This window comes from Ictidomys tridecemlineatus, chromosome 10 (assembly GCF_052094955.1).
Source record: "Ictidomys tridecemlineatus isolate mIctTri1 chromosome 10, mIctTri1.hap1, whole genome shotgun sequence".
Classification (NCBI taxonomy): domain Eukaryota; kingdom Metazoa; phylum Chordata; class Mammalia; order Rodentia; family Sciuridae; genus Ictidomys; species Ictidomys tridecemlineatus.
In genome coordinates, this window is record NC_135486.1 from 136,189,265 (window position 1) to 136,249,644 (window position 60,380).

The window sequence follows — 60,380 nt, forward strand, 5'->3', positions numbered from 1 at the left end:
AAAAAAAAAGTACGATCCACCAGGCAAACAGAGAGGAAGCAGCATTGTGACTGCAGACTCCAGACAGACAGACTGACTGCAGGCCAGGGGTCAAGAAGCGCTTCTGGTAAAGATGGAGGTGTCAGCCCTCTGGGAAGAGAATCACAGCTGGCCACCTGACAGCAGCACACAGAGGCTGGCAATGGCAGGAGGGGGGGGGCGGGGGGGCGCACCTGCCTCTGGTCACGGTGCATCACAGCACCCCTCCCTCAGCGAGTGCTAGGGTGATTGGGAGCAGAGTCCCACCCGGGCACAGGTTGTGCCATTGGTAGAGTGCAGGCAAGACAGACCAAATGCTGCTCTGCAAAGCAAGTCCCAAGCTCAAGAGGGTTGGATTTATTGAATGTTCAACAATCAATCAATAGCAAAAGACTATGTGGGAAGGGCTGAGGCTGTGGCTCAGGGGTAGAGTGCTTGCCTAGCATATGTGAGGCACTGGGTTCCATCCTTAGCACCATATACAAATAAAATAAAGACATTCTGTCTATCTACAACTACAAAAAAGAAAAAAAAGATTACATGGGAGGCTGGGCACAGTGGCTACACCTGTATTCCCAGCAGCTTGGGAGGCTGAGGCTGGAGGATCGCAAGCTCAAGGCCAGATTCAGCAGTTTATTGAGACCCTAAGCAACTTAGCAAGGCCCTGTCTCCAAATAAAAAGTAAAAAGGACTGGGGAGGGGCTGGGGTTGTGGCTCAGTGGTAGAGCACCCCTGGGTTCCATCCCCAGTGCCAACAGTAAAGTGAATAAAACTTAGAGGGCAAAGCAGTGTGTTTGGGGTGTGATGACAGCAGTGTCCATGTCACCAGACAGCAGTCATCACAGGGATGTGCCCAGCACAGGAAAATAAAGGTAGGGAAACTCAGAAATTTGAGTAGAAGATCTCATTGCAACAGAGCACTTCACACAGATGAAGAGAGGGGACGAGGCTGCAAGTCAGTGACGTTTCCCTGTGGCTCCTTTGTCAGCCAAGCAAAGAAAGCCCTTTACTGTGGGTGGCTCAGTGGGAGGCTGCAGCAGAGGAAGCAGAGGAAGCAAGCCAGAGGAAGCAAGTCTAAGGCTACCAGCCTTTTAGCACAAGGGTGTTCTGAGAGAGAAGAACTGAGAACTACAACAGTCCATCAAAGCAAGAGAATGGCTGGAAGTCCTTTTCCGGGGCTCTTGCTGAGTAGACAGATGCTACTGCTGATCTGAGGAGTCACACCCTGGAGGCTGAGCTGGGCACTGGAAACCAGCCCCAAGCAAAGGCGGCAAAGAACTACAGCTGCAGGCAGGAGGATCTGCAAGTTCAGCAAGACCCACTCAGTCTGAGAGGACTGTGCTAATAGGTGCCAAACTGACCATGGTTTAGAAACCATGTGAGAGCAGAAATACGAACTGGATGGGCAGAGTCTGTGAGAACCTCAAGTGCCTATGGCTGGCCATGGCTTCTCACCATCGTGCTTGGTCCTGCTGTGAGAACTTGGTCAGGGGTAGATGCTGACTGTCCTGACCTGCCCCCACTTGGAGCAGGTCATCAGGGGATAATGGCCTGGGTGTCCTTCGGGGAGGAAGAACCTGTCTTGGCTGTTCTCCAGCACATGTGGCTTTGGGGTCCAACATCTGCTGGGAACTCAGAGGTGCTTCCTAGAGAATTCATCCCAAAGTCACAGGGAAATGGCTCTTGAGCAAGGCATACACTTCATTACCATCACTTTAGTAGCTAATGCTACTGAATCCCAAGCAGCTGGTGTCAGCTACTTCCTGTGCAGCCATAGTTGAAACAGGAGCCCAGTCTCCATTACCAACCACACTTGCAGTGGGTGCTACTGCTGTTCTTCCCCTCCTCCTCTTCTCCTCCCTCTCCTACTCTCTTCCTTCTCCTCTCCTCTGCCTTCTTCTTTCTCCTTCTCCTCCCCTCTTATTCCTCTTCCTCCTACTTCTTGTTAAGATGCTGAGGCAGGAGCATGGCAAGTTAGACCAGCCTGGGCCACTTAGCGAGACCCTGATTCAAAATGACATTTAAAAAGGTTGGGGTGTGGCTAGATGGTAGAGGCTTGCCTAGCATGTGTGAGGCCCTGGGCTCCATTCCCAGCAAACACACACACACACACACACACACACACACACACACACACACACAAATCAAGAGCCAAAGTTATCTTGGACTGTCCTTAGCCCTTTTTAACAGCCATTTACTGTCAACCAAAACTGACACCTTTTGAATTCCCCTTGAAACTCTGGGAACATGCCCAAACCCTGATACCTCCAGTGTCCACCAGCCTGGTGCTGAGACTGGGATGAAGAAGAGATGAAAATGACATCTGAATTCTGCAGCAGGGACTCCCCACCTTTGGGACCTTGGAGCCACCCAAAGTCCCTTCTGTAGTCGCCAACTGGACACCGCCCCTGTGTGTCCTGTAAACCCATGGATTCTTGACTTTCTTTCCTCCTGTGACTATATAAGTTCATGTGACCCCTTCCCCAGTTGAAAGTATCCTTTAGGGTAACCTGAATCTGTGCTCCTGGGTCATAGTTACTCATAGTGGGCTTGGAATAAGCGATTTTCTTATTATCCATGAAGCAGGGTTGTTTTACAGTGGCCTCAGGAGAGCACCTCCCAGATGGTGGAGCATTCGCACTAACAATCTGATTAAGTATCTGTAACTGATTGTGATGACAGGAAATTAGCTTTGAGCCTCATTTGAGATAAATGTTATCCTCCAAATGATCCATTCTCCTCTCAAGCAGGCCTAAGTTGCAGTTTGTATTCCATTGGTATTCATATATATATATATGTGAGTGTGTGTGTGTGTGTATAAATGTTTGTGTGTGTATATATATGTATATATTTTAGTTGTAGCTGGACACAATACCTTTATTTTATTTATTTATTTTTATGTGGTTCTGAGGATTGAACCTAGTGTCTCACACGTTCTAGTCAAGTGCTCTACTGCTGAGCTACAGCCCCAGACCCTCCATTTGTATATGTTGAGTTCATCAATAAAAGTGTGGACTTCCCTGTATCTCACATGTACTTCCTCTAGCACTTTCCAGATGGAAAGGATGTTTTAGAGGGCACTTCTCTGTTGACTTTTGTAAACTGGTATGGCAACTGGCAGCCTTGTTGAATTCTGCACTAATTAGCACTGGGTTCAACTGTACAGAACAGCACCCACTCTCAGGAAAAGGTCAGATATGGACGCGGGGCATACTCAGTCCAACAAAAAGAAGCCTTTCCGGGTTTGTGTTGGTTTTTGTTCTTGGTGCTGGGGTGGGAGCCAGGGCGTTGCATGCTGGCAGGTACTGCACCTCAGAGCCACCCAAAGTACCTTTGCAGCTGTGGAAAGCAAGGACAGATTCCACACTGGGAATCAGCATCACAGAGCCATCCTAGGGGCTGGTTGGAGGTGAGGGCCTTTGGCCACAAGGTCACTCCACTAAGGCTGTGGTCCAAGGCTAGGAAGGAAAGGCCAGTGGCCGGGCAGGTTGATTCCAGTGGCCCTGCCATTTTGGAGCACAGGGCCCTGGTGGATTCACCTCCTGTAGTCCCTGCTTACTGTTCCTTGCCATAGTTTCTCCTCTTCATGTTGCCTGAGTCAGGAGCACATGTGAAAGGAGCCAGCAGGTCCCTGGAGCTGTGACCTGGCAGTGTGGCCTGCAGAGGCCCACTGAGGCTCTGGCTGGGAGTCCAGCCCTTGGCTTGACCTATGACTTTGGCCACTCTCTGTCTCAGTTCCATCCCCTGAAAAATGGAAACACAAGACTCCTTGGAGCCGGGGCCTGGTACTTCCACCCCACCCACAGAGCAAGGGAGCAGTCCTCCTCCCCAGGTGGCCGGGGTCTGACCTGTGCAGTCTGGCTGGCTCCCTGGCAGGGTCTCCACCCGCACATTCCTATGGCATGAGCAGCGCCTCTCCCAGCCGCCAGGCCGCCAAGCCTCATTTGTTCCCTTGACAGCCTGGGACACTGTCCAGCTTCTCTACTCCCCACTTCCCAAGTGGGGAAAGGGAGGCAGAGGGGCTGAGGTTTGCCACTCACCTGGATCCTCAGCATCACCTTGGGCAGGGCCCATTCAGGCCCTGGGGAGGGTCCACTCAGAGCCTCAGGGCCTGGGGTTGTAAGGGACGTGCATCAGGACACTACACCCAACCGTGGCCAGAGGTGGGAACGTGGAGGCACCCCACCTAGGCTCGCTCCCACGTTCCCAGAACTTCCTTAAGCAGACTGTCCAGCATTGCCCACGCCTAGAGAGTGGTCCACACCCTGTTCCCTGCATACTCTTCGCCCACTCCCACCTCTCCCTTGCCGTCCTCCCTGCCCGGGGCCTGCAGAAGCCTGTGGTGATGTTTCAGCCTATAGAGCAGGGTCTGCCCCAGGCAGGTGTTCCCTGGGGCGAGGGATGGGCGTTGGAGGAGACCCGAGGTGGACACAGGCAGCACAGCACGGCCAGTCAGACAAGAGCTTCGGTCTGCAAGTGAAAGGAGCACCGCGGAGCGGGGCACAGTGAGGGCCCACTCCAGCCCTGTTCTTCCCCTAGGGTGGGGCTGTGGGCCCCTCTGGGACAGTATCCCATTTACCTGGGAATCTCAAGACAATGGGTGGGTGTTTTCCAGGAGCCACAATTCCTGGGGCTAAGCTCAGTATCCAGACTCACAAGGGGCTGGTGGGGGCCTGGTCCACGTGGGGTGGGAGACAGGGCCTGGGTCATGCACATTCCAATGTGTATGTGTGGGAGTGGGTGTGCCAGGAGGAGGTCAGGCAGGGCACCTGCACTGGCCCCTCCAGCCGGCCTGCCCTGCCCTCCATGGGTTCTCCCTTCCTGCACTCTGCTGCACAGGGAGAGCTGTAAGAACTCCCCTCTCCTGCTGTCCTCAGGGGTCATCTCTGTGCTGGGAGCAGGATGGGATAGCCCTGGCTGAAGACCACCCCTACCCACAGTCTCCCTCAAAGTACTCACTGAGGCCTGGCCTCAGCAACGAAGGGGATCTGCCTTCCTTTTCCATCACATGAGGGCCAGACCTTGGGCTGGGCTGTGCTATAGGTCAGGAAAGCCAGAACCATGTCCTGCTGGGAGCTCTTGGCTGTTGTGGGGTGGGCTGGTCTTGCCCCATCACACATGGCTACATCAGCCTCACACTCCGCTCCAAGGAGCTTGTGGTCTGCTCAGTCCCCAGATCCACTGGGCATAAAGGAACAATTGTTATCAAGGTAGCACAGTGAGGCCAAACTCTCTCCGTGGCTAGGCCCCACCCAAGGGTCCTGGAAAAGCCCAGCTCTCTGCTGGGGGCCAGGCTGACTCAGCTCCAGCTCCCCTCCCTGCAGGAGGGCTGGCTTCCTGAGGGGCGGGCCAGTCTGAGAGCAGGGCCAGTGGCATAGACGCTCCTGCCTGTGCCCAACAGGCTCAGCCAGAGCTCTCCTGGCCCAAAGGCCCCTCACTTGCCTGGTGGGGATCGGGTGGGGACATCAGAGGCACTGTTGTCCATAGGACATGGCCTTGCCCACAGCTCAACACTCCCTGGGGTCCTGTGAGCCTGCCACCCATGGCAGGCTTCTGCTGCTGCTCCTTAGCTTGGGTGAGTCCAGTGGTGGGCTGTGGGTTGCCAGGGAGAGGGGGAGGGCAGCCCTGGGCCCTTCGTGGGTCAGAACCTTGGGGAAGCCCCACTGCCCTGTGCCTTCTCCCCCATTGTGGGCAGGAGGCTTGTGTCCTGGTGGGGCTGGGGCTGAGCATGACCTGGTGCCCAGGAGAAGAAGTGTCCTGCCAGGGGAAGGATGCGGGAAGCCCTGGCTCTCTGTGCAGCTCAGATCCCTGCCTGGCAGCCTGCACTACGGCACCTTGTGGTGCAGGGGCCTCAACTTTGTCTCCATGTCCTGTAGGCTGTGCTGGGTGGGACTGAGAAGAGGTAGGAAGGGGAGAGACCTCCTCCCTTCCCAGGTTGGGGTCTACCCGAGAAGCCCCCAGCCCTCCCCTCCAACCTCATGCCCTCTACCTCACAGGGTGGCTGCAACCTCTAAGGACTCAGGTTACAGAGATGGGACAGGTGAGGGGCTGGTGGGAGAAGGGCAGGGCTCCGGGTCATGGGTGGAGGTGGGTGACAGCTGTTCTCCCCCATGCCCTGGAGGAGGGAGCTGTGGGTACCAGGCAAAGGTGGAGTGGGCCAGAGAGGCACAGGCCTGGGGGAGCCGTCAGCCTGGCCTTGTCCCCCAGGCTGTGCTCCTGGACCCAGGCTTGGTCAACACCAGCAACGCTACCAGGTAGGTCTTGACCCTGCAGTCTTTGAGGGCTTGGTGCCCTTACTGGTGGCCAGGTGCCAGCCACAGTTTGTCCTCAGCCTTCATCCCCACATCCTCTCTGTCTACTCTCTGTCCCACCCCCACGTCCCCTGGAGAGAGCCTGAATCTCTCTGTGCCCCTCTCTGCCTGGAGGCTCAGGGGTAGAGAGGCATTGACTCCCAGAGGAATGACTCCTTGCCCTTCTGAGTGTCACCTGGGTGAGGAGCCCAGGGGGACGCTGCAGGAGGAGGGTTACTGTGGGAGGGGGTGCACACTGCTGGCCCAGCCAGCCTCGCCCCAGCCTCCTCCCTGGCTTCCTGGCCTGAGTGTGCAACACGCCAGGAGGGGCCCTGGCCACAGAGCAGAAGAATGCGGCACTCAAGATGGTCAGGTCAGTCCCCACATGTTCCCCTGGGCCTATTGGGATGCTGCTGCCAGAGACTTCTGAGCCAGATGTCCCTGTCCCTGGTGGCTGAGCTGCCTGGCAGGTCGCCTTTCCCAGCACCTCATCCCCAAGGACCTGGATGCTTTCCTCACTGGACATGGTGCCCTTCCTCAAGTAGGGCCTGTTCCTGGGCTTGGTTACCCTGTGCCTGGGGACCTCAAAGTGCAGGGACTTGGCTCACCAGGGGGCCCGCAGGAGGCCTAGTGCTCAGGGTGCCTGACCCAGACCCTCTGCGCAGTCCAGCGCCAACCCCGGGGTCCCAGGCCTGTGCACGCCTCTTCTCCCACATCACCAAGGCCAACGTGTTCCGACGGAGAGCTTCGGAGCGGCGGCGGCTGCTGCTTGCAGCCCTAGCCTGCCAGGTTTGGGACAGGGTAGGGGCTGCAGGCAGTGAGGGGGGCTCGGCCATTCCCCAAGGCACTGAGGCCCCTGCATATATGCAGGGCGTGCGCGGCTCCCAGGTGCTCAAGGCGGATGTGAGGGCTCTGGGAGCCCTGGCCTGTGACCTGCCTGGGCACTTCGTGGTGCACTCAGCTCCAGTCCTCCTCCCCTGGCTGGCAGGCTGCCCAGGGCCCCTGGACCAGGGCCAGCAGGAGGCAGCCAGAGTGGTTCTGCAAGGTGGAGGACCCCCCTACGGGTAAGTGGATGGTGAGTGCACAATGGGTAGCCACAGCTGTGCTGGGTGCCAGGGCCAGCCGTCCATCATACCCTGTCAGCGTCCCCGCGGGGTCCCCATCACAATATCTGTCCAGGGCAGTGCTGGGATTGCTTCTGTCCCCTATTAATTCTGGACGGCCCCCTGTATCTGGACAGGCCCCCGTCGAGGTGGTCAGTCTCAACGCTGGACGCTCTGCAGGGCCTGCTAGCTGTGTTGGACCAGCCCATCATCCAGGATATCCCCAAGGTGAGACCCCGGCCCCCTGCTGCAAAGCCTCTGGGCTATGAGGCTCAGCCACCCACTCTGTCCTCAGGATGTCCTGGCTGCTTGGCTGCTGCGCCACTCCAGGGGCCCATCCTGGCGGAGGCCAGAGCTTCCTGCCACCCTCATGAGGCTCCGGCGGGACACACAGGGTAAGCCCCTGCCCTGCCCGTTGGGCATCAGGCTGAGGCAGAATCCCAGGGTTGGGGTCTCAGTGGTCCCCCTCCCCCGGCCCACAACCCTTCCTGGCTCTTCAGCTGGTTCCCTCATAAACTCAGAGGGGATGGAGCCGCCCCATTTCTCCTGTGGGTAAACTGAGCCCCCAAGTCTCCCAGACAACATGGGAGGAAGGAGGGGTTGCCGATGGCCCCTGACTAGCCTTCCCCTGCAGAGAGGACCTGCCCCCAGAAGCAGGAGCCCTGCCCCCCCGGCCGGAAGCCCCAGGTGGTAGATGAAAACCTCATCTTCTATGAAGAGTGGGAACTGGGGGCCTGTGTGGACGGTGCCCTGCTGTCTACCCACATGGACCTTGTGAATGCGATCCCCTTCACCTACCAGCAGATCCACACCCTCAAGTGCAGGCTAGACCAGGTAGTTGATGCCACATGCTACTGCCTGCTGGCCTCACCCAGGGAGTGGCCCTGGCCTTCATGGTCACCTTCTCCACAGACCTACCCACAAGGCTACCCTGAGTCCCTGGTCCAGCGCCTGGGCTACTTCTTCCGCTATGTCAGCCCAGAGGACATCCACAAGTGGAACCTGACCTCCCTGGAGACTGTGAAAGCCCTACTCAATGTCAGCAAAGGGCAAAAAATGGACAAGCAGGTGACCACCTGCCTGAGGGGCATTGGCACGGGGCTATGTGGCCTGATGATGGGGCATCAGGGGACTCTGGACTCTGACCTGGGGGAACACAGCACAGTACTGTTCAGCCTGGAAGGACAGCTTAAAGTTTGCTGGCTGGTAGGGGTCCATCTCTCCTGTTCCAAGGCACCTCAACAACCTCCTCCCACAGGTGACTGCCCTGATTGCCCGCTATGTGCTGGGAGGTGGCCAGTTGGACCAGGATACCATGGGTAGCCTGGCTGGCTTCCATCCTTCCTACCTGTGCTTCCTCAGTGCTGAGCAGCTGCACTCTGTGCCCTCCAGGGTCATGTGGTGAGTCACAGTCCTCTGCAGGGCAGGGTGGGCATGCTGTGGTCCCCACTCACTGCTTGGCCCTACACTGTCCCCAGGGCCATCAGACCCCAGGACCTGGACTCATGTGGCCCTAGGCAGCTACATGTCCTCTACTCCAAGGCCCGCATGACCTTCAGGAATATAAGCCAGCCTGAGTACCTTGGAAGGATCCAGGCTTTCCTGGGTAAGCTAGGGCACCCTGGCAGGTGGGCAGAGCAAAGGGCAGGCAAGACCCCTATTTGCAGTGGCCAGTCAAGGGCCTCCCTGAATGCCCTCTGTAGGCGTGAGGGGGCAGTCCCCCATATCCTGTCCCCCATTCCTCCAAGTATGTGTACTTAAGACGGTGAGCTCTGACTCTGAAAGAGCTCTGGCCCTTTTTGGTTAGAGGGTTAGGTAGCTACCAGGCAAAGCCAGGACCAGGACTCCTCGGGAAGAAGGAGTCTTTTTAAGAAGGTGGACTTTCTGTAGCCTGTAGCAGAGGATGGGGCTGGGGTATGTCATATGGCCTCAAGTTGGGGGTCCTTCCTGCACAGGTGGGGCTCCCATGGAGGACCTGAGGACACTCATCCTGCAGAATATGACCATAGACATGGCCACATTCAAGAAGCTACCGGTTGAGGCTGTGGTGGTAGGTCAAGACGGGACAGTGGGGTGCGACCTCTGGCTGGGCAATCAACATGCCAGGGCCAGCCTGTCTGAGAGCCAAGTGTGTACAGGCTGAGGTCAGCAGGAAGCTATGGGTGGAGGCGTAGGTGGTATAGGTACAGTGGCACCCCATCTTCTGGGGCCTGAAGACACTGATGAATGCCTGATGGTCTGGTAGGGTCTGACCGTGTCTGAAGTACAGAAACTTCTGGGGCCACACGTCAGGGACTTGAAGGCTGAGGAAGAGGACAGCCCAGTGCAGGACTGGATCTCACAGCAGCGGCAGGAGGACCTGGACAGGCTAGGGCTGGGGCTCCAGGGTGGCATCCCCAATGGCTACCTTGTCCTGGACCTCCGCTCCCGAGGTGGGCCAGGGGGCCTGGTCAGAGTCCAGGGAGGGTGGGGGGAAGGCAGAGGGAAGAGGGGGTCTGAGTCACCCCTCTCTGTGCAGAGGCCTTCTCTGGGGCATGCTCCCTCCGTGGACCTGGACTCTTGCTCGCATCCATCCCAGCTGTGCTCCTGGCTTTGACTCTGAGCTGAGGCCACCTCTTCATCTGCAGCAGGTGGCAGTCAGGTGGTTGCTGTCAAACCCTGAGGGTGTTTGAGCTCAATAAACAGTAGCATCTGCCCTGCAGGCATGTCCTGTGATGTCACTGGGCCAGGTGGGAGGTTGTGGCTTTTGGGCTTCCTGTGACCCTATAATCTGGGGTCCATGTGGTCAGCTCTCTCACTCTCACGAAAGAAGAGTCCAGGGTGGGCCTCTAGGCTGGGGGTGCTGTTTAAGAGGCCTTCCTGTTGTGATTGATGGTGTTGCCAAGGTGGTGGACACCTGCTGGGCCCTGGTAATAGGGTCCCTGTGTCCCCTCTGGGACCTGAGCAAATACACAGGTGGCAGGATAGCCTTACATTTTATTCTGATCCACCAGGGAGAACAATGACCTTGAAGTCCTGTCCAGCCCAGGTGTCCTGGAGGAGGCAGGAGACTTGGGCCTCATCTTCTGTCCCACCTGGGCTTGTAACTGGTCAGGTCTCTGCTCCTGGGAGCCAAGGCATGAGGGGCCAGCCCTGCAGGCCTCCTGAGAGGTGGGACACAGCTGTCCCCCTGGGGCTTAGGGTCTGAGCCACAACCTGGGCAGGTGGCCAGCTCCACCTAGCAGCCCCCTGTTTCCTGCATGTGGTGCCTGTGGGCCTGGTCACCCTGGGGCAGCACTGTCTGCATTGGCCAGGGTCCTGGTGCTCCATGAGCAATCCCCACTGGGCTCAGAGATGTGCGACGCAGCAGCAGCCACAGAAGGCCAGAAGGCAGGGCCACAGAGAGCGGCAAAAAACCCAGGTGGACTGGGGGGCTTCCTGTGGGCAGATAGGGAGAGGACCTATTAGTTCCAACCAGAAGCCACCTGCAGCCCCCCTGGGAACCCCTGCTTTGGGCTGCTAAGTGTGGGAAGGCCAGTGAGGACCCTCTGCAACTGTTCTTCTAAGCTCCTCAAGGACCCCAGAGCTTCCCCTCACCCATTCTGCAGATCTGTGGGTTTAGGAGGAGGCACTGTGTCCTCAAATGGGTCAGCAGGCAATGGAAGGTGACACTGTGCAAGCCAAAGGCACTTAGAGGCCGATGTGAGGGGAAGCAAGGTGGACACAGGGACAGCCTAGGGTCTACAGAGGGCCCTGGGCCCAGAGGGGAGTAAAGGTGTACACTGTACCTGCAATGGGGGTCGAGGTGTAGTTCTCAGGCAGGCCTGAGGTGGAGGTCAAGTGGAGTGTGGGGTGGGTGATGCTGGGGGGCTTGCTGGCTGCATAGGAAGGGCTGGGCCCAGGGTGGGAAGCGTCTAGGCCCAGCTGATCCCGGGCCAAGCTGCTGAGGCTCCGCAGCCAGGAGCTGACCGTGGGGTGGCTGCGGGCCTTCTGCAGGTCCCCCACATTCTGCCCCAGCAGGGTGGTCACGTTGCTGACACTCAGGCTCTGGGAGGGAGGCAGGAGGGTCTCAGGGCTGCCTCTGTGGCTGAGGAGGACCCCACAGGGGCAGTGCTTCCTGGGACAACACGAGGAGGGGCACAGAACACCTCTGGTCCTCTCACTCAGGACTGTGTGGACCTGGGTTCTGGGGCACCTGGGCCTGCCAGCCCTGCCCTGCCTCCTCTCTGCCAGGGCAGCCCCCCACCTGGAGCACTCGTGGGTTGAGGTTGGTGAAGGTGTCGATGTCCATGGAGACATTGGCCTGGGCCAGGTGCTGCAGCTCCTCCACTGGGGCACCACCTGGGGGGGCAGTGATGAGAAGGGGCAGGGGGGGCTTCTGGGAGGGCACCACCCACAGGCGGGGCTCACCCAGGTAGGGGCGCATGAAGCGGTAGTAGTCAGCCGTGGACCTGGTGTTGTGGAAGGCCTCGCGAGCCTTGGCAAAGAGCACGTCCTTCTGGCTCTGAGGGCAGGAGGAGATGTCCAGGACCCCAGCCAGCCTGCAGAGTGTGAGGCTGTGAGCCCCCTGAGAGACCTTCTGCCCTCTGTGCTGGGTTGAGCAGGTTCCCCCAAACTTGCATCTACCCAGAACCTCAGAATGTGACCTTATTTGCAAGTAGGGTGTTTGCAGAAGAAATCAGATTAAAAGACGAAGTCAGACTGGATTAGGTCATCCCTAAATCTGGGGTCCCTATGGGAACAGAGGAATAAGGACACAGACACAGGGAGAAGGCCATGTGAAGGAGAGGAAGGGTTCACAGGAGCACCAAAGCTTCAGCCATGCTGGGGACTGGAAGCACCATGGGAGAGTCCTGCTGATACCCTGACTTGGGACCTCTGGCCTCCAGAGGTTCTGGAGAACACGTTACTTATTTCAAGTCACCTAGTTTGTGGTACTTTGTTACCGTGGCCCTAGGACATGAATGCACCTCCAGTAGCCCAGCCCAGACTGGATGGGTCTCCCTCCTGAGCCTTGGTTTCCCCTGGTGACCCTTGCCAGGTGGGTGGCCAGCTGTGTGGCTCTATGGGAGGCTCACCGGAATTCTGAGGGCTGGATGGTCTGGATCTGCTGGGGGCTCATCCAGCAGAGGCGGGAGCCCCCGATGGCCACCAGAAGGGCACTGGTGACCGTACCATTCTGGTCCAGGAACTTCTGCAGGACTGCCTGGGAACAGGGACAGGGTCAGTGGGGCTAGGTGGACCAGACAGCTCCCCAGCCACCCCCAATGCCTTCACCTCTGTCTGGTTCTCCAGAGCCACATCCGAGGCCAGTAGGGCCACAACCGTGTCCATGGATGTGATGTTCCACTGGCCTATCTCAGTGCGTGAGAAGAGGTAGACCAGCGAGGTGATGAGCCGCAGCTGGTCCTCAGGGATGCCCTGTGGGTAGACCTGAGGCAGGCGGTGAGCTCAGTGGCCCAGGCCCCGCTGCCTGCCCCTCGGGGGTCTGTCTCTGTACCTGGGCCAGCTTGGCCTTGATGATGCGCTGGCACTCGGCAGGCAGGGGGTGCTGCAGCAGGGGGTCCAGGTTGGCCCTGAGCACGGGGCCTCCCAAGCACGACTGGAGCTGGGCGCAGTCATAGTGCACCAGGAACAGGTTGTCACGCAGTGTGGCGGCTGTGATGTTGCCATGGGTACAGGGCCTCCCGGCAGGGTGGGCTAATGACCAGATCCATTAGCCAAGGCCAGAGCTGAACACCTCTGCTGGCTCCAGCCCATCTCCACACTGACCTCCACTTCTGACCTCATTAGACGTTGACCACATCCCAGATTCACCTCTAACCAACAACTTGGCCCACACCAGACCAGAGAGGAGCCTAGACTGGGGGATGCCCATGGTGTCCACACCAACCTGCACCCCGCTTGGGCCTCCAGGATGCCAATTTAGCCTTGGATTCGAGGAAGTTGGTCACGAAGTGCCTGGCGTCATGCTGGCTGAGCTGTCCTGCCCGACAGGCAGCCACCACTCTGTAGAAGAAGTCCAGGCCCACAGCCTGGCAGGTAGGCATGATATCCACACATCATACAGGCGCCTGGCCCCTCCTCCCACCCCAGAGACTCTGATGGTCTTGGGGCCCCAGAGTGGCTGGGAGGCATGGGCTGGTGGAGGAGACATCTGGCAGCACCTTACCCTGTGCCCATGGCCACTCCACTGGCACCACCTACCTCTGGTACCTGTGCCCACACATGGGGGCTGATGTAGGTGATCAGGGATCCCAGGGCCTGTAGCCCCTTCAGGTTCCAGGAGCTGGGAGGCCTAGTGCATGGGAAGGGGCACTGTGTTGGGGCCAAGGGCAACATCCCAACCCCCACCTGCTGCCCCTCCCTGAGCAGGGTGGAAGAAGCTTCCAGGAGGTTCTCAGGTGTACCCAGAGTACAGGCAGGTGCCCATTCACAGTTAGTGGAGCCTGCCCTACTGTGGGCACCCAGCCAGACAGTCAGCATTCCCCACCCTGCACCCCATGGCCTGTGGGGCCAGAGCAAGGCTGAGGGCTGGAGGCAGAAGGAGCAAGGCTGAGGGCTGAGGAGGTGAGGCAGAAGTCAGAGGTCAGTAGGGATGTGGCCATCAGTGACCCCCAGAGCCCAAGATCCAGTTGCTTCTTATCTTGTCTCAAGCAGGGGAGCCCCCAACCCCACCAACCCCTCCTCACCCTAGACCCTGTGACCCCTACCCACCCAAGCTGGGTCCTCCCACTGGCCAGCAGGCTGTTGAGGGCAACACTCTGGGCAGCAGTCAGCCGGGGACAGCGTAGCAGGTTCTGCAGTACATGAGGGTCTGAGGTCACGATGCTGGATGCCTGCATGTCACACACCAGGACCCCCAGGAGCTCCAGGTCTGAGGCACTGAGCTGCAGGTGAGGCGCCCCCTGCAGGGAAAGCAGGTCAGCACCAAGCAGAGGCCAGCCCTACTGTCCTTCCGTCTGCATTGGGGGTACCTACCAGGCAGGCCAGAGCTGTGTGTCTCAGGGTCATCCTCTGGTCAGGCAGGTTGGCCAGCAGCTCTGTGTTCCCCTGGGCAGCACGGTGGGTGAAGGCCCGGCAGTCAGCTTCCCTTACCTGGCTCAGGCTGCCGGCAGGTGGGAGGACATCAGGGAGGCAGGGCCAGGCCTCCCGCCTGCCTAGCAGGGCCCCCAGGAGCCATGGGGTAGGGCACTCACTTGTAAAAGAGCAGGAGGTCAGGCGGGTGGAGCCTGAAGTCACCCTGAAGGCCGCGCCACGTGGCAAGGTTGGCCAAGCAGCTGAGCTGGGCAGGATGGCAGCAGGTCACTCCCTGTCCAGTCTGGACTTGCCCTGGTGGGGCACAGCTCCAGCACCCCCACCAATCAAGATTGCTACATTATGTGCACTTATGAATACATAATGAATCCACCTTCGGGTGCAACTGTAGTGCCCCAGTTAGGAGGCTGAGACAGGAGGATCAGGAGTTCAAAGCCAGCCTCAGCAAAAGTGAGGTGCTAAGCAACTCAGTGAGACCCTGTCTCTAAATAAAATACAAAATAGGGGTGGGGATGTGGCTCAGTGGTCGAGTGTTCAATCCTTAGTACAAAAAAAAAAAAAGGAGGAAAATGATAAAGATGACATGCTGCGCGCGCCGCACACACACACACACACACACACACAAATTTAAAAAAAGAAAAAAGAAAAAGAACGTGTGCTCTGCAATTGTGGGATCAGGTCACCACAGATGTCACCAGCTGTGCCCATGGAAGTGCGTGGAAGTCCCAGTGACCTCGGTGGACTGGCCTGCCTCCCCTGTGGTGCTGAGATTCCTGCCCCAGTGCCCTGGTGCTCTGTGCTGGGTGCAGGCTTTCTCAGCACCACTACCTCTTCTTGCAGAATTGCACACTTGGTCCTTGCTTGGGAGTCAGCTCTGCCTGGATGAGCAGCTGCTTCCTGCTTCTTATTGACTAGTGTTGGAGTGTGGCTTCTCAGCACTGGGGATTGAACCCAGGGCCCCTCTCATGCTAGGCTGTGCAGCCCCCACACATTTACTTTTAATCTACACATGTTTACATTTAAAGTGGGTTTTTAGTGGGGTGCAATGACGCCTGCCTGTTATCCCAGCTACCTGGGAAGCTAAGGCCGGAGGATCACAAGTTGGAGGCCAGCCTGGGCATCTATCTCTATCTCAAAATGTCTCAAGATGACTCTGTCTCAAAATGAAAAATAAAAGGGGCCGGAGTGGACTGGGGATGTGGTTCAGTGGCAGAGCATTTGCCTCACACGAGTGAGGCACTGGGTCCGATTCTCAGCACCACATCAAAATAAATAAACAAAACAAAGATATTATGTCCATATATAACTAAAAATTTTTTTAAAAAAGGGCTGGGGTGCAGCTCAGTGGTAGGTGCTTGCCCAGCATAGCTGAAGCCCTGGGTTCCATCCCCAGTATCTCAAGCATCCACACACAAAATGATAAATAGAAATAGTCTTTTGTAGACAACACAGGTTTTTTTTTTTTCTTTGTATATTTTGTTTTGTTTTTGGTACCGGGAAATTGAACCCGGGGGTGCTTTATCACTGAGTCACATCCCCAGCCCTTTTCTTTTTTTTTTAAATAACTTTACTTATTTATTTATTTATTTTTATGTGGTGCTGAGGATTGAGCCCAGGGCCTTGCACGTGCGAGGCGAGCGCTCTACCGCTGAGCCACAACCCCAGCCCCCCCAGCCCTTCTCATTTTGAGACAGAAGCTCATTAATTTGCTGAGGCTGATCCAAACATGTGATCCTCCTGCCTCAGCCTCCCAAGTCTCTGGGGTTACAGGTGTGTGCCACTGTACCAGGCTAGGTCTTCTTTTTTGATCCACTCTAACATACTGTTCTCTCTCTCTCTCTCTCTCTTTTGCACTGCTGGGCATTGAACCCAGGGTCTTTCATGTGCTAGGCAAGCATACCATCTTTCAACTGGCACATTTAGACTATTGATGATATTCAAAGTAAGTATCGGTATCGTTAGATTAATATCTACCATATTTTAAAACTAGTTCTGTGAGTGCTCTTGAGGCATTCTAAGGAATTCATCAGCTATCTGTAAAACATTCCTGTGATGCTTAGAGCAGAATCCACCTGAACACCGGGAATGGACGGACAACCTGCTACTAGGGGTTTCACTTCCCCTCGAGCCTATGACTCCACAGCCAGCCAACTCCATGAGTACCTTAGAGACACTTCTCAGGGCTCCTTTTTAAGGACCAACTGAGGAAACCACTCAGTCCACATACATATCTGATCAATCCCCAGCACCACCAAAACAAAACCAAAGCCAAGAACCCATTCTGCACGGTTGGAAGCACCCTGAGGAAGGGCAGTAACCAGGCCAGGGGCCAACAAGAAAGGAGCAGGGCTTGGAGACTGCCTCCTGCAGTTTGAGCCTTCACATGGCGGTGGCAATGGCTAAGGCCTTGGGCAGGCAATGCTGGCACAACCCAAGGCTTGGAAGCCAAGCGGATCCTGTTTAGAGAAGGCCAGAGGGAGAGTCCCCAAGAGCTCGGCATTTCTCTGGAGGAGTGGGGTCTTTCTACTTTTCTGCATTTTCTGATTTTTCTTGAGTATGTTTGCTACTAATTTTATACTGGGACACAGTGCCCTTTCAACCTAGCATGCTTCCTGAGTCTCATGGCCTCATGGTCTCATGGCCCAGGATCCTTAGGCACGCCCCAGGGAGAGATCAGTGGGCTGCAGAACCCACTTTTGGGTGTGTCCTGGAGGCCTGGAGGACCCACAGGGGGCACTATACACCAGAGGAAGCTAGGGAGGATCACACAGCCATGTGGCAAGCCCTCATCACCGCCAGGGTGGGAGGCAGAAGCATCTGCAGGCAGATTGGCTGACATGGCCAGGGGTCTACCTTGGACTGAACTGAAAAGCCAGCCCAGAGGAGTGACAGCCCATCACAGGGGGCCAGGCATCCTGTCATGGTGGCCCCAGGAGCATTGTTCTTGGTGGTTTTGAAGCTGGCAGATTGGTGCCTGCACTCCCAAGCCCCCTGCCCCAGTCCAGTCCCTGGCACCCTCCTGCCCATCTCTGCTGGGGTCTGCTTGGTGCAAACCTGTGCCCACCTGTAGGCCCTCCTCCAGCAGCCTGGTTCCCCCTCCATACCCATGCGCTCTGCCTCTGTGAAGGCTTACCTGCCAGGCTTTGAGTGATACCTGCTGGGTGGCCAGGCACCTGATCAGAGCCGAGAGATGCTCCTGAGGCAGCTGGCTGGCTGGCTGGCACCAAAAGTCTTGCAGGAGGGAGGTTTTGACCCTGGGCAGGAGGAGAAGACAGTGAGGGGCTCAGGGATTGGGAGGGGCAGACCCAGGTACAGTGCGTGGGATTGGAGTCATACTGCCTCCCAGCACCAAGGGAGTAAGAGGCAAGATGTGTCCGGTCATGGTCAAGGTCAGATCCCTGCTCCTTTCTTCCTCCTCCTTCCTCCCTGAGTACCTCATCGGGGCCAGACTTCTAGCTGCTTGGGGCCTACATGTGGCAACTGCTCACATGTGGGGCCTGCAATTGCTCCCAGGGCCCAGGCCCAGCTGGCTCAGGCCCTGACCAATTTTCTGGTGTCTGAGGGACGTGGAGGCACTTATGGTGTGACTGCAGGCAAGGCCATCTCTCTGAGCCTCCCTTCCTTAGGGCATGACTAATAAAATCTATACAGAGAGGGGTCTTGGGCCACATGAGCCTGGGCTTGACTGGTCCCCCTTGGGACCCTGGTCCTACCCAACCAGTCTCATTAACTGATTGATCAGTGTGCCAAGCTGAGGAGTGAGACACCTAGACAATGGGAGGAAATGACCAGGCTGGGACAGGGGGGCTGAAAGGACTCAAGATGACATGGCCTGGTCCAGCAGTTGGGGTTGATGGCCTGGAGCCACATAGGGAGACTTGGGGGCCAAGCATATGGGCCTTTGATGGTCAAGGCCTCTGTAGCTGGCTGCTACCTTGAGAACGTGGGGGACCCACTCCCACCAATGTGGGAACCAAAGCTGGACTCTGGACATACTGGGCTGTCTGGGGCCAGGTGGCTGAGTGACCTTGAAGGCAGGCCAGGTTCCGAGGTCACAGTTTGGGGTATGGTGGACCTACATGCCCTGACTGGACCTCATGTGCAGACCCTGGGCATGGTCCCTCCCTAGGACCCCCACAGCCACCCAGGACCCCTCTTCCTCCCTTCCTCCCACTCTGCCCTACCATGAATCAGCCACAGGAAATAATTTCCAGGAGAGGCCCAGCACTCACCTGGCCCAATGGTCAGCCCCAGCAATGTCCGGCTCTCCCTGGGGGAAGCCCTTGGCTTGATAATGGGAGCAGTGGGCAGTAAGGGACAGGAAGAGGGTGAGGCCCAGACTCGCCAGGGTACCTGGAACAGAACAGCCATGAGGGCTCAGCGGCAGCAGGAACGTGGCCAGTGGTATTTGGGGTCTGCGCAAGGCTCCCTGTATCCTGGGTGGGCCTCTGACCCCCAACCCCTGTCCTCCTGGAGGGGAGGCTCTGGAGGAGACCGGGAGTACATGGGCTCCTGTGCACATGTGGCTTGGTCGGATAGTGTGTGAGGTGTGGTATGCGTGTGCACGGGAGCCAGTGTGTTCTCTGGCCTGTGTGTGTGTGCAACTTCCTCCTACCTCCAGCCAGACCTCCTCCCACAGTGGCTCTGTGTCCTCACAGTCTGTTTTGAGGCTCAAAATGGGAGGAGCAGGGGCTCAGCTCCCAACTCTTCCAGAGCCCCTCACCCTCTGCACTGGGGCACAGCAGGGCTTCCCAGCAGGATTGGGGGGCCCAGTCACATTCTTGCCTTGGAAACCCAGCCCAGGAAGTGGAGGCTTGAGTCCAGGTCACCCCCTTTTCTCACTGACCCTGAACAGACCATTTAGAAAAATCTCCAGCACTGAAAGGGCACAGGGAGGGTGTCATTAGTGGAGAACCTGGTCACAGCCCAGGTAGCCCTGCCTGTGGTCTCCTGGGCTGCTGGAGCTGGGTGTCTGCCCTCCCAAGAAAGGCAGTGTGTCTCTGGGTCTCTACCCCAATCCCTGCCCATCCTTGGGGCCTGGCCTGGCCTGTGCTGGAGCTGGCAGTGGCCCCTGGTAGACCTGGCCTCACCTGCCTTGTCCCTGTTGGGACCCTGAGGACTGCACCCCTGGGGCTCTGTTCATGATGCAGTTTTGTACCACCCGGTTAGCCTCATGCTTCCTGGGGGCCTCCCCTTGTTTACAGCAGGTCCCTTAGTTTGGGCCCCTGAGGAGGGGCAACCAGAGCACGAGGCAGTCCCACAGTAAAGTGGCGGGCCAGCCACAGGGGTTTGTCATCCCAGAGTGCTCCAGAGGAGCCCAGGGTACCTCCTTCTCATGGAGGAATCATCTTACCCACTCTGGGGCCCACGGCTGAGCGGCAGTGAGCCCTGGTCATCCTGGCTGAGGTGTCCCGAGGGGGCAGGTCCTGGACTAGCAAGAGACTGTGGCAGGGGTGGGCCTCAGGCACCAAGAGGGTCATGTCCAGCGTCACACGGGATGTCTAGCCTGTGCCTGGGGCTGCAGCCGCCTCCGTCTTGCCTTTGGGAGGAAAACAATCCCACAAATAAGCGTCAGAACAAAAGGGAGTGCGGGGGAGGGGAGCTAGGGACCGGGCCTTTCTTATCACAGGTTGGCCCCTGGGACCACAGGCTGCAGCGCCTCCAATTAACACATCTCTCACAAACAGCAGTCCCGCAGGCAGTGGGGGGGAGACGCCAGCACTGGGTGGCCCAGGCAGCCCCCTTTCCCTCTCCAGGTCTTGGACACCAGTGCTGTCACTGAGACCTGAGTCCTGGGGCATGGATTCAGGCATGGAGGTCAGTGCTGCTGGCTGCCAAGTGCGCTGGCCTCTCACAGACAGCACACAGCCTCACGGACACAGCCTGTAGTTCATGGCTGAGTACTTTTGGATGTCTGGACCTTACGCGGCCTGGATGGGAGGCAGGGAAGTTACCACCTTTTGCTGGGGCTAAAATGGAGGTTTAGAGGGATTCAACTGCCTGCTCAAGGAAGCCCAGGGCCCAGATATGCAGCCTGGAGCCCTTTGGTCCAGCTGGTGGCTCCTGCTTCTGTTCCTGCCCCTCACCTGAGCAGGAAGCACATCTGTGGTTGGCAGAGGTGCTGCCTATGCCTCAGAGACAGGGCTGTTCCCTGTCACGTGGTCTTCAGATGCAGGTGTTCCAGACGTCAGTGATCCCAGCCTGCCAAGCATCTTGGTCTGTGCAGCTGAGCACTGGGGTGCAGGAGGAGTGGGACAGGGTCACTGCAGTCCCCATTCACCTTCATGCCTGACTCAGTGGGTGGCATGCAACTAAACTGCCTTGTGAACCTGACTCCTACAGTGATAGCAGCTGGACCCGCCTGAAGGGGAGGGATCTGGGCTGTGCCAGGTGATGCTGCCATATCAGCCCTAGGGCCCCATGCATAGCGGGCACCTGCTCCTCAGCCCCAGGGGAGCAGGAGGCTGAGCTCACATTTGGCAGCCACTCAGCACACGCCCCTCCCCATGGGAACCCAGCCCTGGCATTGGCACCCCTTGGGTGACGCTCCAGGTAAGCACACAGCCTCGTATGCATGCCCTTAGCCCATGTGCTCTTGCACCCTGGAGCTCATCCATGTCCTCAGGTGTCTCTGTGGGACATTAGGCACACGTGAATCAACACGGTAGTGGGTGTGGCCATGCTGCAGTGGCAGAATACAGCTGCCAGGTGTGCGCATGTGTTGCAGCTTATGGAACAGAGAGGGTGTGTGGGCACATGCCCTGAGAGCTGTGCCATGCTCAGCCCTGTCCCAGTCAATGGCACTGCTCAGGTCTCACCTGTCCTCAGTGACAGCTGCTGTGGCTTCAGAGAGCAGGTTAGGATGTCTTCAGCAGGCAGGCTTCCAAGGGGACCAGGGCAGGAGGCAAGACTGCAAGAGGGACTTCCCAACCCACCTGCTGGATGGTGCCAGCAGAAGGTTTCCTAGTCCTAGGCCACCCACTGGCAGCTTTCACATTTGCAGGCCCAAGGGGGCTTCAGGACTCCAGTGACTGGTCCAGCTGCCACATAACTTCCACCTACACTCCAGGTTTTGAGTACCCTGGGAGTCAGCTCCACAGCTGGGCTGAGCCTTATAGGGCCCACAGTTGGGGCAACAGCAGACAATGGCCCCCCAAGCACTGGAGAGGCCCAGCCAGGAGCACCATTGAGGGCTCAATAGGACACAGAAGCTGAGGCCCTGTGCAGCTCAGGCTGCCTGGGTGTCTGGAGTCCTGCTCAGCTTGGCATGGGCCTCTGGCCACCAGCTGGGCTGATACAGCTGCCCAGTGGCTCTGAGAACTACATCTGGCAGAGGTGGGGTGGAGCCATGAGGTCCAGATGGCCCAGTTTGGAGGGGACCAAGGTCCTGGGGAGTGGATTGGGGGAGGGTCCTGGGCAGGCCCACCTGAAACCCAGCAGCCGAGACTGTTTATGATTTCACCCAAGCCCTGAACTCACCCGGTAGGAACAGATTCTGGCTAGCAAGGTCTTAGGGTAGCTCTGGACGCTGAGGGGTCTGTGGGAGGGATGTCATGTAGTAGGATATAGAGGATGTGCCTCGGAGCCAGCCACTGCCTTGTCCCTGCTCTGGCAGGGCCCTGGTGGGGCCTGTGAAGGTGGCCTTACCTGTAATGGGGAGACTTTTTAAAAGTAGGGGTATTTAACTTTAGTAACTGAAAGAAACTGTTGGCCTTATTCAAGGGCTCCAAAAACCCCCTTGGGCCTGCAAATGTGAAAGCTACCAGTGGGTGGCCTAGGGCAAGGAAACCTTCTGCTGGCACCATCCAGCACGTAGGTTGGGAAATCCCTCTTGCAGTCTTGCCTCCTGCCCTGGTCCCCTTGGAGGCCTGCCTGCTGAAGACATCCTAACCCACTCTCTGAGGCTGCAGCAGCTGTCACTGAGCACTTTGTCCAAAAGCAAGCTGGAGGACATAGCTGACCTGAACTGAACACCATCTCCTAGTTCAGTCCTGAGCCTGATCAACCCTTTGGGGTGTTTTGGGATAGCCCTGCCTGAGGTCTTTCAGGGAGGGACTCCTGGGGCACCAGGGTGTGAAGGGTCTCAGGCTCAAGTCCATGTGCCTTGACAAGCAGCTGAGCTCCTGGCCTCAGGGTCCCAGGCACAGAGGCGAGGGCGGCCCCATGTGGCAGCAGTGGGCATGGCGGCTGCTGAGCCCACAGGCCACTGCCAAGAAAGTTGGACTGGCCTGAGACTATAGGGATATCCCTTGGAGAGGGGCCCAAACTGCTACCATTCAAGGAGACCCCAAGAAAATAGGAAATGAACCAGACCTCCTTGGGTGGGAAGAAGGAGACACAGGGGTATGAACAGCAGAGGACAGAAGGCTGAGGGTATGTGCCCTGAGCTGGGGGCCTGGCTTCCCCTGACCCACTCCAGGTACCTTCCCCCTTTCCTGCAGGAAGCAGAAACAATTGGCCTTGAGCCCCAGGGGGTTTCTGCCAAGGGCACAAGGGTAGCTACCTCTACTCCCAGCACTGCTGAAATCCTGCCCAGGGTTAATGTGGGGCCAGCATAGAATGCAATCTGCAGTGGGGAGGGATCAGGGGCGACAGGATAAGGCCTTAGGGCTCTGGACCCCGGGAGCCAAGACTGTGTGTGGGCCCAGACTGTAGGCTACACCAGAGACTCTGGCTGAGGCCAGATTTATGCTCCGGGAGGGTTGGGGTCCTCCAGGGACTGGACAACCCCATTTCTGCTCCCATCAAGCATACAGCCTCGGGGCTGGGGTTGTGGCTCAGTGGCAGAGTGCCTGCCTGACACATGTGAGGCACTGGGTTCGATACTCAGCACCATATAAAAATTAAAAAAAAAGATATTGTATCCACCTAAAGCTAAAAAGTAAATTTTAAAAATAAATAAACAAACAAAATAAAGATATTAAAAAAAAAAAAAGAGTCCAGCCTCCAAGGACCCTGAACCACAAGGGCTCACTGCTTATGGAGAGAGGGCAGGTTGAAGGCCAGGACCTAGCGGTGTCATGGATTCTGCTGGCTAGTGGAGATGTGCAGGAGGCAGGGCTAGCAAAAGGCAGGAGCACCCCAGAGCCCCACATCAGATACACTCAGTCACGCTTGGGATTTGGCACTGAGAATTTATTCCAAATCCTCACCCAGCTGCTGCCAGGGTGGTTGGCCAAGGTGTAGGGGACAGGAGGTGAGGCCAGGCTGTGCTTTCCCTGAAGGCATGGACTGGCATCCCACTGCTGTGTGATCCAGGAAGATGGTGGTGTGGCAGGAGCTGCAGTCAGAAGCCTGTGGGACCTTGCAGCAGAAGCAGCACCCAGAGGATAGGAGTACATGGGGAGGTGCCTCTTCCGAAGCCCCCCCATACCCCTGTGCTCCAGATGTAGGCGAGGCCAGCAGCAGAGTGCAGCAGAAGCAAGGTGTGAAGCAGGCCAGGCCAGGAAGGAGACAGGTGCAGAAGGTCCAACCAGGCTGGGAACTCAAGAGGCAGACTGGAGCTGAGTGCCTCACAACACAAAAGACAGGCAGGCCCAGGCCCTGAGGAGCCCAGAGTGAACCCATACTGGAGGCAGAGCCTGGCCCGGTCCTGGCTCTGTCCCTCGCTGCTGAGTGGCCTGGGCAAGTCTGTGAAATGCAGGCCCCAGGAGTACATCCCAGGAAAAAAAAAAAAAAAAAAAAACTATCCCAAGAAGAACCTCAGTTTCTCCAGGGCACATGGGAGGAAGCTCCCTAGCCAAGCATCTATTCCACAGTCTGAGCCTCAATCCTCCAGCAAACCTGACTACCTGGTATCCTGCCAGCCCTGCCAGTCCCTCCTGCAGACTGGCACTGAGCCAGCACCCCCTACACAGCCCAGTGGCTCTCAGTTGTCTGGCTCCAGTGTCCACTCTGATAACCACTGCAGACAAGAGGCTCGCTGTGCCTCAGTTTCAGGAGGGAGCCGGCCTGGCTCAGGCAGCAGTGTAGAGGGGCTACAGGGCCCAGGGCCACTGTCCATGGGGTCAGGGTCACAGGCAGCCCGTAAGGCCTGGACAAGTTGGTCAAGTGGCTGCAATAGGGTGTGTGGGCTCCAGCAGACATCCAGTGAGGGCAGGAAGGGGTCTGGTGTGCAGGCCTCCACGCACTCAGCCTGTGTAGGTATGCGCAAGTAGAAGGCGTGCAACATCATCCGGAAGGGCTGGTCCTCCTGGCCCTCAGCCTGCCCATACGTCAGGTCACCCACGATGGGGTGGCCCAGGGCACTGCAGTGCACACGCAGCTGGTGAGTCCGGCCTGCAGATGGGGTCAGAGGTCAGGCGGGGTGGGGCTACTGCATGCCCACACACCACCAGGCCCACGTTACATCCAGCAGGGTTCCTTGCTATGACTATGCAACCCCATGGTAATCGCTTGGGACAGGACCTTCCTGACCCTTGATAGGGATGAGACAATGAGGTGATGGGGCACAGGGCAGAAATTGCTCTAGGACTGCTGTGAGTGCACAGCCAGGGCAGTGCTGGATCTTACTGTAGAACCCAGCAAAATCCACCAGAGCACAGCCAGCAGCCAGCAAAAACCTCGTACCATTCTACTAGATGCTGGGTGACCCCAGCTGGCCATGCTGCCTGTGCCTTAGGCTCCTTTCCTTGTGACTGACCTCTGCCCCATGCTGGACACACCTGTAAGTGGCTTCAACAGCACCTTGGACGCTGGGCTGCCAGCATACAACCCATGTTCCAGGACCACCAGCTCTGTGAGACTCGGCTTTGGGTTCTCGCAACCTGGGTGTACAGAAGGGTGTGAGGGTGAGCTGGAACAGCCTCCAGACCCTGTTCAACCCCACTTGCCCATGTTGGCCATGTCCATGTAGGGTCCCTGCTGGATATAGATCTGTGGCCCCTGCCCCCGACTACCCTACCCTGTGTGCCCTCAATGCACATGGTGTGGGTCCGGCCCTCTGTGTTGTTCTTGCCAATGGCATGGCTGATGGTCATCTGGCTCTCCTGGACGTGGCCTCGAACCTGCCAAGCAGAGGAATTCATATGCAGCTCACAGGCCAGCCTGCCACTGTTGGGAAGGCTGATCCATGTGCGGCTTGTGGGGAGCTCTGGTCCAAGGGACCTGCTGAAGTGGGCTGGGAGTGCCAAGTCCCCACACCCCACCCTAGGGACTATCCAAGTCTTACCAGTGCTAGGTAGGCCTTGGTGACTCGCCGCTCCTTGAAGCACCTGTAAGCACTGCCTGCAGCTGCCTTGTTAAGGGCCACACACAGTGCCCCACTGGTGGAGAAGTCCAGTTGGTGGCAGAACCTGGGGAGAGACAGAGGGGAGAGGTGGCTGGATCCTGTCCTATCCTGGCCAGCAACTTCTTGACAGAGCTTCCCTTGGACAGAGGCCAGACCATCTAGGTGACTGTGTACCTGAACCCGTAGCAAGTGTCAGGGTCAGCTAGCTCTGGGAAGCGGTGCCGCAGCTGCTTCTGAAGGGTCAGGGTCTCCCGCCACGTTTTACTATCAATGCGCAGGTCCCAGTGCTTGTTTACCACCAGAAAGTCGCTGCTCCGGTAGACTATAGACAGGTTCTCCACGCTGCCTGGCTCCATGGAGGGGGCTGCCTCGCAGGTGGGAGTGAGTCCTAGGGACTGGGGGTGCCGGGCTCCGGGTCTGCAGCCACGCACCGTGCATCTCAGGCAGTGTGCAGACCCACCGTGCGCCTGCATCCGCAGGAGCCCTTGCTGCCCTGCACCGGGGCCAGGCTGGGGCGTCGGATGGGGATGGGAGTCCGACCAAAGTCAGGCGAGTCAGCTTTGTCTCAGGCTGACGGTAAGAGGGCCTTCTCCGCCCCAGACCTGGGAGAAACAGCCTGGGTGTCCAGCGCGCCCCACAAGCCTTCCCACGGGGTTATGGCCCGTTTCCCGAGTGGGCAGGGGCACCACGTCAAAGAGGCAGACCTCGGTTCGGAGCGCCCCTCCAGCTTCAGGACCGACAAGCAACCTGGCAGCGCCGTCCCGGCCTCGATGCCTCTGGGCCCCGGCTCCAGCCCCACGTCCCCGCGCCGGGCCACCGGGCACCCGGAGTCACTTCCCGGCCGACTAGTCTGCGCGCGCAGCCCCGCCTTCGCTCCGCCCACAGACCGCCCACGGCGGACAGACGACTGTTCTGGCCAATGGAGAGCATCCGTGGGCCCGCGGCTTCCACCACTACGTGATGACTCCTGCCTATTCTGCGCGCGCAGCACTTCTCCACCCCGCCCACGATCCACCTGCCGCAGACGGATGGCTGTGCGGACCAATAGAAAGTGGCTTAGGTTCCGCAGCTCCTACTACTGAGTGGTGATTCGGCTTTGTGCACGACCCCGCTCCTGCGCCTCTGACCAATGGTGAGAGCCACTGGGCATCCCGGTCGCTGATTGGCGGTCCTGGCCGCTCGGGGCGGAGCAGCGCGCGGCCTCTGCGGCGCGGGAGTTTTGGAGCGCGCGTCAGGGCTGACCCGAGCCAGTGTTGCGCAGCGCTGGGCGCCATGGAGGACTACGAGGAGCAGCTGCACGGCGTAGAGGATGACTTCCATAACCAGTTCGCGGCCGAGCTGGAGGTGCTGGCCGAGCTGGAAGGTGGGCTCGGGCCAGGGGGTCGTGACCTCCTGGAGGTCTAGGAGGGATGCGCGGAGGAAGTGGACTGTGGCCTTGTGAGGCGGAATTAGCGGGCCTGGGCGGTAGGGCGCGCCGGCCCCGCGGACTGAGGTCGGTTCCTGCCCGGGGCGGCTGCCGTGACTCCTCTTTCAGCAGCGACACCATTCCCAGCGCCTTCCAAGCGCCAGCAGCTCACCCCTGGCAGGCCGCAGCTGACGTTCGAGGAGGTCATCGCTGGAGGAGACGTGGCGGTCAGTCCCTGTCCGGCCGGATCTCCCGGGAGCCGCAAGCTCAGCACCAGGAAACGGGAGGTGGATGCCTCTGCCGGAAGGGAAGACCCTCTGCCTCCCAGTAGGTCCTCGGGATGATTCCTGGGCGCTCTGGGTGGGTGAGGCAGGGGAGAGCCTCTGCTCCCTCTGTGTGTCTCTGCAGCCCCTAAGGTCAAACGACCCAAGTTGGAAGCGGTCAAGAGGCTGGACTTCGGGCCCAAGAGGGAGGAAACGCTGCTTCCTGACTCCCCGCCAAGGGACATCACGCCCCCACTGAGTCCTGATGTCCCCCCTGAACTCTTGGGTGCTGGGTGTGTGACTGGGGCCCTCCTCACACTACATCTGTCCAGGAGGGACCTGGAAAGCTCCCTTTCCCTGGATTAGGCCCTGTGGGAGGGTGGGCTCAGGCACTCCATCTGGGAGTGACAGGAGGCAGAGTCCCTGAGACAGCCTTGTTCCTCCCCAGGACTCCAGATACAGGTTCCAGGCAGGCCTTGCCAGGTACCTGCAATCCTGTTCTGAGGCGACCCCCAGTCTTAGAGGATTTCATCAATGTGACATCCACCAGCGGCGACCGGGTTTTTCTGGTGCTGCATGCTGACCCTACAGGCACTGGGGTGAAGGTGGAGTCTGCATGGGGCTGATTGTGGCCTTCCTGAGGGATGGGCATGTTGGGGCTATTTAAGAAAGAACCCTAGGCCTCATGTCCCCATTGGGCTCTCAGCAGACTTGGCAGGTGGCTGCCTGGTTTGCTAGAAGTGGGTGTGCCTGGGGCTGGGGGAGCCAAGCTGCTTTGGGGGGTGCAGCTGTAGAGGAGACAGCCTTCTGGTGCCCTGCTGCCATCCCAGCTGTTCACATGCCCTCCACCCTGTGCACTGCCGGAAGGGAAGACCCTCTGAGGTGGGGAGGGTCCCCCTTTCTCTTTCTCTACCCTTTATGCCTTCCCTTTCTTGGACCTGTTCCCGCTGGGGTGGCTTCCTCCCTTGTCCCTGATCAGATAGAGTTTCATCTGTTTCCCTTGGCCAGCTTCTGTGGGGGGTGGAGTTTTTGGTGACCCCATGGCCTTTGAGGGGGTCTAGAGGTAACTGCTGCCTTTGTCCTACCCAGAGCCCTCTCTTGGATGTCCAGTGGCGAGGCCATGGCCAGCTGGACCTGCTGGGTGTGTCTTTCAGCTCCCTGAAAGAGCAGGTCGACAATGAGGTGGGGTCTGTAGAGCTTACTGGGGGGAGTGCTGGGGTTTTGGCTACTGGAGATGTCCTGACCTGCACCTCTCTTTGCATAGCGGCACCAGCGATTGCTGGAGGAGGCCCAGCGGCTCTCAGATACTCTGCACAGGTGACTTGGTGGGCTTGTCCACCTCGGGACCCTTTCTGGTCTTAGCCTGATTCTTGCGGAGTATATGCTTGATATGGTCCCTGTGAGCAGTAAAGGCATGAACACATTAGCTCAGGACACAATACTCTCCAGCCTTAGGCCTGAAGAAGAAGAGGCCCAGCCTATGGAGGTCCCAGAGCAGGAGACTGCTGGTGTCCAAGACACATCCCAACACTGCCTTTGGGTGGATGAGTTTGCACCCAAGCATTACACAGAGCTGCTCAGTGATGACGTGAGTGTCCTTCTTGGTTGTGACTGGCTTCAGTTAACTACAGGGAGAGACCTAGCATCCAGCTGGCCTTTGCATTGCCAGTCCCCTGGGCTGTTGGAATGAAGTGGGAGTCTAGTTTGCCACAATGAGTTGCAAATGGGGAAACAGCATAGAGCTGTTTTACTGCTGGTCACTGCCACAAGCCTGCTCCCTTTCCTGCACTGAGCACTTCACTGGCTGGGTTTCTTAGGGAGGGTAGGGAGTTATGGAGGCTGGGGCCAGGTCTGAGGGCATGGAGGCCCTGGTGTGGGCACCATTGTGTCATCTCTGCCAAGGGACTGGTGCCTGGACCCTCCCCTTCTTGAGCCTCGGTGTCCCATCTGTCTTGGTGCTCATGGTTGCAGATTGATGTGAGGGGCAGGCAGGGGTCCCTCCCATAGGCCAACCTTATCTTCCTGCAGTTCACCAACCGCTGCCTCCTCAAGTGGCTGAAACTCTGGGACCTTGTGGTGTTTGGCCATGAGAGGCCTGCCCGGAAGCCCAGGTCCAGTGTAGAGCCAGCAAGGATTGGCAAGGAGGCCACAGCCCCTGGCAAGTGGAAAAGCCATGTGCAGGTGCTAGAGGAGATGCTGGAGGCTGAATTGGATCCAAGCCAGCGACCCCGGCAGAAGGTAAGCCCCATCCAGCTGTGCTGCACACCCACGGAGCCTGGGGCTGTGCCACAGGGCAGCTGGTGTTGTTGTGCCTCCAGGATCTATGAGTTTGAGACATGCCAGGTCTTTAGCTACTCTAGAGGCTGTGGGGGTCAGTTTGGCATGAAACACCTGTGTTCGGAGTTTGAACTTGATTTCATTCTCTTGACAATTTTGGTAAAGTCAGTGTCCCCAAGAGGGTCCTGTACCACACCAGCATGATCTGGGTGAATGGTAGGTCGTTGCCCAAGTAAATTGCCCTTGCAGGGTTTTCTTTTCCTGTCTTGAGGACTGTTGTGCCCTGAGTACTGGGACTGATAGTCTCATGTGATGGCTGGGTGGGTTGGGGTGCGCCTCTGGCTGGTGGCCAGGCTTCCCCCTGCCATGGCTTGCAGCGCATCTTCATCTGTCTTGGCTGCAGGTGGCACTGCTCTGTGGGCCCCCAGGCCTGGGCAAGACCACGCTGGCACACGTGATTGCAAAACATGCTGGGTATTGCGTGGTGGAGATGAATGCTAGGTGGGTAACATGGAAGCCCTATTCTTTGGTCTCCTGTCTGTTCTGACATGTGTGGTGGAGTTTGGGCTGCAGTCCTGAAATCCAGCTCTGGTTGTTTTTGCCTCATGGAGGGGCGGGGGCCTTGGGTGTGTGGTCTGTGGGTTCGCAGCCTTCCTCAGTGGCCTCTGCACAAGGCATGGCTCATGTCTTGAGGCCCTCCTGCTGAGGCCACTGTTGCCCCATGATACTTTCCTGCTGGTCTCACTATTGCAGTGATGACCGCAGCCCCGAGGCCTTTCGTGTTCGCATCGAGGCAGCCACGCAGATGGAGTCAGTGTTAGGTGCAGGCGGAAAGCCCAACTGTCTGGTTATTGATGAGATTGATGGGGCCCCCACGGTGAGCCTCCTTGCTGCCCTAGAGAGGAGGGTGGGCTGGCACCAGGGCCTCAGCTCATTACCTTGCTGTTCACCTTCCTGAAGGCTGCCATCAATGTTCTGTTGAGCATCGTGAACCGCAAGGGTCCACAGGAGGCAGAACTAGGGGCCCCAGCTGTGCCCTCAGGTGGGGGCCGCCGGCGCCGAACAGAGGGGGGCCTCCTGATGAGGCCCATCATCTGCATCTGCAATGACCAGTGAGTCGGGTAGCTGGACAGGGCTCCTGATGGGAGAGACCTAGGGCTCTGGGGAGAAGCCCCTGCACATGGCCTCCTATCTACAGGTTTGCACCATCTCTGCGGCAGCTGAAGCAGCAGGCCTTCCTTCTCCACTTCCCACCCACTCTGCCCTCAAGGCTGGTGCAGCGGCTCCAGGAGGTCAGCAGGGCATAGCATGCAGCCAGGGCTGCACAAAGACTTCGGGTGGGGGGATCTGGCCCTATCTTAGCCCCCCTTGCTTTCATCCCCTCCTCTACCAAGGCCCCTGGTACTGGTTCCAGGACCAGCTTGGCCCATGGGGTGGATGGTCGAGTAGGGTTGGGGGCCAATTCCAGGTACCTGCAGCCTGTCACTTACAAGATGAAGGGTGCTATTTATCTGTTTGTAGGGAACAGGATTATGGTCACAGGGTGGGCTCTGAGGGCAGGCTGTTCTCTGAGAGCAGTGGGAAGGTACTCCAGCACCCCAGCACTGTAGGCCTCCTTGGGCAGGGCATGGCATCCAAGCCCAGCACTTGAGCACCCTCCTGTAGGTCTCCCTGCGGCAGGGTGTGTGGTCCAAGCTTAGCACTTGGGCACCCTCCTGGTAGGTCTCCTTGCGGCAAGGCATGCGGTCCGACCCTGGTGCACTGGCAGCCCTCTGTGAGAAGACAGACAATGACATCCGTGCCTGCATCAACACTTTGCAGGTGGGCAGGCACCCAGGTGGGGCAAGGTCGGGGGAGGGTGCTGTCTCTCACCCACCACCTGTTTCCAGTTCCTGCATGGGCGGGGACAGCGGGAGCTCAGTGTACGGGATGTGCAGACCACCCACGTTGGCCTTAAGGACCAGCGCAAGGGGCTGTTCTCCGTGTGGCAAGAGGTCTTCCAGCTTCCCCGGGCCCAGAGGTAGGCAGTGTGTGGCAGGCCAGCCTCAGCACTATGGCCACGGTGCTCAGCACTGTGTGTGTGGACCAACACCAACTTTAGCAACAGAGACCCAGTGCCAGGAGGCCTTTGAGACTCCGACTTGGCCTCCCTTACCCCTGGGTCCCCACAGCCTGCATGGCTTAGGGCCAGTGGCAGAAGCCACCTGGACACCTTGGTGGGAGGGTGCTTCAGGGTGTGGCTGGGATCACCCATGTCTTTGCCACCTGAGCCAGACCAACAGGCCTCAGGTGGGCAGGGAACAGTCGTGTCTGCCCTGACTGAGGTTTGGGGCCCAGTGAGGATGCTGACCTGGTCAGTGTCCTGAGGACAGAGGGGAGGCACTGGGAGTGGGGAGCTCTTGGGTCTGTGGAACTTGGTTTTCCTGGTCTCCTGAGGACTGCCCACCCCAAGGGGAATTCCAGAGCAGGGGCTTTCTGGATACTGAAGCTGAAGTCTTAGGCAACCCTAGGCAAATGGCACAGACCTAGACCAGCAAAGGCAGCAGAACACCACCCCGGAGACTGCCTGGGCTGGGTGGGACCGGGCTTCGAGGCTGTCAGGGAGTGCTGGGTGCCTCTGCTTGCCACTAGATTCCATCTCAGCTCAGCACCCTGCTGCCCCTGCAGGCGACTTATTGGCCAGGTCTCAACCCTGCCAGCCCACTCGCTCCTGCTCAGTGATGGGGACATGGGCTCCCTCACTTTGGCCTCCCAGCGGTTCTACCACCTCCTGCGCATCACCACCTCAGCAGGCGAGCATGAGAAAGTGGTTCAGGTACCTGCCCTCCATTGCAGACCTCTCCCCTGTGCAAGGGAATGGACAGTGAACAGCAAGTGCTTTCTGGACAGTGTTGTGTGAGGAGAAGGTGGGGCAGAGCAAGATGTGGAGGGATGGGCCTCAGAGTTCTTTGGGGTGCAGGGAGGCAGGGAACCTGGATCTCTAATGAGGGGTTGCTCTGGCTGCTGTGGGAGCTAAGGGGTGGGTCCCTGGGGGCTGGGAAGGGCTGGTTTCTGGATAGCAGGAGAGGGTGAGGTTTTGGTCTAAGCAGGTGGCAAAGGCACCCCTGCCCCCCAGGAATCCCTAAGCTGCCTCCCAACTCTAAGCAGCTTTGGATTAGCAGCTGGGACTCATCTGTCGGTCCAGAAAGTCATGGTGCAGAGGGGCAGCAGGGGTGGGACTCCCTGGGGGGCCAGCGGGGCCTCTGTGCCCTGGATTCTGGTGGGTGGAGATTCTTTTTGGCTGTGTTGGGGAGGGGCTGGGGCTGGACTCTGTTGGCTCTGGGCTCCTAGAAGCAGTGGGTGGGTGGTTCCTACCCTCAGGGTTTTCTCAAGCAAGTGAGCTCTGGGTGGAACTCCTCAGGCCCTGCGACCTCTCCCTATAGCTGATTCCTGCACCCTGGACTTTGCAGGGTGGGCAGGAGGTAGAGAGGGATCCTGCGGGTGGTACTTGTGTGGGTGGACGGGGCATGGGCTGTTGGACTCAGGCTGACACTTCCCGTAGGGCCTGTTCGACAACTTCCTGCGTCTCCGGCTCAGAGACTCCAGCATGGGTGCTGTGTGCACAGCCCTTGACTGGCTGGCCTTTGATGACCTGCTGGAGCGCGCTGCCCACCATGGCCAGAGCTTCCAACTTCTGCGCTACCTGCCCTTCTTGCCTGCAGCCTTCCACGTACTCTTTGCATCTAGCCATGTGCCACGGATCACCTTCCCCAGCAGCCAGCAGGAGGTGTGTCCTGTGCCTGCCTGTGTCCAGGGTCTGACCCTGGCACATTCTGGGACCCAACCCTGGCTCATCCTCTTCCCAGGCCCAGAGCCGGATGAGCCAGATAAGGAACCTGATCCAGACGTTGGTGGCAGGCATTGCACCGGCCACCCGCAGCCAGGCCACGCCCCAGGCCCTTGTTCTGGACACCCTTTGCCTGCTACTAGACATCCTTGCTCCCAGGCTGCGGCCAGTGAGTGCTGAGTGCCGAGGGAAGGGTGGGCTCCTGGCTGGAGCGGCCCTGCCTGCTCAGCCTGTCCCGCTGTTCCCAGGTAAGCACACAGCTGTACAGTGCCCGTGAGAAGCAACAGCTGTCCAGCCTCGTAGGCACCATGCTGGCCTACAGCCTCACGTACCGCCAGGAACGCATGCCTGATGGGCAGTATCTCTACAGGCTGGAGCCGTGAGTCCTCCGGCACACAGGGCTGGGGAGGCCTCCGGGCTGCAGATCGGGCACCAAGGCCAATGTGGTCTTGGTGAGGCACCAGTGTCATCTCCAGCTCAGCCTCTTCCAGATGTGGCTGAGTTGGGGACCTTGTTCTGCTCTGGGTCAACCATGCCTTGGACTGCTTCCCTGGCCTCAGTGTCCCATAGGAGTGGCTCCTGAGCCCCCCACCCTCACCCTGGGTGGCCTGTGTGTGCCTACAGCTTCCCAGGGCTCTGTGGGAGCAGAGTGGCAGGAGGCATAGGCGGGATGATGTCTTGCTCCCCACAGCCTGGCGGGTTCCACCTAATCCCCTCTTAGAGTTCAGGAAATAGGCTGAAGGCAGTTAGTTCTAGACTGCCCTGGGGCTGGGAAAGGGCAGCTCCAGGACCTGGTTCCACACCCAACTCTTAGGTTGTGCTATGTGGGGTTGGTGGACCAAGGGGAAGATTGGCTCTGGCCCTGCTGACTGGTGCCTTGGTGTCCTGCCTTGTGTACCTGAGCAGGAACGTGGAGGAGGTCTGCCGCTTCCCTGATCTGCCTGCCCGTAAGCCTCTCACCTACCAGGCCAAGCAGCTCATTGCCCGGGAGATCGAGGTGGAGAAGATGCGGCGGGCAGAGGCCTTTGCCTGGGCTGGGCACAGCTCCCAGGTGATCCTGTTTGGGGGCATTGGACAGAGTGGGTCCTGGGTGGGAAGGGCCCTGGAGTGGACGCTTTCCATGGTCTAGGTCTGCCCAACCAGCCCTTATCCCACTATTCCTTACAGGTGGACCAGCATCCCCCAGGGCCGGAAGGCCTGCTGGGGTGCAGTGGGGGTGAGGCAGTGAAGCCGTTTGTCCCATGCAACCACAAGCAGAGGCTGGAGCACATCATGAAGAGAACAGGACTGGAGGAGCAGGTGGGGGGTGGAGGCATGGCCCCAGGATCAGGACTGGTGTGGGCAGGGTTGCTGGGAGTGGGGTGAGGAGCCTCTGCTGGCTCTGAGTCCCAAGGATCCACCTGTTGGTCCTGCCCCTAGTCCTCTTGGCAAGCCTGTAGTAGGCTGGGAAAGTTCTCCCAGCCCGGGGCCCTTGCTCAGATGCCCAAGGCCCTGCCAACTACTCCACCAGCCTAACAGCCCCTCTTCCCCACCAGCCTGAGAGGGACTTCTTTGGACGTGTGATAGTCAGGAGAGCTACAGCCCCAAACACAGGTGTGTGTGGGTGGCCGGGCGGGGGGGGGGTGGTTGTGGGGGGCCAGGAGTTGCCCAGAACCCACTGTGTGGTCCCCACAGAGGTGGAGGCCTCCAAGAAGGACGCAGTCGAGTGGCTCATGGGCACAGCAGTGGGCAGGAGCCAGGTCTGGTTCCGCTTCAACGAGGGTGTCTCCAACGCGGTGCGGCGCAGCCTGTACATCCGGGACCTGCTGTAGTGTACCGACCCCAGGACCCCAGGCCTCACCTCCCGCAGGGAATGTACAAAGCACAGATACTGGAGAAGTCTTTATAAAGTCACACCTCTCACACGCAGAGTTGGGCCTGGGCTCACAGGATGGCACACTTGCCCTTCTCCACCCAGGGGTTGTTCTTCATCAGGTCTGGGTTCAGGAAGGGGTCTTTGGGGATGCCATCCTCGATCCATTTGAGGAGCCTGTGGGTGGGGGCAAGATGAGTGCAGGTCCTTCTGTGGCCTCTACCCGCCCCAGGGCCTGGTCCTGGCTCACAAATGAACAGTGAGGCCAGGCAGGAAACAGGCACCACAAGGCAAGATGGACTTACTCGGGGATGGTCTTGGAGGACATCTCCCTCTTGAAGGCCAGCTGGTACTTGAGGCTCTCGACCTCCTTCTTCATCTGGGGTACATCCCACTCCTCCATGGCGTCGGGGGCTTCGGAAGTGGCCAGCCTGAGGCTGGAGGGCAGGGAGGAAGCAACAACTGTGGGCTGCCCCCCAATGACCTGAGCTCCCCAGAGCAAGGGGAGGGAGGGGTCCAGCCCTGTCCTTCCCTGGGTCCACAGAGGCAAGACCAGCGCTGGGCCCAGTGTTGTCCCATGAGGCCCCATTAACAAGGCCCCACACGCCTCCCCCTGCCCAGTGGGGCTAATTAGCTGCTGAACACTTCCATCTTGGACCCACACGAGGACGGGCCACTCTCCTCTGCCCCCAGGGACAGCACGACAGGCACTGGTGTGCCCAGACCAGCTCCTCCACCCTTTGGTCAGGCCCACAGACCATCCAGTGGGGGGCAGGCTGAGGACCCCTGGATGCTGGATATGTCCTGGCCCTCCTGTGCAGTGTCTGCTTTGCATGGCAAAGCCCACTAGGCAAGTTGGTCCTGGGCTGGGCAGATTTGGCTGCAATTTGCATTTCAGGTGGAGTGGGGCATGTGGAGGATCTGGGGAAGTGGGCCTCAGCCCTTGGGCCAGTGTCTGCAGCAGCCTTTAGGCCACTGGCCTCGGCTTCCCATCCTACCAGGAGGAGCTGCAAGCTGGGAGCTCTTAGGAGACCTGGCAGTTGTGGGCCGTGAGGATGGGCAGCCCTTTGCTGCTCCTACTCCCAGCCCACTCCAGCGTACATGTGGGCCGCCCGCAGTTCCTCAGCTCCCAACCCTGGCATCCTCCACTTTGGAAGGGGACTGGGGGCGCCCCTATTTCAGGCCCAGGAGCTGTCCTGGGCAAAATCTCCGTCCCAGGGTGCTGCGCTAAGCCTGGCCAGGGGAAGGGCCAAGGGCTTGGCGGTGGTTCAAGCCTCGGCCGCAATCGGCCAGGGTAGGAGGGGTTGGCAGAGGATCCCTCAGGAGTGAGAATGAGCCAGGAATCGGTGGGGGAATGCAGTTCTCCTAAAGACCCAAGTTCCAGCGGCCCACCCTGGTGCGGGGCTCTTCTCCCGCGGCCTGGCACGCGGACAGCCACGTGGGCGTGGGCGCGCTCGCGCGTGGACCCCTCCGGGGCTGGGGGTCCACGGCCCTGCCCACGCCCGTGCCGCACCCGCCCTACCTGCCGCCGCTGCCGGAGCCCGGCCGCCGCCCGCGCACCTCGCGACGCCCCCGGTCGCGGCGCACGGCGGCGCACGCGGGCACTGCGGGTGGCGCGCACGGCGCAGGACAGACGCGGCTCGGCGGCGCGGCGCTGGGGTCACTCCACCAGTTGGCCCGCTGGGTAGCTATCCTAGCCCCAGGGATTAGGGTCTGTTCAGAGGGACGGATCTAAGCGAGTACTGGGGCCTGGGTTTCCCTCTATGCAAGAGACCTGTTCATTGGACTTACTTTGTAAGGTGACAACGAGGGTCAAGTGATGGCAGAGGCCAAGTTATGGCGAGGTGACAGCGAGGACCAGATGATGTTCGTGCGGAGTGAGTCTGAGCTGTGAGGCTGGCAGAGTGTTGGTTGGCGCCCCGCCTTCTGCCACCTGGGCCCTGGCACCGCCTCCTCAGGGCCAGGCTGACCCTAGGAGCTCGGCATCCCCCAGTGGGCGGGACATCTATTCTGGGCCGTGTGGGACTGGCACCGCCTCCTCAGGGCCAGGCTGACCCTAGGAGCTCAGCATCCCCCAGTGGGCGGGACATCTATCCTGGGGCGTGTGGGACTGGCCCAGCCTCAGGATCAGCTCTGGAGCTGGGCTAAGAGTTCTTCAACTCCATTGAGTGGTCTCCTGGATGCCTTGTCCTAGTACTGGGACTTCGGTAGGCTAAATCTGTACCCCAGCCCAAGAGGCCCATATGATCAGGGTCTTCCCACGCTCCAGTACTCCCAGCTGAAAGTAACTGGGCCAGGACCCTCTGCAGTCTCTAACCCACAGCATGCAGGTGGTCCTCAGTAGTGTCTACCAATGGAGGGATTGTGTGGCCTGTAGGCCCAGGGTGTGAGCCTGTCCTGCCAAGGACCTGGTCTCTGCAGAGTTGCTTCCTGCTCTGGTTCCTGTTCCTCCTTCCAAGGCAGCGGCCCCCATTCCCAAGGGCCAGGGTACATAGCCACTCTTTGGTATGCCCTGAGCTAAGAATGGCAGAGGTCCCTGCACCGCACCTACCTGTGGGTGGTGAGCAGCTCAGGTGCTCAGCTGAGACTAGGAGGTCTTTGGGGTTTGGGGGAGGTTTCTTCATTGGCCACAAGCCCCTTGGGGGCTCCGTGCCTGTTAGTCTTCTCCCTTGCTCTTCAAAGACCCTATGATGGCACTGAGCTACATACTGGCCCTGCCCTCCACCTCCTGCAGGGCAGAGGCCATCCCCCATTTCCTCAGGCTCCTCTCCTGACATCCTATTTGCTCAGGTGTGCCCTGGGAGTCCTTGGGTGACGCACAGAATAGGCTGTGTCTTGGACAGGGGCCCCCAGGCAGCAACAGCAGCCCCAGAGGAGGCAGGACCAGGCTCCCCAAACAGTCCCTGTAGAGGCCAGGCCTGGAGGGAGGCTTGGATCTGGCACTTGGCAAGTGCTCCTGGACTCCCTGAGCTAGGGGCTTGTAGACAGCAACAGGGGCAGTGATGTCACAGGGGAAGACCTAGGGTCCTGCAGCCAACCTGCCCAGGAGAGTGCAGAACTCTGCTGGGTGGCTGGTGGACAGGAAAGCCTTGTCTTCTTGGGCTCCCTGAGTCGGTGGGCAGCTTTCTTGCTGAGCTGTGTGAAGCAGGGCCACTGTGCCTCCTGTTCCTGACCTGCATCTGTGGCAGCTGTGCCAGATTGAGCTGCATCTGGAACTGGGGCATGTCAGGGAGCGAGGGATTATTTTCACTGTGGGTTTAGGGGGCAGGGAGCTTAAAGCCAAGAGTGCCAGGCCTCTCGGGTCCAGTGTTCACCCCTTCCCTGCCAGGGCCCCTTATGTGCAATGACTGGGCGTGTGTCCTGACACAGGGACTGTGGAGGGTCTCCATTGTAGGCTGTCCTTGTGGCTAAGCACAGGAGAACAGATGGTCCTGGGAGAAGGGAGCCACTTCAGGCTCCAGACAAGGCAGGACAAGTGGGGACCTGCCAGAGCACCAGAGGATGCCCCCCATTCACTGGAGGCAGCAGTGTTTCCAGCCTGGGCCCTGGAGGTGACATGCTGAACTCAGGGTGGTAGGCAGTGGCTCTGGCATGTCTTGGTTTGGAACCTAACCAGGCGCTAAGCCTTCTGGATCCCACTCTTAAGCCATTTACCTTGACCAGAGTGGGTCCAGCTATCAGGTCCAGTTCCTGTGAGTGCCCCACTGCCCAAGTCCCCAAGAGGAGCTGACAGGTAGCTGCATGTTGGGTGTGAACTGGAGTTGTTCTGCCACCACCGGGCGGGGGAGGGAAGAAGGCCCTCCTGTCTGCTCCTGGGTCCTACCTCTTGCCCCACTTCTGTAGTGTATGAGTCCAGCCTCTGGGGAGTACAGTCCTACCCCCTGCCAAATGGACCATGGTGGTTCAGAGCCAGCTGTGCTCATTCAGGCAAGTACCTTTGCCTGCTCTGTGAGATGCCACCTGCTCTTGTGAACCTGAGACCCTGTCCTGGCTGACAGAACCCCAACCCTCTTTTGCACCTTCCTGCACAGGATGGCCCTGGAAGCTCTCCCTACATGTGCAGGCTAGGATCACCAGATTGGAGTCAGCCCAAGGGCCCCTGGCAGGTCTGGGCTCTGCACCCCTGAGCTCTAGCCCACAGCTGTGACCTGCTTCCACAGTTCTTGGAGGGAGGAGGGCTTTTGGGAAGCAGTGCTAGTGTTCCTTCTGCTGACCCACCTCTGTCACGTGGATACTGTACATCCATCCCAGGGGCTCCTTCAGGTAACTGGGCCACTAACTGGGCCACTGAGAAGCACACAGTCTCCTGTTGGCTCTTCATGGGTTGTGTGTGTGTGTGATTGGGCCTGGCCTGGGGGTTGGTACCAAGACCATGTCCATGCCCAGCTGGGCCTGCAGGGAACAGAGCCAGGTCCTCTTACACTGACTAGGGCTCAGGACAAAGTTTATGCAAGGTGCCTGACTCCTCCACAAGCAAAGGAGGAGGGGCGTGTTGGTCTAAGAGCAGGTTCCCTGGACACAGCCCCTGTGGCACGGGGCAGGTTGTGTTGGTCCATTGATCGGGGTGTCCTGAGAAGGTGAATGGGCAGGTTCTGTAGGAGAGAGGCAGCATTTGGCCCCAACCAGGCTGCTGGAAGCTCTGTGGAGAGGGAGATTTCTCCAATCCAGCCTCAGCACCTACCGGTTCTCCAGGAAGTTGAAGGGCCCCTCAGCCCTACCCACCTGCCTGTGTCCATGGGCCTCTGCAAGGGCTGGGAAGTTTGTGGCCCTGTAGGGCAGTCAGGGTCTGTGAAGGGCTTTCCTGGAGGCTCTGGGACAAAGGCCCAGCCTGACCCAGGTCCCATGTCCTTGGGGATGTGCTGTCTTCATTCCCATCCTTCCAACCAAAACCAGGGATATGTCAAAGGCACTGTTTTATTTTACCAAGTTAAACAGAGCTAGGAAAAACTAAACGGTTTTCATATCTTAGAACGTTTGAAAATGATTTTTTGTTGTTGTTGTTACCAGGGTTTGAATTTAGGGGCATTTGACACTGAGCCACATCCCCAGCCCTATTTTGTATTTTACTTAGAGATAGGGTCTCACTGAGTTGTTTAGTGCCTCACTTTTGCTGAGTCTGGCTTTGAACTCGCAATTCCCCTCCCTCAACCTCCCCATCCCCCTGCCTCAGCCTCCCAAGCTGCTGGGATTACAGGCGTGCACCACCACACCCAGAGTGAAAATGATTTTCAAAAGTGATTTAGACTTAACAAGTGCAAAGCCCACAACAGTAATTCCAAGGAAGTCACAGGTACACAGCTCTTGTCCATGACACTCTGAGCAGTGGACAATGGTCCTCTGTGACAGTAGCCTGCTGCAGCAGCCTCAGAAGCACTACCTGCAATTTAGTGGTTGTGAATCATCTTCACACCTGAGGAGCCTGGTGTGGGGGAGGGGGGCTGAAAGCCAGGAGTCCATGCTTAACAGACCCGCAAAGCTGCTATCCCAACCAAGTGGGCAGGAGGCATGAGAACTAAGGACAAAGCCTACACCTCAAGAGCTGGAGACAGCAGCTTCTGCCCCAGACTGAGTTAATGTCACCAAAGGTAATGTCATCTCTCCTGCATGCTTACCCTCTCTAGCTGCTTGGCTGGTCCCCAGACCTTGGCACCTGCAAGTCTTAGAGGGAAGGACAGGCATCTGGCCAGAGCACAGGTGAAACCAACAGCACCAACTGACAAGCCAGGTTTCCCAAAACAGGCGTGAGCAGCTGAGTTGGTGTGGGGTAAAGAAGCGAGCCAGTGGCTAGCTGCTGATGGAGGCTGACCACAGGCAGTCCAAGCCCTGACTCACCCTGCATACTGAGAAATCATTTATGGGTAGCCTTCCCACATGCTCCTGGAGCCCTGGGTAGCTTCTGGCTAGCACTTTGCAAGGTGCTCTGGTTTCACCAGAGGCCCCATACAGATGGACACTTGCCCTGAGACAGCAAGGTCAATAATTTGCCCAGGGACACCTGGGAAAGGCCAGGCAGTGTCTTATCTTCTCCCAGTCCTTTCATTAAGCAGGAATTCTAGGCTGGCCTACCTCCCCAGAGTCTAATCTGCATCAGCTAAGGGGCTTGGTGGGTGCCCAGGTTGGAACCTAGAGCAGCCACTGCCACCTGCCCCTCCTGAGTCTGCAGGGCTGCCTGGTGCCTGCCCTGGGGTCAGGGCAGCCAGGACCCCAGGAGGGCCATTGTGTCCTTGTCCCAGTGTCCCCTGCTCACCTCAGCCTTGTGGATCATCAGGCCTGTGAGGGGGTCCTGCCAGGGACCAGGCCAGTGTGCCATACCAATTAAGGAAGTGGTTCATATCCTGGGCTGTGTGTCTGGGCTCTGAACTCAGGCCAGGGCCCCTCCACCTGCTCATGTCCAGAACATCCTGGCATTCCCAGGTAGCTCCTTGCCACATGGGTCCCAGAACTGTGGGACCACATGAGGCCAAACCAGGGGTGGATCCCAGCACCCAGCATGTATCCTGAGACACCCCCACAGAAAAAGGGGCCAATATGTGCTGTTGTCCCAGTTATAGCTCTGAGTACCTGAGTTTGAGTTCCGCAGGCCCTAGGTTCCTAGGGAGTGGGGATCTGCTCATGGCCCCCCAGTCTAGATCTATAGTGGACCACATGTGGCAGGCATGCTGGTGTCCCCAAGCCTGGTGAGCACGGGTGTGCCCAGAAAAGGGGCTGCGGAGACAGCTGTCAGTCTGTCCTTGGACCAGGAAGAATGCCCTTCCCCAAGCCTATTAGCAGGCTCCACTCAGGACATCCAGGCATGGGGCCAGTGGTGGGATTCAACTCTGGTGTCCCAACTTCTGAATGACCTCATTGCCTTACACAGCACAGGAGTCTCACTCTGCACAAGGGAACTGCATAAACAGCCCCAGCACCCACAGGCTTCCTAGAAGAGCAAGCAGGGGAAGAGCTGTGCCCCCAGGATGTCACTGTTCTGCACCTTCCCTGATGCCGGGGCAGTGGGCACAGCCTCACCCCAGAGGCAAAGCTAGATACAACAAGGGGTGAGCAGAGGGTGGGGGTGTGAGGAAGGCAAAGGACCTATCTCGTGCCCTGCAGAGAAGGTGGGGTTAAGGAGGACAACACTGTACCCTGTCTACACACATATGGAAGTGTCTGCAGCTCAACTTGGTCAGGAGGTGGTCTGCCCAGGACTACGGTGAGCAGGAAGCCATGGCACTCCACCTGAGTGGTGGGACCCCTTCTGTTTGTGCAAATTTTGGGGCACTTGCCAGTGTTGCCTATGAACTTCTAGTTTCCAAAACGTCTGTCCAGTCTGTGCCTGTCCAGTTGCAGAGCCTCTAAAGCTCGCAAGTGGACGGTAGCACTGGAGAACCCCCACAGCCTTATGTGTGCAGAGGAGTGACGGTAACCAGCCCCTGACTTGGCCTGCTGGCCTTGCCCATAGCCTATGCAGATGACCCCAGGCTGGGTGAACTGGGGTGCAACCTGCTGAGCCTTGCAGCTGTCCTGGGCCCCTTGTGAAGCATCTGTCCTCACCATGGGGCAGGCTCTGTAGTGATAGTCCCTGTGCTTGTGGATGTAGGTGCCCTATGAACACTGGCCAAGTCATTGCCCTCAACTCCAGGATTGCTCACAGACTCTGGACTCCAGGAGTAGGAAGGGTGGGTGGAGAGAGGCTCGAATTCTCCCTGCCCTCCCAGGCACTTACAGGAGGGCAGGTTATGATCGACTGCTGCAGTGCACCCAGTGTCTCTGCTGGCCACTGTGTGGCCCCCAGGAGATGGAGGGGACGGTGTGTCACAGCCTGTCAGAATAGTTCCCGGGGCCCAAGAGCTCAGGAAGGAAGCTCCGGGACATGAATGTTGCCCAAGATGGCTGCTACCCAGGACTGCAGGGCAGCAGGACAGACAAAGCCCCAAGAGCTTTGCCTTCATGGGAAACTGATCCTACTGCCTTGTGATCTCCAGCTCAACCCTGGCTCTGACAAGAGAAGTCCCCACTCATTCCTTGGTTTTTCATTATGGGTTCATGCTAACAGGTAGGAGAGATGCCACAGGATCATGAGGGCTGTTGTTCGGCTTGCTTGTGTGACTGTGACCAAGTGCCCCAGCAAACCAGCATGAAGCTCACCACCCACCCCAGGGCCAGAGACAAGGCACTTGTAGAGAAGCCACCTGGACTTTTTGGGTTTGGTGTCCACATGCATGCTGTGGATGGGGAAAGCCCCACTCTGGGACCCCAGGTCCCTGTTACTGGGTGACCTACTGAGGAACCCTCACTTGACAGATAACCCTCTCCCAAATGTGAGGGGGCTGTTACATATACAGAAAATCAATGGGGTGCCCAGAAGAATCTGCTGAGCATCAGCATCCTCTCCAGGCACCATGTAACCCTGAACAAGGATGAAGGACAGAGAGGTCACTTCTTCATCCTCCACCCCTCCAGGGTCCTGGATGCAGACAAATGGTGAAGGGAGAGGCTGGCTCAGCCTTCTCTTCCTCCTGTGTGGGTACAGCCACCTGGGAGGGCTCTGCTCATCAGCATCCGCTCTGCCTGACCAGTCTCCCAGGGTCTTTCCAGGGCATCCCAAGGCCCCTGCCTCACTTTCCTTGGACTGCTTACTCTTGGCCGGGCCCTGGAGCTTCTGTGCCCTGGGCCAGCCAGTACCAGAAGGAGCAAGAATACACTCAGGAGTCTGGGCTCTGAAACATCAGCGGAGAACGTGCCAGTGGCGTGCAGCCCGCGATGTGTGGACTGGGTGATCCATCCTGACCCACCGCCTGCTGCAGGCTTAGAGCTCCGAGGAGCGGGTGCCAGCCCTGTGCCGCGGTACGTGGGACCGGGCCTCAGGAAGCCATCAAGTGCAGGGCTGTGATGCATGAAGGTGCCTGAAGGTCCCTAGGGACAGGGGCCCAAGCCTGCAGCACTGGGGGTCAGCACAGATGCCCAAGAGTCCCGGGCCTGCGGCACTGCGGGTTTCCGCGCTCTGGCGGGGCTCGCAAGACGCCGACTCGAACCCCGAAGGCGCGGAGCTCAGGGGCGAGGCAGGGGCTGCCCCGGGACCTGCTAGCGAACGTCCCCGGCTCGGGCCGGGAGGCAAACGCCGCCCCACTACCGGCCTGAGTGGTGTACAGCGAGTATCGTTACTTCCGTCGTGGGAGACGACTTCCGGCTCTGAGGGGAAGGGGTGTGGCTCTGCACAGCAGTTTTGGAGCCCGGCCGCAGCGCGGTTGTGGTCCGGGTGTAAATAAAAATTAAAAGGCGTGTGTGAGAGCAGGCTGGGCATGTAGCTCAGATAGCGCACCCCCGGCTTTAATCCCCAGTGCCCACTCCCCCACTCCTGAGGAGACCAAGTAGGACCGGTAGGATCAGACCCGCTCCAGGTCCCATTAGACCCTCGAGGATCAAGCCTGAGGAGGCACAGAGCTAGAAGTGTCCCAGGCTGAGAAACGAAGGTGTCGCTGTCCCACCACAGAGACAGCGGCTCTCAGAGGGGCAGTTCTACCCCAGGGTCTCTGGGCAGCCTGGGGATACCGTGGCCACTGCAGGGGCTCCTTTGGCATTTGGGTGGTAGAAGCAGAGCAGGAGGCCCCACTTTGGCAGATGAGCAGCCCTGGGTGCCAGCAGGGCTCAGGAGTTGCCTGACCAGCAGTGGGTGGGCTTAGGGTCCTTGCGCCTTGTCTGAGTGGCCCAGGACCTCTGTCTGCTGCCTTCACTGTTGCCACTAGGTGGAGCCACAGGCCGTGGAATCTCGGGTTATGCAGGGTCAGTGCACAGGCCTGGTTCTAGAACCCTTGTCTCAGGGGCCCTTCACACGCCTAAGTTTTTGTGCTCCAGTGTACTTGGGAGGTCTCTGTGGGACCCAGTCAATCAGACAGGAAAGGGAAGAAGGTTTTAAAAAAAATAGTGACAATGAATCCACAGCCTGTGCACCATCTCATCCACCAGCGAGGTTCCCTGTGCTGGCTCTGCCGGGAGAGAGGCGGGAAATTTCTGCAGTCCTCCATCAGGATGACTGCTGGGTTCTCCAATTTGCTTCTGCCTTCACAGGACATTGGCTGTGCCTCTGGAACATTCCACCACTCTCTCTGGAACAGGAGGTCACCTGCTCTTGGTGGTCACAGTGTGGGGTCCTCTGGACCCAGGCTGAGAACCGAGGTCCTGTGTGGCAGCCATGTGCCCAGTTGGAGCCGTGGGATGGTTTGCTGTGCTCAAAAATGGAGGTCTGATGTGGACTGTTTCCTGTGGCTTTTGGAGAGAGGCAGGCTTGGGGATCTGCTCAATGATCATAGCCCCTCTGGAAGCAAGACCCCTGTCCTCCATCTTGCTCAGGCCAAGGCTGTGGTCATAATGGCATCATCTCCAAGGTCCCGGAGGGCCCTGCAGGCAATCTGGCCCATTTGCAGGGCTGACCACAAGCACCTCCAGGGCAGGCCCTCAGCCCCCTATCCGGGAAGACCTGGCTGGCGCAGTTGTGGAAGTTGCCACTAAACCAGTTGTCAGCCTGGCAGTAGCTCAGTGGTGAAGCCTGAGCTGGGTTGGGCCTCAGCCCCATGCAGAGGCATGCACACATACACTATGTGCACACACGATAGACACACACACACTTTGTGCTTACGCACACACGTGGCGCACAGGCATGTGTGCAGCTGCTGCTCACAGACAGGCCGGGGCTGCAGAGCTGCCCAGCTGCACCGCGCCCTGCTTGGTGGCTGCGCTGCAGTGTTCTATGGTGCACGGAGTCTGTGCTGCCTCAGGTTCGCACACAGCTGACCCAGTGTCCTTCCTCCACCAAGGACACCTGTCATCTTGTCTCAGCCTAGCTTGGGCTGTGCTTGTGCACTGTCCTTGACACAGTGACAGTCTTGAGGCAGGTTGACCAGGGATTCCTAGAAGGTCTAGCTCGGGGGGGCCCATTGCCTATGGGTGCTCCTGACCACCAAAGAGGGCTGAGGGAGACGGAGGAGAGTGGGATTCCACTGAGAAAGCGAGGCTCTGGGAGAGTTGGGGAGGCCACCCAGCAGGCCATGTGTCCCTTTGTTCTGCGCCAGGGGCCAGGGAGCTGCTTGCGACTTTACCCATCCCAGAACCAGCAACCCCAGGTCAGGTGCTCAGTGCTATGGCCAGAGAGGCGGCCCTCAGCCTTTGCCTGCAGGCTGGCCAGGGGGCGCCCACCCTCAGCCCTCGGCTGTGTGAGGTGTGGGGCTGGCCAGTGGCCACCCGTCCACATCAGGGTGCGCTGGTGCCTGGCTTGCCTCACAGCCAGTAGTGTGGCTCTCCTCTTTCTTTGTTTGAGCTGGAGTCTTTACTGTTCTTATAGTTTTGTGTGAATAACCCACAAGATCTGGTGCCCCCTCCCATGCTCCCTCCTGTGCCCCCTCCCGTGCCCCCAGGGCCTCGCAGAACTCTGGATTTGAGCACAGGGTTCTCTCCCATACCTGCCTGTGTGTGCGTGGGATCAGGGTGTGTGCTGGAGGGTCTGTGTCACGCGCTGGCCTTACATGAGCACTGTCTAGTCCTGGAGCTCTAGCTTGTTTCTCACAGTCCCTTCATTGCACATAAAGATCAGAAAAATTGCCTGGTGCTCACCAGGGCCTCGGGAGGCCGAGGCAGGGGCTTGCAAGTTCCAGGTCAGCCTGGGCGACTCACAGAGACCATTTAAAAAAAAAAAAAAAGAAAAGAAAAAGGCTTGGGATGAAGCTCAGAGGTAGAGGGCGCCTGGGCCCCTTCCCCAGTGCTGGGAGAAAAAGATAGAAGAAATCAAAGACAGCAGCTCAGATGGGTCCCAGTGTGTGAGCTGGGCTGCCTGGGCTGGTCCTGGCTGTCCCTGTGCCTCCATCTCCCCAGGTCTCAGCAGGCCCAGCTCTGGGTGGGCGGCCCCTGGTGCCTGCCTCACCTGTCTCCTCTGCCCGTCGACCTGTGTTGCCACTGCTTGGGGCCGTTTCAGCCATTTTTTTTTCTAGGAAATAGCTGGTCTTCATTTTCAGACCATTTCTGGGACATTGCCCCTCATTTTTCAAGGTCACTTCTAGTTCATCTCCTTTTGCCTCAAAGCTGACTGTCCATTTCTTTCTCCCAGGCTCATTAGCTGCTATTTTGTTTCTTGATCTTATTTTATTTTTGAAATTTGGATTATTAATTTTTTCAGTTTTTATTTTACTTATTTTTTGAGGTACCTGTGACTAAACCTGGGAGTGCTTGACCACTGAGCTATATCCCCTGCCATGTTTATTTTTCTTTAAATCTTGAGACAGTGCCCCTCAGTTGCCCAGGCCGGACTTGGACTTGTCACCTCTTGCCTCAGCCTCCTGGGTGCTGGGATCACAGGCATGGCTACTGCCTGGCTAAAGCTTGGCCTTTTTTATACTTGCTCTTGTTTTGAGCCTTCAAGTTCATGAGCTTGGTGGCTTTGGAAACTGTGGCCAGGGTCCCCCTCAGTTGTCGTCCGCCTTCAGAGAGGCCTTCAGTCCCCGCATTCTTGTGCCCTGGGCTGTAGCTCCTCCTGCTCCAGGGGCAGCGCCGGTGGGACTCTGGCTGTGCGTGGGTCTCTCTGGGACCACTCCTGCCCCTGTTGCAGGTCCCAGGCCCGAGTGGGCCTGCCTGGGCCATCTTCAGGGCCTCCAGGCTGGCGTCAGAGGGAAGCTGCATGTGCTGCCTGGTGCCATGAAGGCTGTTCCATCTGTGGACTTGGCTGTGACTGCGTCCTCAGGCCTTGGACGCGGGTGCAGAGGACATGGCGGCTGGCCAGGGTTGGGTTCAGGTGTCCTGCAGCCCTCCAGGACAGGCCTCACTGGGCAGCAGAGCCTGTCTCTATGAGGGTTCCCTGATCTCTGGCCAGGCGCTGTCCTGGGTTCAGATGTCTTCCTGGCCTCTGCAGAGGCCTCAGCCCCTGCGTGTCTCCCAGGATCTGGAACACCCCTGCTGGCCAGCCTGCCTGTCCCCAGGGGCTGCCCTCGAGGAGGTCAGCGAGGACAAGCATTCTGCGCCTTCCCCAGTGTCCACTCTGGCCTTTCTGAAGGGTTCCACTCCATTGGCGAGGTTCCCAGGTGCCTCCTCCCTGGCTCAGGGGTGTCTTCCATCCATTGGCCCCTTGGGGTTCCAGCTGAGGCTTTGAGGACTCTGTTCTGTTGCCAAAGAATCAATGCCACCTGGCAAGAAGAGCAGGAGGCGGGCGGAGGGGGCAGTGCCTGGGGCAGGTGAGGAGGCTGGAGAAGAGGCTGGGCTTCCCGGGGGCAAGGTGAGCGGCCTCTCCTGCCTGGGAGAAGAGCTGTGGCTCATGCTGTCCCCAGGTCCACTGGAGCCATGGCAGCGGCTCTCCTGGCTTTTAATAGCTGTCCTTGGCTGTCCTCTGTCCCCAGCTTCCCTCAGACGTGGGCTGGCGGGCAGTCTTCAGGACCCAGGGCTCAGAGGCCCTCTATGGCCAGGGCAGGGGGGCTGCAGCCCTTCCTGGGGCTGTGGGTGAGTCTCTCTGCCTGTCTCCTCTGCAGGCTCCTGGCTTCCTGCTGTGCCCCGACCCTGGACCCATTCTCCTGGGCATCCTGCAGAGAAGAGTAGCCTGCCCCTCCAGCCTGTGGGTGTGCAGCCAGGCCTTCCTGTGTGCCCCTTCTCCCTGCCCAGTGGGGGCCAGGGCGCCTGTCCCCATCTGGGGGCTCACAGCTCTGGGTAGGATGCGCTCCTTGAGCCTGCTGCACGGGGAGCTGGCATCCTGCCTGGGTTTCCATGCCCGGGGCTTTTTAGGAACCAGCTGCCCACCCTGGTATTGCCTCCTAGCTGAATGGTTTGGACTCCCTGTCCCCTTTCCTCACCTGCAAACCAAACTGGAGTCAGGGGATCCTGCCTCATAGGGCATGAGGGTTAGGTCAACCAGGGAGGGAAGGGATAGCGGTCAGTGCCATGAGTGTCAGCCCCCTATGGTGGGAACAACGGCGGGACTGCGGCAGGGCAGATAGAGGTGATGGTGGTGATGGTGGTGGAGGTGACGTGCTTGAGCTGGTGGTAGTGATAGTGTTCACAGTGATGATGGTGCTGCTGGCATGGCCCCAGGGACCCAGCTCCTCCAGCTGCACCCTATCTGCCTACTGTTACTCCTGTCAGTGGATTAATCCAGAGGTTAAGTTGCACCTCACATAATCTAATAATTTCACCTCTGGAAACTGCTTTGTCTCATACCTATGCACTTTTTGGGACGCCTCATGTCTCAACCATAGCAGATGTGACAGTGGTGGTGGTGGTGACAGTGGTGGTGGTGGTAGTCATGCTCATGGCTCCACTGTCTTGGCTGCAGCAGGCCCAGGAGCCGCTGCTGCTTGCCGGACCCATCCCCCAACCTCCTGACAGGCTGGGAGGCAGCAGGGCTGTGACTGGCACGTCCCACTTCTCCTTGGGGTTGCTGTCCTTAAAAGAAGCTGTGGAAAGCAGCATCTCCGCAGGCCACACTTAGGGACAGACCAGCTATGTGGATTCAACCAGGGGCTGGCTGGAGGGTGGCTGTGGAGCAGGCCTCCTCCTCCCCAGGGCTGCCTGCAAGACCAGGGGGCTGGGGCACATGCTGAGGCCAGCACTGAGCACGCTGGGCCTGGGCTTTGGGAGCAGGGAGGGAGCCTGCTCCTTTTGTTCCAAGCACAGGTCATCAGATGTCCTGGGCCCTGGGCTGGAGGGATGCTCCTGGGAGTCACCTGCAACAGTCGCCGAGGCAACAGTGGGCAGACGGGCTTCCTCCAAAGCCTCCCTGTGCCCTGTGCTTGCGGTCCTGCAGAACTACCTGGAGCAAGGACCAGCGCTCCTCCTGGGCCTCGCTCTCCTGTGTCTTCCCCCACTGGGAGTCCAGCACCCTCCTTTAGGAGTGAGGGGCTCCTCATGATCTGTGGAGTGCCGGGCATAGTGGCCACACCTGAAATCCTGGAGGCTCAGGAGGCTGAGGCTGGAGGATTGCCAAGTTCAAAACAAGCCTCAGCAACTCAGTAAGACCCTGTCTCTATAAAAAGGGCTGGGATGTGGCTGAGCAGTTAAGCGCCCTTGGGTTCAATCCTTGGTCCTGGGGCCTGGTCTTAATGGGAAGTCAGATCCGAGCCCTGCAGCACCTCTGGTTGGCCAGGGCTACTGAGGGACACCCTGGGCAGCCAGCCAGGCATCATGGCTAAAGACCTCAAGGCCTGAGATGCCTCCCAGGGCCTCTCGAGGGCGTGAGGCTGACTTTGAGTGGAAGGCGTCTCTGGCTGTCCTGAGGACTGACCTTTGGCAGGAGAGACAATCCCACTGCCTCACCAGCCCTTAGGGCTTCGATTCTTCCTCATTTTTTTTTTTCCGGTATCTGGATTGAACCCAGGGGTGCTTAGCCACTGAGCCACACCCCCAGCCCTATTTTGTATTTATTTATAGACAAGGTCTCACTGAGTTGCTTGGGGCCTCGCTAAGTTGCCTGAGACTGGCTTTGAATTTGTGACCCTCCTGCCTCAGCCTCTAGAGTTGCTGGGATCACAGGTGTGGGCCACTGCGCCCAGCTGGTCTTTCTTTAATGGGGTTTAGTTGAGGTGCTGAGGGTGGAGCCCATGAGCATTGCAAGAGGAGGAGCAGGACACACCTCCTCCGTGAGCCCGTGGAGTCTGGGCGTCTTTGGGAGATGCACCTGTGCCCGCCCTCGATGGGTGTCCTGGCCGCTGCCTGCAGCATGGTGAGTCTGTGTTGGGTGTTACTTTCCCACCTGGTTTAGGAAAGCCACTGCCAGAGCCACAGGCCAGCAGCCCGCAGAGCAGGTGGGTGGTGGTTGCCAAGGTCAGGAGGCTGTAGGAGCCAGTGCTCAGTGACCAGCTTCCTGTCGGCTTTACCAGAAGAAGGGAAGCACTGGACATAGCCAGGCACGAAGTGTGGGTGGCAGTGGGCTCCTTGCATCCTCTGGGACCAGGCAGACTTGTCCTCCAGCTGCCCCAGTCTCTCAGAGGTAGCTGGCCCTGCGTGGTCCCTGTCCCTAGATTGGCCCTGCCCCCACAGAGGATCTGCCACAAAGATGACTCCTGGGCTGTGGCTGTCACTCGTTTCCTGTGTCAAGTCAGGGCCAAGCTGTGTCCTCCTGGTCCTCATGTCCAGCAGCGTTCCTTGGAAGAGCCGCTTGGTTTCTGCCAGTTAAGCTGGGCACTCATTGTGCCCCGCCTCTGAAACTGCAGGCACTTGTGGGTAGCTCCAGGAGATTGGCGGGTCCCTGGACCTACAGGGCCAGCAGGGTAGTCAAGCTCCCAAACTTGGTCTTGCTTTTGGGGATGGTTTCCCAACAGGGCCAGGGTCTCGGGGCCTGAGGCAGGCTGTGCTCTCCGAAATCTTGGCCGCCCCCTCCCCACGGGTGGCCAGGCTGGGTTTCCAGGTGGGGCTTCCCCTGGGAGCAGCAGTTGGAGTTCAGGGTTGGGAGCAGCTGAACTCGCCCAGCCGCGCTCTATGACTTCCCTCCTGGGCCCCTGCCCTTGGAGCCAGAGGGGTCTGCCGGCTCCTGCAGCCCTTTGCGGGGTAAGGGTGGCTCTGGTAAAGCAGGTCATAGTCTGGTGACATAGGTTGCTGGGAGGAGGAATGGGGTGGACTCCTGACCTGCCCTGTCCCCCTGCCCAATCTCTCTTCCTGATGTGGCCAACTTGCTCCCTCACCCTGTGAAGTCTCTGCCACCAAGGACACCCAGAGCCAGAGGCTGCTGTGCCGCTGCTGTGGAGAATTCTCAAGTAGATGAGGCTCCGTTGCTCCTGGGGGGAGCTCTGCACCTGCATGGCCCGGCAGTCTGTACTTAGCTGTGGTGGGGGCAGCAGGTCTGCTCGTGGGGGCGTCGAAGGTGAAGGAGCACTGACTCCTGTAAGCTGAGTTCCACGTGTAATTGCCCAGGGGGGCCATGAGCAGACTTCTGAGTAGCCTCAGGCCACCTGAGGTGAAGGGGCCAGGAGGCTGCCAGGAGCCCCCCAGCTCAGCTATGCACAGTGGAGGGTCCTGCAGAGCTCAGGGCTCACTGCTGTGGATGGTGGGACCTGGCCAGGCACTGTGGCTGCGGTTGTCCCATGGTGGGAGGACCTGGTGTGGATCAGCTGACCCTCCCGGGACGGCCGTGCACCTCCCTCTCCCAGAGCCTGTTCTCCTGCCATTGTGTGGTCTTGGCCTCCAGCTTAGGTCCCATGGCTGGCACCATGTATGGCCTCAGAGCGCATTTTAAAATGTCATTGCCAGGGCTGGGGTTATGGCTCAGTGGTAGAGCACTTGCCTGGCATGTGTAAGGCTCTGGGTTTGAGTTTCAGCACCACATATAAATAAATAAAATAAAGGTACATTTACAATTAAAATAAATATATATTGATATTGCCAAGCTGGGCGCAGTGTGCATGCCTGTCATCCCAGCAGGTTGGGAGGCTGAGGCAGGAGGATCATGAGTTTAAAGCCAGCCTCATCAAAAGCAAGGCACTAAGCAACTCAGTGAGATCCTGAATAAAATATAAAATAGGACTGGGGTGTGGCTCAATGGTCGAGTGTCCCTGAGTTCAATTCCTAGTACTGCTCCCCCTCCAAAAATGACATTGCCAAGATCCTTTGGACTGTTTTGGGGACTGTGGGTTGAGGGGATGTGGTTTGAAGCTGCAGCAGGTATTGGCCTGGGCTAAGGGACTTCGGCCAGCATCTGCCACATTCCAGCTTGTCCTTGCCTGCAGGGCCACCCACTGACCATTCACTCACTCGTCCTTCATTCCCCGTTTGTCCAGCAGCTCCCTGGTATGGCACAATGAGCAGACAGGGTCCCCACCTCAGGGAGCCAAGGGTGGAATCATGGGCAAGAAGAGGTCTGCTGTGACCACGATGTGCTCCTGCCAGGGCCTGGAGCCGCTGCTCACCTGACACTGCTGTCACAAACAGTGCTGAGCTCTGGAATTGGGTGGCCAGAACCCAGGAGCCCCAGGCGTGGGACACACCTGCAAGGGGGCAAACAGCAAGCCAGCAACTTAGTCTGAACGTCCTGTGAGGTGATGGGTTTGGGACACGGGCACTAGAGCAGTGACCCCAACAGCTCTTGTGGTGCATGCACTTGGGCACAGGGTGGGATCTCCCGGGTTGACACATTACTGATGGCTTCCAACACTGGGCCACTTGGGGTCTGCTGCCCACCCGCTGGGCTTCAGAATGAGAGGGTGGGGAATGTGCAATTTCAACAAATGCAGCGTCCACCCCAACGACAGTGCCAGGGAGGGGCCTGCTTGGGAAGATGGGGCTGGCAGGGGACCCACTTACTAGGTGGGTGGGCAGGAGCCCCTGGGTGTAGAGCCAAAGGCCCTGAACTGCAAGACTGGGATATGTGCAGTGGTGGCCCTATCCTGAGGCCTGTGTCACCAGCACACCCCTGGAGGGCAGAGTCCTCTGTCCCCACTGGCCAGGAAAGATTCTAAGTGGGCACTGTGTCCAGTACTGGCTCAAGAACTGAGTGAGGAGGCCAGCTCCCCAGATGACACCAGCCACCTCTTGGCCACAGGCACCAGGCTCCAAGCGGTTGATGTAGGAAGGTGGGATCAACAAGACCTCTTCCACCCCTGTTGAAATGAGGGATGTGGCTTCCCGGGCGGCCACACAGCGTGGGGCTCCAGGTCTGGGCCGTCTGGGAGCCATCACATGTGGCGTGAGGCTGGCCTCAGACCCCAGGGGTGACGGGCACACATCGTGCTGTGAGCTGAACATCCCTGGCACCTGCTGTCCACATCATCACAGCTGGACTGCCTGCAGGCCGAGGGGGCGCAGGGACACAGCTTCTCACCCATATGCTGGCCACCACCTCGAGACAGCCCCAGGCATGTGGGAACAAGTAGGCATAGGGGCTCTGTGGCAGTGGGGGACACAGGGTTTGTCCAGCTTATGTACTGAGGGGTCACTTCCTTGGCTGCTTAAATGGTGGTGTCTGTCCCAGTCCTGTGGGGACCTCCGAGGACTGGAGAAATCAAAGGCTGCGTGCAGCAGTGCTCAGGCCAGGGGTGTGGCTGCGGGGAGCCAGATGAAAGGCTGGTGGCCTTCTGATCTCAGCGGGACACCTCTCAGAGCAGGCCAGAGACTTCCTGGCCAGCCTTGGGCTGTGCCCTTCACTGCCACTGCGGTGACATTCCCATGACATTCCCCATGTCAAAGCAGGTGGTATGCAGCCCTGTGCAGCCACCCATCAGCCCCATCTTGCCTGTCACCCCAGAGGGAGACCTGTCCCCCCAGGGATGCTCCCGTGGACGTGCTATGTGGGACGTGTGGAGCTGGGGGTATGTGGCCTGTGTCTGGCTCTCCCCAGCACTGTGCTTCCGGCTTCTCTGCTCTGTGGTGTCTGTGCCTTCCCCGGCTGGGCTGGATGTTATTCCACCCTGCAGATGGGCCATGCTGTGACTCCAGCAACTCGGGGGGCTAAGGCTGGAGGACCCTAAGTTTCAGGCCAGTCTCAGCAACTTTGTGAGGCCCTGTCTCAAAATAAAGCATAAAAAGGGCTGGGGGTGTGGCTCAGTGGTAGGGCACTTGCCTAGCAGGTGCAAGACCCTGAGTTCAATCCCCAGTACTACCAAAAATAAATTTTAAAAACCACATCCACATAAATAAGTTAAAAAGCTCCCTACCACATGCAGATGCTGCCAGAGTGGGGGCTCCAGAGAATGTGGGTGTCCAGGCTTCAGGATGTCTCTATTGAGACAGCAGCAGGGGGTTCACCTTGGAGAGACACATGTGCCCTAGGCTGTGTCACCAAGTCTCACAGAGGCAGAGACTTGCCTTCGGTTAGGCAAAGAACCAGGCAGTAGCTCTGCTCCTGCCCCCCCTGCCCCAATGCCTCAGTTTCATCTTAGTCACACTGGCAAGACTCTATTCCACGAGGTCATGGGCAGTTGTGTGTTTTGGGGGTGCCACTGAACGAGAGGCCTCATAAGCACCTGAGCAGGGCTTAGGCCACAGGCTCTGGCCATGGTCCCATCCTGGCCTGCTGCCCAGAGCAGGGCTCCTTCGGGGCCTGGGCTTGGGCCCCAGGTGGGCTGTGCTGCTGACTCAGGGCTCCTGGCCGAGCAGGAAGTGCCCAGAGGAAGCCACAGCCTTCCTTCTTACACAATTGCAGCCGTTCTGTGGTTTTGAGATGGCTTCTAAGATCCGCTTTTGATTTTTATCTCAAAGAGGATGCAGACAAGCTGAGGGTTGGGCTCCAGGATAAACAGAGCAGCCGGGCTTGGACCATGCTGGCCCTGTGCTGCGGGCAGGCAGACCTGGGTATGGGGCCTGGGAGCTCAGCACCACTGGGAGCCAGATCCAGCACTTGCAGGCCAGCATGGGGCCTCTGGGGGTCCTGGGAAAAGTCAGACCCCTCCCTGGGCCCCTGCTATCCTACCACCATGTGCCCCTCTCTCTGAAGGGCCAGGGATCGGCCCTGTCCTGGTGGATGCCTGAGAACTGCCCAGCAGGGAGACTTTGGTCAGCTGAGGTCTGGACTGCAAACTTGCCCGGCTGGCCCACATGATCCCTGCCTGTCCTGGGCTTCCTTCTCTTGGGAGAGTCTTATCTTCAGGGCAACAGGCCACAGTTATCTTTAGAGAAACCCAGGGATGATGCAGAGAATTTTCTGTGCCTTGGACACAAGGTCTGCCCCAAAAGGAGCTGGCCCCTGGCTTCGGCCAGATGGGTTGGGCCTTCACTAAATTCTTACAAAAAAAGCAAAATTAATGAAGAATCATGTGACTGCCTCCCACCTTCTCTGGTCTGCTGGGCTTCGTCCCCACTGACCAAAAGATTCCGTGGCTCCTATCATGGCCAAGGGATGGAAGGTTGATACCACTGGTTACCTTGACGAGTCTTGCTTCCTCAGATGTTGAAGTGTAACACCAGGAAGCCCGCTGAAGCAGGTGTAGAACAGAGAGTAAGCTTTATTTATAGGATGGTAGAACAGACTTCTTCCGGGTGGAGATAGGGGACCCAAAGGTGGAATCTGTGGGATGAGAAAGTCCTGTCCCTTTTAGACATCTAAAGTTCCCCTGTTCTCTTGCATTCTTCTTAGGGAGAAGAATCCTGGTCTTGTTCATTCCCCTCATCCTGCACAGTGGCTGGGGAATTGGTGGAATGGCCGGGGTGAGCAGGTGGGCTGGAAGGGTCTAGGTGGGGTGATAGGCAGGAAGGGAGCTGCAGCCCAGGGGGCTTCGATAAGCAGTCCCTGTCTGCTCAGGAGTTGCTTTTTGGGAGGGGGAGTATCAAAGGGCTTTGGAGACATGAACATTTCATTCTCCCAGGGGCTGTTTCCAATGTCCTGGACTATAATCAGAGTCTATTTTCTCCATCAGACCCGATTTACCTGGCTACACTAACTCCCTGTCTTTAAAGATTTAAAGATGGCGTCTACGTTCCAGAAAGGGAGCAGGAAGAGGGAGGGGGAATGTCTCTCCTAGAGGCGTCGGGTGGGAACCTGGCTTCACCCCATGTCTGTAGGGCCGTCTGCACCTGCCTCCGTCTCTTCCCCCGGGAACTGCCGTACCAATGTTGCCTGCCTTCTGGGAACAGGTTGTGGCTGCTGTGGTGGATGGAGGTGGCCAATGCCCTTTGGGACATGGTCCTAGCACCTGCCAGGGTGAAGCAGCTCCCTAGCCCTCAGGGGCAGGATCATTCAGTAGCCTCCCCTGGTCCCTGAGGGGATGCAGGTACTTCTCAGGTTACCTGCCAGGTTGTCTGCCCAGCCGCACTGTGTCCTGGGAGCCACCCAGCAGGTCCCTCTCTGCTCGGCACTGGTGGTTATATAAATCTGCCAACGTGGTGATCAATGGTGGCACTTTGTGGCTGTCCCCTGCCTCTAGTCAGTGGAGCCCTGAACCCCGCCTCCTCTGGTCTGGGGTCCCACACAGACAGGACCGTGCCCCCCCCCCCCCCCCCCCGCTCCTGTTTCCCCTTCTTCCGGCAGTCTCTGTGGTGTCCTGTTGCTGGTTCCTGGAGGCCTCCTGTGTCCATCATTTGAAAGAGTCACACTGGCATTTGACCAGCAAAGGTGGTTCTAGCCTCAGCCTCGATCCACCCCACTCCCGGTCTGCACCTTGGGGCAGCCGCAGCCCAGAGCGCCTGTCCCCGTGGTGGGGACAGGAAACAACAGAAATGTTCCCTCTGCAGCTCCAGATCCAGAGAGTGGCAGGGCCGAGGCCCCTCTGTCCTCTTGGGGCTTGGGGCTTGGTGCTGGGCAGCTGCTCCTGGGTCTCCGTTCTTCTCACGTTGTTCAGCCCCCAGGCTGCGGCTGCTCACCAATCCCAGAGAGCGAGTGTGGAGGCTCCACAGCCAGGCTGTGGGCAGTCTGTTACCATGTGCTCTGCAGCGGCGGCAGGCAGGTGCCATTGTGGGCCACCCTGCGCCACAGCAGGGCAGTGTGGGGACGGGCTCCTTGGGTGTTTGAAGAGCACACCCTTGTTAGAAACACCCAGGAGCCGCAAGAGGAGCCGCAGGAGCTCAGATGCCCGATGGAAAGTGGGAGGCCGGGCAAGCTGTGCTGCACCAGAGTCGCTGCAGAACCTGGCCACGCAGTCCACCTGCTTCTGTCTCTGAGCCAGGCAGCGGCCTGCGTCCTGACTGGAGGACTTGAGGTACAATCTGTGCAGATAGCTAATTTTAACATTGGGATGGGCAAAGGGAAGGGCTATAATTAAAATGGCTACAGTTGGATGGAATTAAGGCTGGATACTGTGTTCTGAAGGGACCACGGGGCTTCCTGTGTCTCACGCTCTTTACAACAGGGATCCCTCGGTTTGTTCCCACAGCAGCAGTGACCCCGTGGGCCAGGCTGTGAGGCTGAGGACGGGGCCACTGTGGCCAGAAGGGGGAAGAAGGCTGTGGGGTGGGGACGGGATGCCTGTCACACTGGTCATCTCTGACAAACCCCTTTGGGTGACAGCCTGGGCTCAAGGAGGGGTCTGTGCGTGGGGTGGGGAGAGCAGCCCTCAGGCCCAGGAGGCTCCTGCCCTGAGCCGGACAGTCCAGAACGCCTGGCCCACCTCTCAGGGAGGCCTCTGGGGGTGACAGCCCTGTCCAGGTCCCCTGAAGGAGGTGGTACCTGGTCCCATAGCTGTTTGGTCTCAACACACTGGATGGTCCAAGGGGCTCCGATGCCAGTCCTGAGTCGGCGTCCTGCAGACCCATGTGGGCAGCCTGGGTCTCTGCCTGCATAGGAGGCAGATGCGGCTCCTCAGGAAAAGGCCAGTGTCTGCAAGTGAGCCGCTAGAGGGTGAGCCCTGTGCAGGCCGAAGCCCAGGTGAGGCTGGTGGACTGCCCACAACCTGGCTGCTCCTTGAAGGGCAGACGGCAAGCGAGGAGCACCCCATGACAGGTCCATGCCAGCCTCACAGGGCAGAGAGCACAGATGTCCCCTCAAGCCCCCAGGGCACTGGGCAGGACCACTGGAGCTGACTGTGCTTTCGGGCCCCCCTGGGGGTAGATAGGAGGGGGTGGACAGACCACTGACTCCTCCAGGAGACACAGGGGCATGGATGGGGTGGGGCAGTGGGGGGTGAGGAGCACCTGGGCAGCACATATCCACCTACTGCTTCCCAGAGGGTCGCTGGGCAGTTGGACATGCTGAGGGCCATGACCGTGGGGTCTTCCTTCCTCTTCTCATGCCCCAGGGCTACAGGCTGAGCCCAGAGCCGCGGCGAAGCGTGGGGTTCTGTGCGCTCATCAGCACTGTGCTGAAGGAGTGATGAGGTCGCACGTGCCCTCTCCTGATGGCTCTGTCCCTGGCCACGTGGCTCCACCTCAGCAGCTCGCCTGAGCCAGGCCGACGGGTACCCAGGGCTTCCAGCTGATAACCTCCTGTAGGAGGCTCAGACCAGCTGTGCTGCGCACAGGAGGAGGGTGGCTGTGCGGCCCTGGGCTTTTGTCAGGGTGAGGAAAACACTTGGGGGTGGGCGGCAGGGCGGGCACTGTTTCATGGACACGCTTGAGCCTTTTGAAGACGCACTTAAGTGGATGGACGCTCTGGCAGGTGAAGTGTCTCTCAGTAAAGCTGCATTAAGAGCTGGGCTAGGGTCACAGGGGGCTAGGGTCACAGGGGGCCAGATCTCTGGGCAGGTGGCTGCCTCTAGGATGTGCTGAGGGGCCCAGAGAGGAGAGTGGGAGGTGGCAGGGAGTGCAGAGTGCTCAGGGGAGCAGGGGCCACATGGACCTGGCTGCATTGGGGACGTGCTATTGCTCATCAGAGCCCCACGCTCCTGTGCATCCCTGTGGACATCTTGGGCTACCCCACACGTCCCTGTGATGCCAGGAGATGCTTGGTCAGGGGGCCACTGGGACCCTCCACAGCACGGCTACACTCCTCCAGTGAGGTGCTGGGGTTGCTGGCCATGTGGTCCTGATTCCTGCCATGGTTTGCCAAAGGGCTTGATCCCAGATGATCCTTGTTCTAGAGCTTTTGTGGCCTTATTGTCACACTCATCTATCAGGACAAAATCCCACCCTCCAGGCCCTCACCTAATTTGGTGGCAGGAGCCCAAAGCCAGAGTGGCTGGGATGGTGGGCCCTGCCAAGGAGGTGGCATGGGGTGGGGAAGAGACCACCTCTCTGTGTGTCCTCCTGCTGTACCAGCCCTGGAGGGGTGATCTCGGGCCCTGGACTCCAGACAGAGGGTGACTCTGCTGCTCTAACCCAGTTTGGGGTCCCTTCTTTAGAGGCAGCAGGAGACAGAACTGTGTTGGGGCTGCTGGGAGCCAAGCGGTCAGTTCGAGCACAGGCCTCCTGGGTACCACCCTGAAGGGGACAGTGGGCCCTGGGAAGAGGTGACTATAGGCCGGAAACACAGAGCCTCGGTTACAAGCTGGAGTCTAAACAGGGCGGGTGCCTTAGCCAACTCCCTCCCCGCTGAGCCTGGGCCTCCACGCTCCTGGGACGCGGACGTGGTCTGTGGTTTCATGGACTGTTCTTTCCTGACCCAAGGACTGGGGAGTCTTCCTCGTGCCCTGGTTTCTGGAAGAGACTCTGAGTTTGTTGTGGGATTCATCTTGAGGCCACTTGGACCTGGATGTTTATTTTCCTCAGTAGTCGGGGGTCCTCCAGCACCTGCCGTACCTGGTCTCTTTCTTACCTGGTGCTGAGCACGTGTGTGTAGAGGAACTTGAGACTACTGTGT

At 58.6% G+C, this 60,380-nt stretch overlaps 5 protein-coding genes across 8 annotated transcripts; 2 read left to right on the forward strand and 3 right to left on the reverse strand.

Annotated features, from left to right (window-relative positions):
• Positions 1-5,356: 5,356 nt before the first annotated feature.
• On the forward strand, positions 5,357-10,112 carry Msln (mesothelin). Its single transcript, XM_005323635.4, has 14 exons — positions 5,357-5,593; positions 6,015-6,058; positions 6,226-6,272; positions 6,974-7,097; positions 7,179-7,372; positions 7,549-7,639; positions 7,707-7,806; positions 8,046-8,245; positions 8,324-8,479; positions 8,670-8,812; positions 8,890-9,017; positions 9,367-9,461; positions 9,657-9,843; positions 9,930-10,112. The coding sequence occupies exons 1-14, from the start codon at positions 5,509-5,511 to the stop codon at positions 10,016-10,018; spliced, it is 1,683 nt and encodes a 560-aa protein (XP_005323692.2). The 5' UTR covers positions 5,357-5,508; the 3' UTR covers positions 10,019-10,112.
• Positions 10,113-10,370: 258 nt separating this feature from the next.
• LOC101967754 (mesothelin-like protein) lies at positions 10,371-21,265 on the reverse strand. Its single transcript, XM_040277790.2, has 16 exons — positions 20,515-21,265; positions 19,782-19,967; positions 18,661-18,781; positions 17,562-17,682; positions 14,590-14,675; positions 14,372-14,498; positions 14,108-14,298; positions 13,598-13,688; positions 13,284-13,425; positions 12,891-13,090; positions 12,668-12,823; positions 12,469-12,596; positions 11,801-11,931; positions 11,637-11,731; positions 11,179-11,437; positions 10,371-10,828 (listed from the first exon to the last, which is right to left on the reverse strand). The coding sequence occupies exons 2-16, from the start codon at positions 19,906-19,908 to the stop codon at positions 10,629-10,631; spliced, it is 2,175 nt and encodes a 724-aa protein (XP_040133724.1). The 5' UTR covers positions 19,909-19,967; positions 20,515-21,265; the 3' UTR covers positions 10,371-10,628.
• A 2,277-nt stretch (positions 21,266-23,542) lies between these two features.
• Positions 23,543-26,560, reverse strand: Rpusd1 (RNA pseudouridine synthase domain containing 1). 3 transcript variants are annotated; one of them, XM_078024385.1, is made up of 6 exons: positions 26,363-26,498; positions 25,833-26,260; positions 25,599-25,722; positions 25,332-25,434; positions 25,093-25,194; positions 23,543-24,706 (listed from the first exon to the last, which is right to left on the reverse strand). In XM_078024385.1, exons 2-6 carry the CDS (start codon positions 26,129-26,131, stop codon positions 24,297-24,299), a joined length of 1,038 nt encoding a protein of 345 aa, XP_077880511.1. In that variant the 5' UTR covers positions 26,132-26,260; positions 26,363-26,498; the 3' UTR covers positions 23,543-24,296. The 3 variants fall into 3 exon arrangements, with proteins under 3 accessions (XP_077880511.1, XP_077880512.1, XP_040133242.1); XM_078024386.1 differs by lacking the exon at positions 25,833-26,260 and having other exon boundaries at positions 26,363-26,560; XM_040277308.2 differs by lacking the exon at positions 25,093-25,194 and having other exon boundaries at positions 25,833-26,503.
• A 166-nt stretch (positions 26,561-26,726) lies between these two features.
• On the forward strand, positions 26,727-35,337 carry Chtf18 (chromosome transmission fidelity factor 18). The gene is made up of 22 exons (XM_021725359.3): positions 26,727-27,021; positions 27,193-27,390; positions 27,472-27,619; positions 27,775-27,931; positions 28,416-28,508; positions 28,591-28,643; positions 28,776-28,914; positions 29,355-29,564; positions 30,007-30,104; positions 30,357-30,480; positions 30,564-30,715; positions 30,802-30,895; positions 31,326-31,424; positions 31,493-31,623; positions 32,271-32,418; positions 33,145-33,369; positions 33,449-33,598; positions 33,678-33,808; positions 34,336-34,480; positions 34,597-34,728; positions 34,965-35,022; positions 35,104-35,337. Exons 1-22 carry the CDS (start codon positions 26,931-26,933, stop codon positions 35,238-35,240), a joined length of 2,913 nt encoding a protein of 970 aa, XP_021581034.1. The 5' UTR covers positions 26,727-26,930; the 3' UTR covers positions 35,241-35,337.
• Gng13 (G protein subunit gamma 13) lies at positions 35,298-37,240 on the reverse strand. Of its 2 annotated transcripts, none has more exons than XM_005323633.4 (3): positions 37,073-37,240; positions 35,587-35,718; positions 35,298-35,458 (listed from the first exon to the last, which is right to left on the reverse strand). In XM_005323633.4, exons 2-3 carry the CDS (start codon positions 35,682-35,684, stop codon positions 35,353-35,355), a joined length of 204 nt encoding a protein of 67 aa, XP_005323690.1. In that variant the 5' UTR covers positions 35,685-35,718; positions 37,073-37,240; the 3' UTR covers positions 35,298-35,352. The 2 variants fall into 2 exon arrangements, with proteins under 2 accessions (XP_005323690.1, XP_077880513.1); XM_078024387.1 differs by lacking the exon at positions 37,073-37,240 and adding an exon at positions 36,804-36,894.
• Positions 37,241-60,380: the final 23,140 nt, after the last annotated feature.

Excerpts from the sequence above, each read along its gene's own strand:
- Msln (XM_005323635.4), top strand. The coding sequence starts at position 5,509 with ATGGCCTTGCCCACAGCTCAACACTCCCTGGGGTCCTGTGAGCCTGCC. Across the intron at positions 6,273-6,973 it reads AACACCAGCAACGCTACCAG|TCCAGCGCCAACCCCGGGGT; the intron begins GTAGGTCTTGAC and ends CCCTCTGCGCAG. Across the intron at positions 8,480-8,669 it reads GGCAAAAAATGGACAAGCAG|GTGACTGCCCTGATTGCCCG; the intron begins GTGACCACCTGC and ends CTCCTCCCACAG.
- LOC101967754 (XM_040277790.2), bottom strand. The coding sequence starts at position 19,908 with ATGACCCTCTTGGTGCCTGAGGCCCACCCCTGCCACAGTCTCTTGCTA. Across the intron at positions 13,091-13,283 it reads GAGGCCCAAGCGGGGTGCAG|CCCACCCTGCCGGGAGGCCC; the intron begins GTTGGTGTGGAC and ends TCTGGTCATTAG. Across the intron at positions 12,824-12,890 it reads TCAAGGCCAAGCTGGCCCAG|GTCTACCCACAGGGCATCCC; the intron begins GTACAGAGACAG and ends CGCCTGCCTCAG.
- Rpusd1 (XM_078024385.1), bottom strand. The coding sequence starts at position 26,131 with ATGCAGGCGCACGGTGGGTCTGCACACTGCCTGAGATGCACGGTGCGT. Across the intron at positions 25,723-25,832 it reads GACACTTGCTACGGGTTCAG|GTTCTGCCACCAACTGGACT; the intron begins GTACACAGTCAC and ends GTCTCTCCCCAG. Across the intron at positions 24,707-25,092 it reads GCTGTTGAAGCCACTTACAG|GCCGGACTCACCAGCTGCGT; the intron begins GTGTGTCCAGCA and ends CCCCATCTGCAG.
- Chtf18 (XM_021725359.3), top strand. The coding sequence starts at position 26,931 with ATGGAGGACTACGAGGAGCAGCTGCACGGCGTAGAGGATGACTTCCAT. Across the intron at positions 30,896-31,325 it reads TGGTGCAGCGGCTCCAGGAG|GTCTCCTTGCGGCAAGGCAT; the intron begins GTCAGCAGGGCA and ends CCCTCCTGGTAG. Across the intron at positions 33,809-34,335 it reads TATCTCTACAGGCTGGAGCC|GAACGTGGAGGAGGTCTGCC; the intron begins GTGAGTCCTCCG and ends GTACCTGAGCAG.
- Gng13 (XM_005323633.4), bottom strand. The coding sequence starts at position 35,684 with ATGGAGGAGTGGGATGTACCCCAGATGAAGAAGGAGGTCGAGAGCCTC. Across the intron at positions 35,459-35,586 it reads TCCTCCAAGACCATCCCCGA|GCTCCTCAAATGGATCGAGG; the intron begins GTAAGTCCATCT and ends CCCCACCCACAG.